The 69,793-nt window shown below is 48.3% G+C and overlaps 4 protein-coding genes and 1 non-coding gene across 9 annotated transcripts in view; 1 reads left to right on the top strand and 4 right to left on the bottom strand.

Moving 5' to 3' along the window:
* Rbck1 (RANBP2-type and C3HC4-type zinc finger containing 1) overlaps nucleotides 1–9,884 on the bottom strand; it is a 15,572-nt gene extending 5,688 nt beyond the window's left edge. Inside the window, exons 1-7 of one of the 2 annotated variants that reach the window (XM_038331187.2) lie at nucleotides 9,466–9,884; nucleotides 8,374–8,518; nucleotides 4,797–4,890; nucleotides 3,822–4,020; nucleotides 2,136–2,251; nucleotides 1,888–2,061; nucleotides 814–974 (exon numbers count right to left, since the gene is read on the bottom strand). In XM_038331187.2, coding sequence (XP_038187115.1) covers nucleotides 814–974; nucleotides 1,888–2,061; nucleotides 2,136–2,251; nucleotides 3,822–4,020; nucleotides 4,797–4,890; nucleotides 8,374–8,518; nucleotides 9,466–9,487 — 911 coding nt within the window. In that variant the 5' untranslated portion in view covers nucleotides 9,488–9,884. Of the gene's footprint in view, nucleotides 1–813; nucleotides 975–1,887; nucleotides 2,062–2,135; nucleotides 2,252–3,821; nucleotides 4,021–4,796; nucleotides 4,891–8,373; nucleotides 8,519–9,465 lie in introns of those variants that run through there. The other variant, XM_042055098.1, reaches the window with a different exon arrangement.
* On the top strand, nucleotides 7,966–8,072 carry LOC119815930. The gene has a single exon (XR_005285603.1). It is a non-coding gene; the product is annotated as a U6 spliceosomal RNA (small nuclear RNA).
* Nucleotides 9,885–13,865: 3,981 nt separating the features above from the next.
* On the bottom strand, nucleotides 13,866–21,320 carry Trib3 (tribbles pseudokinase 3). 4 transcript variants are annotated; one of them, XM_038330446.2, is made up of 4 exons: nucleotides 21,185–21,320; nucleotides 20,013–20,300; nucleotides 16,769–17,061; nucleotides 13,866–15,104 (listed from the first exon to the last, which is right to left on the bottom strand). In XM_038330446.2, the coding sequence occupies exons 2-4, from the start codon at nucleotides 20,298–20,300 to the stop codon at nucleotides 14,624–14,626; spliced, it is 1,062 nt and encodes a 353-aa protein (XP_038186374.1). In that variant the 5' UTR covers nucleotides 21,185–21,320; the 3' UTR covers nucleotides 13,866–14,623. The 4 variants fall into 4 exon arrangements, with proteins under 4 accessions (XP_038186374.1, XP_038186375.1, XP_038186376.1 ...); XM_038330447.2 differs by having other exon boundaries at nucleotides 21,203–21,250; XM_038330448.2 differs by lacking the exon at nucleotides 21,185–21,320 and adding an exon at nucleotides 20,806–21,026 and having other exon boundaries at nucleotides 16,769–16,857.
* Nucleotides 21,321–46,493: 25,173 nt separating this feature from the next.
* Nucleotides 46,494–50,223, bottom strand: Nrsn2 (neurensin 2). Its single transcript, XM_038332223.1, has 2 exons — nucleotides 50,059–50,223; nucleotides 46,494–46,916 (listed from the first exon to the last, which is right to left on the bottom strand). Exons 1-2 carry the CDS (start codon nucleotides 50,221–50,223, stop codon nucleotides 46,494–46,496), a joined length of 588 nt encoding a protein of 195 aa, XP_038188151.1.
* Nucleotides 50,224–69,791: 19,568 nt separating this feature from the next.
* Sox12 (SRY-box transcription factor 12) overlaps nucleotides 69,792–69,793 on the bottom strand; it is a 3,878-nt gene continuing 3,876 nt past the window's right edge. The window contains exon 1 of the mRNA XM_038330815.1: nucleotides 69,792–69,793. This exon is cut by the window's right edge and continues 3,876 nt beyond it. The gene's annotated coding sequence lies outside the window, so the exon portion shown is untranslated.

Consider the following 69,793-nt stretch of genomic DNA (forward strand, 5'->3'; position numbering starts at 1 on the left):
CCTTGTCTCTCTAGCTGGTGCAAATGCTGACTCTCAGCACTACAGAGGTACCACCCAAAGAGGACCAGGGCTGCTAGAGCTTGTCACCGCACAGGCTCAACTATCCTGTCCCACCACCCCACCACCCCTCTGCTCCCTGACATTTTCAGACAGACAGCTTTCCAGCCTCTGCTCCAGCATGACTTCCTCAAGGGCTGCTAGTCCTGCCACCCACAACTTGAGCAAGGCTCACAACCTAGTTACTTGCATGTGGCATTGTAAACATTAACATAGACACACACACACCCGGCACATAAGCTAGACAGGGGCACTCCATCAGGGCCCATTATGGTGCTCACGGGTAGAAGGGCTGCACAGAGACCCAAAGGGAAGACTGCATACACTACAGAACAGAATGCTGTGGGGTGTCAGAGCTTGGCCCAAATGTCTTTACATATGCCAGGGCAGTAACCGGTAGTGAGGAAGGGCAGTGGCTCTAGAGCCAGAACGCTTGTCTTATTTCTGAGCTTCTTACAAGTTGTGTAGCCTTGACAACATGGATGCTTGGATTGTCTGTCCCCTTTCCTTTTTCTTTGGATTTTTGAGACAAGGCCTCGTGTAGCCCTGCTGGCCTTGAACTCACTATACAGTTGAAGCTATTCTTGAACTTCTCATCCTCTCGCCTCCACTTCCTGAGTACTGGTATTCCAGGCACGAGCCACACTTCATGCAAAAATGGCATTTTGTGGGCATCCAAGGAGATAAAGAACAAGGCCACACACACTTTCTCTGTGGCTTTGGTAAGCACTGTTCCTAGCGGGAGTTGGGCCGCACCTGCAGAAGGTGTGCAGACACTCACGCAGCACCACGGCCTCGCCGGGCGCCAGCACTGAGTAGCACACAGGGCACTCAGCAGGCTCAGTGTTCAGCACCAGGCTCCTCTGCTCCAGCTGCACGTGCTGCAGGTAGTTCCCCTCCTGCTGCTGCTGCTTCCGCTGGGCACACGGGCAGGGCAGGGCCACCGGGTGGGTCAGGGTCTCAGTTGGTCAGGTGGGAAGTGGGACAAGGCTGGGGTAGTATGGGGGGCAGCAAGGCATGGTGGGCTGGGACTATGGGCAGGCCAAGACAGCGAGGGTGGGGCTACAGCAGAGTAGGAAGCCAGGTGAGGGACAAGGGAGGTAGAGAAAGAAGAGGCTCAGGGTAGAAGGGGGAGTAGAGGGTCCACAGGGTAAGCAGGGTGGGGCTGGAGCAGTGGTGGAGGAAAAGTCAAAGATGGAGGGAGAGCCGGGCTGCAGGGAAGGCATGGCGGCTAGGCATGGGGTCGTGGTCAAGGCTGGGCAGGCTGCACTGAATCCAAAGGAAATGAGGTGGGGCAGGAAGATGCTCTTGGAGCAGGGAGTACCAGAGTTGGGTGTCTGTGGATTGTGTCTGTGGTGGGAACTGTCTGACTACTCTGGGGAAGTGAGAGAGGACAGAGTTACTCCCAAGGGGCACAGGAAGACAGTCCATGAGAGAGGAAGGGAAAAGAGGTGGGTAGAGTGGGAGCCAAGATGAGGTTACAGGCCATGGACTGAGGTTTGGGCATAGCATAGCAGAGTTAGGGTCACAGATGGAAGTATTGTTGGCACAGCCAGAATGCTTATATACATGGGTGGTAGGCAAGTCAAAGTGAGGATTCAGAACAAGTGAGGAGCCTGGCTGGGCATCACACCAGAGGAGTGAGTCTCAGCCACAGAACTGGCCTCGGAGAGAGGCAGCTCTCAGTCAAGGGCAAGGTTATGGCTCAGCAGTGTGCTCGAGAGGGGACTGGCAGTAGCCAGGGACACAGCAGTTTGCAGGTGTTCCCTTTCTGGCTTAGGCCTTCCTCCACCAGCCTGCATATGTCTGCCCCTAGACCCGCGTGCCCACCTGCTGGTACTGGCGCAGCGCCTCCTCCTCACCAGCCAGGCGTGCTCGCTCCTCCTCATCAGGCTGGTATGAGGCAGGTATCTGGTAGGTTTCAGGCCTTGCACGACAGCACATTTCACACCCAGGTCGTGTGGGTTTGTTGATGAAAGTGCAGCCAGGGCACTGCCAGCCCACCTGGATGCAGAGGGGGTGTGAGCTCGGCTGGGTTGGACAGAGAAGACAAGGCACACATGAAGTAAGGTGCTTACCGGTGGCGACTCTGGGGCTGCATCTGGCTGCACCGGCTCCTGGTGGGGCCTGAGCTTGGGAAGGACAGGCTCCAAGGGGCCCCGTGGCTGCAGGGTGAGGTCCTTGAAGCCCAAATCTGCAGAAGGAGTATGTGTGCATCCAGGCTGCCCAGGTATCCACACGCTGAAGCAGGTAGGCATACCCCACCTGAGTCACCTCACAACTCTCTTCCTAAAGGGGGGTATCCAGGATACCCCAAGACCAAGGCTTTGCCTCACCTCTAACTGGACCATCATGACCACCCTCCCTTTTGAGAGTAAGAGCTGCCTCCACCATGTTGAAATGCCCACCAAGAAGAAAAAGACCTGCATCCAGTCAGGAGGGCAACCAGGGACCTGAGGGGACCAGGACTGAGAGGGGCTGAGACGTGGCAGCGCCACCAAGGACACTGGCTGCGCTGTGTCAGCCAGAGAGAGGATTCAGTCGGCAGAGGTGCTCGCCACCGAGCCCGATGACCCAAGTGTAAGCTCGTGGGCCATATAACGGGGAGGGAACTGACTCCTGCAAATTGTCCTCTTCCCTCCACATGTATGTATGTGTATGTGGCATGTGTACAGATACATGCATAAATAAATGCAATTTTTAAATTATTGACTTACTTTGGGGGGGGGGTTGTTTTACTTTTTTAAGACAGGGTTTCTCATATAGTTTTGGCTGTCCTAGAACTCAATCTGTATTCCTGGCTGGTCTTGAACTCAGAGATCTGCCTGCCTCTACCTCTCAAGTGCTGGGATTAAAAGTGTGTGCCAAACTGTGTGGTGGTGGCGCACACCTTTAATCTCAGCACTCGGGAGGCAGAGGCAGGTGGATCCCTGTGAGTTCGAGGCCAGTCTGGTCTACAAGAGATAGCTCTAGGACAGGCTCCAAAGCTACAGAGAAACCCTGTCTCAAAAAAAAAAAAAACCTAAAATTTGGTGGGCAATGGTGATGCACACCTTTAATCCCAGCACTTGGGAGGCAGAGGCAGGTGGATCTCTGTGAGTTCAAGGCCAGCCTAGTCTACAGAGCAAGTTCCAGAACAGGCTCAAAAGCTAGAGAAACCCTGTCTCAAAAAAACCAAAACAAACAAACAAAAAAAACACCACAAAAAAACAACAACAAAAAACAAAAAGTGTGTGCCACTATGCCTGACCCAATAAATGTAATTAAAAAAAAAAAAAAGCTGGGCAGCAGTGGACTTGGAAGGGTTATAGGACAGCCAGGGCTAAACAAAAACCCTGTATCAAAACAAAAAACAAACAAAACCCACTGCACTTCATAAATGCTAATTTCCCACACTGAAGAGTTGTTCAGAAGAACGGCCTTTAAAAACTGTGTAAGTATCAGAGGAGGAAGATCTCATTTCCTGAGATTCTGCACCCGGGGTAAAGTTAAAAAAGAAAAATGTCTCTCTAAACAACTGTGAAACTTTTCTACAGGTCTGAAATACTGCAATACAGGCAAGCATACTAAACCCTAGCTACATTCCCCGTATGCACAAACAGAAACATGGAGAGCTGGGGGACAGACAGAATGAGCGTGCTCAGGGTCACACAGCCCCTCTCCGCATGCCAGCCCCGCTCGAGCGCTCTACAAAAACTCTCTCCCATCTGACACCCTCTGCCATGGACAGGGCCCTCCAGCGCATCCCTGAGAGAGAGCTTCACCTTCCAACATGCGAAGCTGCCGCTGCCGCTGCAGCTCCTGAGGGTTGAGGGAGGTGCTGCAGGCAGACAGCAGGTAGAGGTAGGCACTGTCTCCATTCCGCCGAACACCATGTGAATGCAGGGTCTCCTGGTCTCGTGCCAGCCTCTGTCCAACCACCCACTGCTGCAGGCTGGGTGGAAAGCCATAATCTAGAAATACCTGGAGGAGGGGGCAGTTATAGTTTCAAAGTAAAATATCTACTGCCACACTCATATCTGAACACTTGATCCAAGCTGGGGATGATGCTTCCTGAAACTGTGGAAGCCCTGGCTGTCATCGTGGGCCACTGAAGGCTGGCTCTGAGGGTCAGAGCCTACCCTGCTTTCGCCCTGTTCTCGGCTCCCTGCCTGGCCATATGAAGAGCAACAACTAAGGCCAGGCATGGTGGCGGGCACACACCTTTGATCTCTGTAAACTCGAGGCCAGTCTGGTCTACAAATGAGTGCCAGACCACCCAGGGTTACATAGTGAAACCTCATATTTACAAAAGGTGAGAGAGGAGGGCTGGAGAGATGGTGAGTGTTTAGGAGAACTTGTTGCTCTTACAGAGGACCCAGTTCAATTATCACCACCCACATGGTGGCTCACAATCATCCATAACCCAGGCCAGGGGATCCAACAGGCACACACATGATGCAATACACACATGCAGACAAACATTCATACACATAAAGTAGGATAAATAGCTCTAAAAGAGTTTAAAGAGGAGCAGAAGGAAAACTAGCCGCAGCTGTGAGCTCCTGGCCCCTCGATGGAGTCTCTCGAACACCACCCTTTCCCATGACGCACATGTGCTCTGAGCTGTGAGCCAAAACAGCCTCTCCTCAAGCTGTTTCTAGCAGGTGTTTGACCACAGCAAAAATTTGGGGTGGGAGGCACACAGAGAGGATGAGGAGAGCAGAGAAGGGCCCACCTGCCTCCAGCCCCTCACTCACCATGTCCTTGAGGGAGGCCACTGTCATATCAGGGCGCACTGTGAGCCAGATGGTGACGGTGTGCATGTAGGCATCCTCCACGCTCACACACAGCCTGTGGGAAAGAAAGAGAGGCATGGATTTGGGTTACCAGTGTGGGAATGTTCACACCTGCATGTGTGCAGGTGCTGTGTGCTGGTTAGATTTCTGTCAACATGTACAAGTTAAAAGAGAAACTATTAATTGAAACAAAAAATGCTTCCGTCAAATTGGTATATAAGCAAGCCTGTGGGGCATTTTCTTTCCTTTTTAAACATCAATTTTTTAAAAAGATTTACCTTATTTCATGTGTATGAGGGTTTGCCTGTAAGTAAATATGCGTACCACTTGTGTGCTTAGTACCTGTACCAGACAGAAAATGATGTCAAATACAAAGAGAATAGAGCCACCGTGTGGGGGCTGCGAACCAAACCTAGGTCTTCCACAAGAGCAACAAACATTTATAAACTGCTGAGCGAACTCTCCAGCCCAGTTCTGGGCATTGCCCCTCGGGGCAGTGGTCCTGGGCTGTATTAAGAAGCAATAGGAGCAATTGGGAGCAACCAGTAAGAAGCACTCCTCCATGGTATCTGCATCAGTTCCTGCCTCCAGGCTCCTGCTAGAGTTCCTGGCCTGACTTCCCTCAGTGATGGAACATAACCTGGGATGTATAAGCTAAAATCCCCCTTTCCTCCCAACTTGCTTTTGGTCACAGTGTTTATTACAGCCATAGAAAGCTAACCAGAACAACCTGCAGGGATAGCCACCTGGAGAGGGTCTCTCTGGATCCCCACCCCCACATGTCCTAGCCCTTTATTTTTAACTTAAGACAGGGTCAGTAAATTGCCAAGGCATTTGAACTTATCATCTATCAGCTTTAGCCTCCCAAGAAGCTGTCACCAAGCCTGGCAAACTTTTCTGTGGGTGAAGGGGAGAGTCTTCTGGTTTGGTTTTGTTTGAAACAGGATCCCATGTAGATCAGGCTGGCTTTGAACTCCTGATCCTCCCTCTTCCCTCACCAAAGTATAGGATTACGGTCTGCCCTGGCTCCATCTGTCCCTCTCTTCTGCCACGTGAGCGAGCGGCATGTGTGTTGAACACACACCTGGATACTAGTGGCACTAATCACTTTAACCCACTTAATCTTTTCCATCGGGCAGAGCCAGGCCCTGCCACACCCTTTTCCAGACAGAAACATACTGTGGCAGCCTTTGTTGCAGTAGCAATCAATAACCTCATGGCAACTTAAGTCCAAACTGAATCATTCCAAACGATGTCTGACTTTGCTTGCAGTGCTGGAGATTGAACCTAGAGCGTCAAACACCTCAGGGACTCACGCCACCATGGAGGCCACATGTTCTTTGTGTAGCCCTGGCTGTCCTAGAACTAGCTCTAGAGACTAGATTAGCCTCGAACTCAGATCCGCCTGCCTCTGTCTCCTGAGTACTGGGACTAAAGGCGTGCGCCACCACCGCCCAGCATTACTCTAGTATTTTAGGCATCACTTTCTCAAAGATCTGCAAACGTATTTTATTGTGTTTGTTTGTTTTGAGACAGGATCTCACTATGCAGCCTAGACTAGCCTGGCACTCATCATCCTCCTGCCTCAGACTTCCAAATGCCAGCTAGCATTATAGATGTGTGCCACCATGCCTGACTCCTGAAACATTGTTGAAAGGCCCAGAAGCATGAAAAATGATAATAAAAATGAAAAACTGAGCTGACCTCAAAAGAAAACAGATAACCTACAGCATAGGACCAGAGTCCAGCTTTCTAAGACCTTGGAGAGCCATGGGAAACACTGCATCAGAGAGAGGCAGTCAGGCAAGGCAAGACAGCCCCAAGTTCTAGACCAGCCTGGACTCCATAGCAAAATGCTATCTCAGCAGCCCCTATTCTGAAACTACTCCAGGAAGTACTGAAACTATTCCAGAAAATGATTTTGTTGTTGTTGTTTGTTGTTATTGTTTTAAATACTCAGGCTCATTACTCAACACTGACTGGTTTGGAAATGGACTATGTAGGACAGGCTAACAGGCTGAACTCTGACGCAGATATTAACCCGTCTCTTAAGCGCTGCTGTTGCAGGCATGTCCCACACGCCTGGGGTAGGAAAATGATTTTGATACCCAAGCAACAGTAAAAAAAACAAAAACAAAAAGTCGGGTGGTGGTGGTGGCTCATGCCTTTAACCCAACATTCAGGAGGAAGAAACAGGTGGATCTCTGTGAGTCTGAGCCAGCCTGGTCTACAGAGCGGGTCCAGGACAGCTAGGGCTACACAGAGGAACCCTGTCTTGAAAAACAAAACAAACTAACAAACTCAGAAATAAACAGACATACAAAGACTCAAGTTTTCTGTCCACATTCTCATAGTTTTTGTTGTTTGTTTCGGTGTTCTTGTGAGATATAGTTTCATGTATTCACGCTAGCTCTGAAACTTCTGCTCCTCCTGCTTCTATCACCTAAATGCATCACCACACCCAGCTCAGAACTGAGTCTAACCTTCAAATTATCTTAGGAGTTTATTGCAATGCTCATTTCAGTGAACAATTCCATAATTATAATACTATCAACCCCACAGAACAGCAGTTCTATGGGTTGTGACCCCTTTGGGGAGTAGGGCCACCAAAGACCATCAGAAAACACAGATATTTACATTATAATACATAATCGCAAAATCACAGCTATGAAGTAGCAACAAAAAATAGTTCTATGGTTGGAAGTCATCACAACATGAAGAACTGTATTAAAGAGTCCCAGCATTAGGTCGTGTTGAGAACCACTGCCACAGAAGCTAAACAAATTATGGAAGCCTTATAGTAACAAAATAAAACCCAAAGTTACTATTTTACCAGGTCTGGTAGTGAGTACCAGTAATTCTAATACTCTGGAGACAAAACTGTCTTGAGTTGAAGGCTAGCCTGGGCTACACAGTGATATATAGGCTTACTTGGACTATGGAGTAAGTCTTGATCTCTAAAAACAAAAAATAAATTCAAAAATAAAAAACAAAGGTTGGGAAGATGACTCGGTGGGTAAACGCCCTTGCTGTGCAAGCCTGTTGATCTGTTGACCAGATCCAACAGTGGGAAGGAGAGAACTGTCTCCTGGAACCTCTCCGGCTTCTATACACCTAAGAGAATGAACCTGTGCTTGCTTTGGCAGCACAGACACTAAAACTGGAACGTCAGAGGGAAGATCTGCATAAACCCTGAGCAAGGATGACACCATTGTGCAAGGTCCCCTAAAAAAAAAAAAAAAGAACCTGCGGGCAGTGGTGGCGCATGCCTTTAATCCCACCACTTGGGAGGCAGAAACAGGAGGATCTCTGTGAGTTCAAGGCCAGCTCTGGTATACAAGAGCTAGTTCCAGGCCAGCCAGGGCTGTTACACAGAGAAACCCTGTCTACCCCACAGCCCACAGCCGAGTAGCAGCTAGGGCTTGAGGCTCAGAGCCTACGGGAGGACCTGCCCGTGAGGCCCTGGGTTTGATCCCCAGCACTGCAGGCTCCACAGAGCTCCAGGCCTCCAGGCCCCTTTAATGTGAGTCTCACTCACCTGATGTCCTGTGTTGGGGAGACCTCAGGCTTTACTTGCACCCTGAGGGGCACCCTCTGCTCTGCCAGCCAGGTGGCATACTTCATAGCAGACTGTTCATCTCCACCGGCCACTGCCCGGGCGAGGCTCAGGGCCATCTCCTCTGCTGCAGATCAACACAGAGCAAGCAGGTTAGCACAGGTTTGCTTAGGGAGGCTGGAGAGGTTAACCTTGGAGCATGCTTTGTCCTGTTTCCCTATGTTATCTTCTGCACCTGGCTATTTGAAGTCCTTTTTTTTTTTTTTAGGGGGGAATGGGTGCTTTTTCAGTCTTCACTCCCCTGCACCCTGGACTCATGGGGTGCCCTTTTCCCCTCATGCTCAGAGTCCCCCACACTTTCATTTATCTGACAAGCATTTCTTGAACTCTATTGTATGTCCAGCAAGTGGAGCCTAACAGTGGTTACGATGAATAGGATCCTTCTCAAAAACCTCTATTTTAAAGTCTGACAAGATAATCAGGCTGTGCTCCATTCCAGCAATAATAAGGAGGTCAGGGGAAACCTCTAGGAAGGGAAACTGAGGCCTGAATGAGGGATTGCTCAATAAGGAAGACTGTATCAAGAGGCCAGAGAATGGGCAAAGGCCTTGGGCAAGAAGTGGCTGAATCTGAACAACAACAACAACAACAAAAAAAAAAAGTCAAGGACTGGAGGCATATCTCAGCTACAGAGCACTTGACTAGCATGCCATAAAGCCCCAGGTTCACACCCCGGTAGTGGAGGTAGTGGACGAACAGAGGAGGCTGGTGGGAGTGAATGCAAGGAAATGGAAGAGGTCACTAAAGGTGGCCCAGAGCCCTGGGCTTGGTTTTATTAGGGCAGTGTTTCCAGCAAACAAGACAGTAACACTATAGGTGTTCCTCCGAATCTGGGTGGAAGGGCAACGGACAGAGGCACATAGTGTTCCCTCCCCGCATTACTCTGGTTAACTGAAGTCTGTTTCCCTAACAATCAGGAGCTCTCCAGGTTCGATATTCTGTGTCCACTGAGTCTCCGACCCCAGGACTGACCCAACCCAGGGCCCACTTCCACCAGCTCCAGTCGGTGCCCACCTTTCTTGGTCTTCTCGTCCATCTGGCCTGGCTGCGCCCATCCCCTCACAAAGGGATGCTGCTCCCGAGAAATGCTACCTTGGGGTCACCTGGGAGAGGGCGGGAGGACAGCAGCGATTCAGCCCTAGCCGGCCTCGCGCGTGGCCCAAGAGATATCCCGGGGCGCACTCGGGCAGCATTACACTGCCCTGGGCCCAAGGCCAGGCATTGGTAAGAGATGGGGCCCCCGCGAGGAACACAGAAAGCGAAGAAAGCCAAGAAAGCCCTGGGGCCAAGTCCGCAGTGGGCAGTGGATAACCACGACCCAAAAGCGACGGACAGAGGGAGGCCAGCCGGAGCGGGCACCCCAGCGTCCGGAACTCCAGCCCCGCGGCTCGCGCTACCCGGAAGACAGAGCGGGCTGCATCCCCGGAAGAGAAAGTGAAAGTGGCAGCCCCGGAAGTACAGCAGGCTGAACGGAAGACTGTCCCTTTATCCGGGACTCTGCAAGCTCACCGGCTGGGGCGGGCGTCTAGACAGCTCTTGGCACTTGTGGTCCATCACATGACCTCACAGACCGGGGACACTAGGTCCAGGAGCCGATGATCGTCCCTCGGCCGACCACGGACTCCCTCCAGCGCCTAGCGGGGGTGGGGGGTGGGGGGGGGGAGGAAGGGAAGCCTGGGGGCGGGGCCTAGAGGCTCAGCGGGTGGGCTCTCCAGCGCCCGCGGTTTTCCACTCTCGCTAACCTGACTAGTTCCTCGTCCACTTGTGCATAGCCTGCAGCCTCTCGGAATCGCCAACACACCAATGACTACCCAGTTTTTGGCGCCGTTTTCGATTGTGGAAACAGGGTTTGAATGTTTGTGACTTGCCCAAAGCCACACTGTTGGGGTTTAAATCCAAACTTAACAGTCTCAGTAGCCCACCTTGGCAGCCTGGAGACTTGTCTCTTGTATCGCCTAGCTGGGAATTCTTTTCAGCCTCGACTCATGTTACCTTTTCTTCCAGTTTTCATCCCACAGTGAACCTGCAGAACGGATAACAGAAACTCCTCTCCTGCACCCAGATCGCATCCTTCCAGCCCCTCAACTGTCTGTTTTCCCTCAGCTGCCCTAGAGGATCCTATTAAAACATAGATAAAGGGGTAGGGGAGACAGCTCAGTGGATTAAAGGCTTGCTTGCTGTGCAAACCTTAGGACCTGAGTTCAATACTCAGTGTCCTATAAAAAGCTGGGCATGGTGGTGGGTGCTTGTAATCCTACCTCTGAGGGGACAGACGGGAAGATCCCTGGAGTTCTCCAGCCAGACAGATTAGCCTAACCAGTGGAGACCCTGTCTGAATAAGATAAATGGTGCCCCCCCAGAAACATGGGCACGTGTGTGTGCACACACACACAAAATGCATGAACACTTTTCCACCTGCCCCCATCTTCACTTGCATTTCCCACCGTCTCCCTCCCCTTGGCTCACTAAAGCGCTAGCTCTTGAATTCTGGAAGAAATTAGTTGGCCAAGTTTGGGGGCTTCTGTTTTAGAATTTTCCATCCTCAGCTGAGAATGTCTGTAAATCTCAGCATTTGGGAGGTGGAGGCAGACGACTCTGGAGGGAGGAAAGGAGGAGAGAAGGGGGAAGGAAAGAAGGAAGGAAGGAAGGAATTTCCACTTGGGATCTTCCAGTAACAAATATTTTTTGGTTTTGTTTATACCTCCCAGATTCTAAGGTGATAGGCACAACTATCAGATTGTACAGGTCTCACTGTGTAGATCTGGACAGTCTGGAAAAGGCTTTGTAGACCAGGCTGGCCTCAAATTTGTATAATCGTCCCACCTCTGCCTACCACATCCTGGGATGACAGGAGTTTAACACAGCTCTTTTGCTTTGTTTTTAAAATAACCTCTACCTCTACTTCTTTTCCTCTGAGTGCTTTTAAGAATTTTTAAAACTTTTCAGGCCAGTCGGTGGTGGCGCACGCCTTTAATGCCAGCACTTGGGAGTCAGAGGCAGGTGGATCTCTGTGAGTTTGAGGCCAGCCTGGTCTACAAGAGCTAGTTCCAGGACTGGCTCCAAAGCCACAGAGAAACCCTGTCTCGAAAAACCAAAACAACAACAACAAAAAAAAAAACTTTTTTCTTTTATATTTTGACTTTGTGTCTGTGAAAATTTTGTGTAATAGTCTTGAATTTGTGAAATTTGATTTCTTTCTATTTTTGCAATAGTTCCTAGCTTGAGTTCATACATTTACATACAATAACACTTTGGTTGAAGTGCCAGATGACAGGTGAGTTCTGCGTGTCTGTGCCTGAGGGTTTGCATTTCTCTTGCCTTATTTTCTACTGTGGACTGTGTAGATTTGCTTGCTGGTGTTTCCACCAGCCCTGATATCATCTGCAAAAATTAGTTGGGAGGGTAGATGTAATCCTCATTTTCTTTTTTCTGGCCTTAGCATTCTCCCTTTAAGGGGTAAGCTGATATCCACTTTGGACCCTTTGACGTCAGTGAGTAGACTCTAACATTCATTGAAATCCAAGTTCCCAATCAGGGTGACAGATCCATGTCTATGTGAACCTTAAGAGACTCCTTAAGTGTCTCAGTTTCTTCCTCTGCTCATTGATAGTCATGGCAGCTCTCTTCTTGCCAGCTAGTATAAGAATCTATATACATTACCAGTTACTGATATGTATCACATTGTATTGCCCCAAAGTTAGCAACTTGAAACAGTAGACAGGACATGGTGGCACACAATTGTGATCTCAGGACTCTGGAGGCAGAGGCAAGAAGATCATAGACTCAGAGCCGACTTGAGTTACTTATTTTGATACTGTCTGAAACAAACACCCCAACAATAAATATTTCTGGGGTCAGAGACAGAGAACCGGTTCCTAGGTGGCTCTGGCTTGATCTTGGGCTGAGATTTGATTCAGGCTACAGACTGCTTTGCAGGAAAAGCCCTTTCCTTGTGAGACTGTGTGCACAGAGACCTCTCCACATGGCTCCATCAGATGGCAGCTGGCTGTCTCCAGTACAGGCGCCCAGGAGAGGGAGGCAGAAGCAAACCCAGAGTCTCATGAATGCTGGATAGCAAACACTTGTTGCCAGGCTATATTCCCAGCCCAATATCTGTTTCTTCCTTTCCATCCCTCCCTTCTTTCCTCCTATTAGTCACCACACTGTGTGTTCTAAGAGAGAGTCTGGGCTAGGATAATGGCTCAGTAGTTAAGACAGCTTCTAGGGAAAAGAATTCTATTCTTAGTACCCACACAAATGCCTTGGGAGGTAGAGACAGGGGATCCCCAGAGCAAGCTGTCTGATAAGACTAGCTATATGAGGGAAACCAAGCTTTGATTGAGAGACCCTACTCAGCCAGGCAGTGGTGGCTCACACCTTTAAGACCAGCAGCCACTCAGGAGGCAGTGGTAGGTGGATCTCTGAGTTCAAGGCTAATGAGCTCCAGGATGGCCAGAGCTACACAGAGAAACACGGTCCTCAAAAATCAAACAAAAGAAAGGGGAGAGAGAGAGAGAAACCCTCTTCAAGGAATAAGATGGAAGAGTGATTGAGGATTATTCAAGCCAGGATGTGGTGGTACATGCCTTTAACCCCAGCACTCTTTTTGAGGCAAAAGCAAGCAGGAGGATCTCTGTGAGTTCTAGGCCAGCTTGGTCTACAGAGCAATTTCCAGGACAGCCAGGGCTACACGAAACACCACTTTGAAAAGGCAAAAAGAAAAAAAAAATTCAAGGTATCTAACTCCAGCCTCTGTATACGTCGACACACCTACACACACACACACACACACACACACACACACTATCACTATTCTATTCTATGCCTGCCCAGGTGAGGATTCTGAGGTACAGAGTAGTTACGAAATCTGTTGAGGGTCCAACAGCAGGCCTGTCCTGGCTTTGGGGCAGCCTGACACTTGAGTGCTGAGTTCTTAAGTGCGACAGTGCCACTTTTCTCTGTGTAATGTAACACACGTGCCAGCTGCCTCTGTGGAAGGCAGCCAAGGACTGAAGGAGTGAAGAAAGCAGGCCTCCTGCCAACATTCTGGAGAGCCAGATTAGACTGCCCTAAAACCACCCTGTTCACTGACCCATCTTTATGCAAAGTATGTTGCCTCCTGGTTAAGCCAACTCTCCTCCCACCCCACCCACACTGCCTTGGCCTGAAGATGGAACCCTGACCCCTGAGCCTGTTAGATGTGTGCTTACATCTGAGCTACATCTGCCCTCAGCTTGGAAAGCACCCCACGTGAGACCTGGGGTCTCTAGGAAAAGCAGCATGCACAGGAACATCAGTGGGAGAGTCTCACCATGAACCATTTGGTTGGGGTTGAGATATATCTGACTGTTGTGTTGGGGCCAGTGTTGAAGGCAGGGAAAACCATGAAGGACAGAAGGCAGAACTCTCCTGCATATAGAACAGTTCTCTTTTATTAGGCACATAGTGAAAATACAAACTCAACCGAACAAAAGCCAGCATACTGACAATCGACCTGAGTACTAAGAGTCCCCAGCACAGCGCCTGAGACTTTCCGTATGGCAGTAGGACAGTCCCTGTCTTGTCCGCTCAACTGTGCTGCTCCAGCTAGAGGCCACCAGGGTGAAGGGACCCAAACCCTCATTCCCTGAGGCGGATGCTTCTTTGTTGGATTCTCATGCTTTTGTCTTGGCTCTTGGGCCAAGTCTTCAAACAGGCTTTCATGCCTGAAGACCGGATCCAGGCAGCACATTCCCAGCCTGGCCTGACAGGTGGGCCTGAGGTACAGGTTGAGGTCTTTGGCACAGAGACAAGGCATCGGGGGCACTGATGAAGAGGGCTGTCCTGTGAACTGAAGCCTAGCACCAGCTCAGAGAAGGCCAAGCCTGGTATGAAATGTGCCCTGGGCAGAAAGCAAGAGGCTGGCTGGGAGCATGTGGCACTGAGGTAACTCGGCTAGCAAGGTATTTTTCTTCTAGCTCTTTGCTGTTCACAGCTCCTAGAACAGGGCTTGGCACCCAGGGAGCCTCATCCTCCACAATGCCTGTGGGAGATCACAGAATGCATGAGGCACAGTGGCTGTTTCTTCCTCCTGAAAGGCACTTAAGGTTTAGCTTGGTCCAAAGAGACAGGAGAAAGCTTGGAGACAGGTATGCAATCCACAGCTTGCAGCTGAAGGGCCAGTAGGGTGGCCCTAGCTATACAGTCCCACCTCCCCGTCCTCAGCCTCCTCCAGCCCTGGCCCAACTGGGACCACCTGATCAGTATCCCAGCGGCCAGACTGTGCAGGAGAGACAAGGCTGTGGTCCTCCCTTAACCAGGGATGCAGGGGGATGCTGGGGGCCACTAGTCGCTGTGAAGGTTCCTTACGAAGGAGACAGCGGATCAGGCAGCGGGCTGGGGCTGATAGGCCCTCGGGCAGGGCAAAGGTCCCTCTGCGGATCTTGCCAAAGAGCAGAACCGGCTCAGAGTCCTGGAATGGGTAGTGACCAGCCAGCATAGTGAAGAGCGCCACGCCCAGGCTCCACACATCAGCTGCTTTGCCAGAGTAGGATGGCCGGGAGCTGAGTATCTCTGGCCCCACGTAGGCAGGGCACGCATGCTTGTCCCACAGAGAGTCGTCTGGTCCAGTCATCACACAAGCATCCTCCAGGTTCTCCAGCACCAGCTTCGTCCTGGGTCACAGACAGAAAGACCAGATCTTGCTCAGGTCCTCTGGAATAGCAGCCACTAAGCCATTTCTCCAGTCCCTGTCTTTGTTTTTTAATCAGGGTTTTCTTTGGCTATTTTTTGGAGATAAAATTTCACTACATTGCCCTGGCTAGCTTCTAACTTACTATCCTGCATCAGCCTCCTGGGTGCTGGGATTACAGCAAAAACCATCATGCTGAGCCTCAATGTCTTAGTAATTATTTCGTTTGGTTGGTTCTGGCTTCAGTGGGTCAGGGTCTCTCTCTGACTGTCCTGGAATTCACTATGTAGACCAGGCTGGCCTCAAACTCACAGAGATTTGTCCACCTTCCACCCCAAAGGGCTTCCATAACACTTGAGTCAAATTTGTCAAACTAGCAATCTAGGCTGTGAATGCTAAGTTAGATTCCATTCCCTTCCTTTTTCTTTTTAGTTTTTATTTTATTTTTGTAATTTTCAGATGTATGTGTATTTGTGTGTAGTTTATGTGTGTGGGGACAGGGGTGTACTAAGATTTTTATTTAATTTTATTTTATGTGCATTGGTGTTTTTCCCACATTCCTGTCTGCCTAAGAGTGTGAGATCCCCAGGAACTGGAGTTACAGACAGTTGTGAGTCACCATGTAGGTGCTGGGAATTGAACCTGGATCCTCTGAAAGAGTAGCCAGTGCTCTTAACCGCTAAGCCATCTCTCCAGCCCCTTTCTCTACTTCTTTTCTTTCTTTTTTTTGGTTTTTTGAGATGGGGTTTCTCTGTATAAAAGTCTTAGTGGTCCTGGAACTCACTCAGTAGACCAGGCTAGCCTCAAACTCACAGAGATCCACCTGCCTCTGCCTCTTGCATGCTGGGATTAAAGGTGTGCACCACTACTGCCCAGCTTCTTTCTTTTTTTGAAAAAAGATTTATTTATTACTTTTTATTCAGTGGGTGTTTTTGCCTGTGTGTATGTCTGAGTGCCATGAGCATGCAGTGCCCACAGTGGCCAGAAGAGGTTGTCAGATCCCCTAGGCTTGGAGTAACAGATGGTCATTAGCACTGTGTGGTGCTGGGAACCGAACCTGTATCCTCTGCAAGAGCAAAAGCACTTTAACCACTAAGTTATCTCTCCAACCCTCCCCTTCCCCAACACACACACACACACACACACACACTCACGTGTGTGTGTGCGTGTGTGCATGTGCGTGTGCTTGTGTGTATGTTGACAGGATCTCACTGCATAGCCCTGACTGGCCTGGAACTCACTATGTATGCTGGCCTCTAGCTCACAGAGATCTACCTGTCTTTGCCTCCACAAGGATTTAAAGGTGTGTTCTAGCACCCTCATCTATTTCTTTATTCCTTATTCAACTTGAGACAGTCTCCCCTAAACCAGGCGCTCACCAATTGGATAGACTAGCTGTCCAGAGATCTCTGTGGATCTGTCTGTCCCTACTCCTCTCCCTCATGCCCAGTGTTAGGGTTTCAAACTCCACACCACAGGCCACAGTCACTGGGTGTTGGGAATTTCTTTTCCTGTCTACGATGGAATCCAGAGCTTTTCCCACTGCGCGACACCTTAGCTCTTCCTGCCTAAGTTACTCTGCCCTCACCGACCTCAGTTTCCCTGCCATGGCCCACTTCTCAAATGTGCCCCTGGGGTCACACTTACCTCTCACAGTTGCTGAAGACAAAACGACACAGCTTGAGGTCACGCAAGACAAGCCCGTGTTGGTGGCAGTGTGCCACTGCAGCAGCCATCTGCCGGAAAAGTTTAACAGCCTCAGGCTCAGGGATTCCACGGCGGCTGCGCACCAGGCTATGCAAGTCCCCGTGGGTCTTCATAAAGAAGGTGTAGAGGAACTGAGAGCCCAGCAGGATGTCTGCAGGACGGGCCACATGCTGGTGGGTCGGCAGCCGAGCATAGGGTGCCAGGACCGCTTGAGCCTCGCTGGCTGGGTACACCTGAAGACAGAGCCAGGAGTAAGCACAGCAAGGGACCTGGGAAGCCAGACTGGCCTAGCAAAGGGGGATGCCAACCATTAGACACACTGTAAGCTACACATACAGGGGCCCTTGCTTTAGCAAACCACTCATAGCTTGATATCAGCTGACTTTCTGCAGGCCACAGGGTCAGGGGGTCTGGGGCCACAAGGACAGCAAGTAGCACATCTATCTGGGACTTAGAACCTTTGCATCCAACTCTGTGCTCTAAACAGCCACCCTGTGTGACCTTATGCCTCCGGAAATTAAAACTAGGGTAGAAGCCAAATACAAGAACACTCCTAGGGGCAGACAAACACCAAAGCCCCCCTCACAGCCAGCTCACTAGCCTGCCTGCAGCCCCTGCTCAGCTGGCTGGACTTCCAACCAGCACCCCTGTTCACTTGGTGTGCCCAGTGCAGCACAAGCAAGCCCAGAGGCCATATATTCCAAAGGAACCAAGAAAGATGTAGAACCCAGAGTATTTTGTTTTTCGATCTTGGAGATCAAGCTCAGGGCCGGTCTTTGCTAGGCAAGTGTGAGCTAGTATTTTAGAAGGAGCACTCATTTTAGAAAGTTCGGGGGGGCTGGAGAGATGGCTCAGAGGTTAAGAGCACTGTCTGCTCTTCCAAAGGTCCTGAGTTCAATTCCCAGCAACCACATGGTGGCTCACAACCATCTGTAATGAGGTCTGGTGCCCTCTTCTGGCCTGCAGGTGTACACACAGACAGAATATTGTATACATAATAAATAAATAAATAAATATTAAAAAAAAAAAAAAAGAAAGTTCGGGCCTGCTGTGGAGGCAAACACCTTTAATCCCAGGAAGCAGAGCCAGGTGGATCTCTGTGTATTTGATGCCAACCTAATCTACAAAGTAAGCCCCAGGCTAGCCAGAGCTACACAGTGAGATTCTGAAACAAACAAACAAATAAATAAGTGTGGACCCACAGGACTCAGAAGTGACCTGAATGAGTTAAAGATACCCATGGGAAAAACTTCCCAAGTTGTGGGCATTTGGGAAATGTGCTCAAGAGTTTGTGGACATTAAGCACACACCTGGAAGATGGGTCCAGGACTGTGGGGAAAGAAACTGAAGTTCAGGAAAGAGAGATGACTTACGCAAAGCCACACTTGAACCTGTCACAAGTCGGTTACTGCAGAAGTATACACCACTTTGAGCTTTTGACTTGAAACTCGTGCATACTGACTAATATATTTAATCTATGAAAAACGCAAAGCATGTGATCTTTAAAGGCAAGGGAGAGGCTGGAGTGATGAGTCAGCCATTAAGAGCATTGACTGCTCTTCCAGAGGACTCAGCTTTGATTTCCAGCACCCACATGATGGCTCACAACTGTCTGTAAATCCAGTTCCGGGGGTCCAGACATAAGCACAAGCAAAATACCCATACACATAAAATAATAAAAATAATTTTTAAAAAAAGCTAGGGTAGCATGGAAGAAATAAATACACAGACTACTTTTTCTTTCTCCCCCAAAGCCTAGTCCTTCCTAGTACCTTTGTACCTCGTTATTTTTTCAGAGAGGGGGTAAGCTTTTTACGACATCTCTCTATGTCTCCCTGGCTGTCTTAGAACTCACAATGTAGACCAGGCTGGCCTCGAACTCACAGAGATCCATTTCCTCTGCTTCTCAGATGTTGTGATTATAGGTGTGTGTCACCACACTTGGGCCTTTGTGCCTCCCGTACCTGCAACCAGGTCTCTGCCTTTGGAGCTTCCTCCCCATGCCTCCTCCAGCTTCTGACATGCACTGTCCTCTGTCATCTGCAAGGCCCTCCCAGAATTCCCATGTCCCCCTGTATCTCTACCTGTCTGCCTCCTCCTCTCTCTTCTTCTGCCTCTCCTCTGGCACCAGCTTTATTTCCACCATGGTCACCATTGCCTGTTGGCACCCATGGAGGCCAGAGGAGACCCTCTTGTGTCATTCCTCGGTGCCATCCAATTTTTTTCTTAAAATTTATTTTTAATCGTGTGTGTGTGTCTGTCTTTCTGTCTGCTGTCTGTCTGTGGGTGTATATGTGTGCATGGGTGCAGATGCCTGAGGAGGCCAGAAGCCCTGGATTTCTCTGGAGCTGGAGTTGTGTATTTGGTGGCGACCTGCCTCAAGTGGATGCTAGGAACTGAACCTGGATCTCTGTGAGAGTTACAAGCAGTGGTAACCTCTAACCCACCCATGAATCTAGCCCTTTTATTCATTCTCTCTGTCTCTGTCTCTCTGTCTCTGTCTCTCTCTCTCTCTCTCTCTCTCTCTCTCTCTCTCTCTCTCTCTCTCTCTCTCTCTCTCTCTGCCTGAGATAGAATCTCTTACTCACCTTGGAACTGCCTCACTAAATAGCCGTGAGGCTAAATAACCAGTGAGCTCCGAAGGTCGGCTTGTCTTCACCTTCTCAGTGCAGGATTACAAGTGCACAAGCCTCCCTCCCCTCCCCTCCCCTCCCCTCCTCTCCTCTCCTCCCCTCTCCTTCTCACCCTTCCCCTCCCCTTCCCCTTTCTCCCTTTGGATCCTGGGGCTCACCAACAGAGCTATCTCCCCAGTCCCACACGCTCACTTCTTTATTATCTCTTTATTATCTCACCGTGCCTCTCACTAGAATGTCCTCTCATTTGATAGCAGGAGCACTGGCTCTAGGTTTGTTTTGGTTTTGAAACAGGTTTTCAGTATGTCCCCCGAGGTTTGCCTGAAATTTGAGACAATCCTCCTGTCTCCACCTCTTCAGTGCTAGGATTACAGGCATGTGCCACTACACCCTGCTTGGGTCTGATCTTTGACCACAGCGGGGGGCATTGTGAAGTTTTGTCAGTTGAGAATCCTATTGATAATCTGCAGAAACGGAACCCTGCAGTCCTCTGAGACGCAGCCCTTGTGCAGGGTCCTGGAATGCTAGAGGGGAGAGTCCGTAGATCTTACCTTGCAGGTGTACTCTGTGTCTGTGGGGCAGTGCAGAGCCTGGTAAGTGTGGCTGCCTTGCTCTCGTTCCAAAAGGACATAGGGCCCCAGCCTGGTTGCAGGAGCCACAGCAGGTGACAAATCTGAGGCAGCGGGTGGGCTGGGGGGCAGCAGGCAGGGGGGTGGCCTAGGTTCGGGCCCACCTCTCGCTCGTTTTAGTTCTGGACATTCGGAGTCAATGTCACCGAACTCCAACGGTTTCTTCCTGCAGGGGACACCAGCAGGAGCAGCCAGAGGAGTGGCTCGCATCTAGAGAGAAGGGAAGAAAGACGGTTTGGTAGCCCCTGTCTTCCCTGCTAGGACCCTGTGGGCAGAGAAGACATCACTCTGGGTTTTCCGAAGCTCAGTGAGCGTGGTGCTCTCAACGCAAGGACAGGTGGAGGAGGAAGAACCCGCGGCGACTGAAAGGCCTAAAGCGATGAATGAAAGGCCTAATAATGCAATAAGGAAAGCTGGGCTTAGGGACACACCCGTGTACTGCCAGCATCGGGGAGGCAGAGGCGGGAGGATGGCGAGTTCCTGAAAGGCATAGGCTGCATAAAGAGCTGACTGCAACCGCTCAGGCCTAGGACCCTCCCGGGCGTGGGAGTTAAAGAGCGAGAAAATGAGAGTGAGAGAGAATGAAAGAGAGGGAGAGTCAGACAGACGAGAGAGAGAGAATACTCATGAATATTCATAAATATGTCGGGGCCACCAATATCCTTACCAGACTTGGGGAAACCCGCCCTCCTCTTTGCAGCTGCCCACCGGATACCTTGTCCTAGGGTTCCTCACGGGTCTCAAAGCCTTCTGCGAACGTGCACCGCGCCCCGCCTACACCCAGCCGATCTCAGGGTCACCGGCACGTTCGTGCCAGGCTACAGCCTCTCAGTATTCAGTAGTAGCGGCTTCCGCTGCTAAAGTGCTGAGGCATGGGGACCCGGGTTCCCATTCCCCGCCCGGCTGATGTAAACCTGAGCTAATCTACGGCTGACGCCGTGCGGCGCTGGATTGCACCATCCACGACCCGCCCCTGTAGCCGCTCCTGCAGGACGCTCCGCCTGCGCCTTCGGGGCCACTCGCACGGCCCCCTCCCATGCCCCCATCCCCTCTTAGCCCCACGAAGTATAACCCAGAGCCACCGCTCTCCTTACCGTAGTACTTTACCGTACCCTTTCAAGAGTGCGCCCAGCTCTGCTCAGACTCGTGGTGCGGCACAGAAAAGCCACTTAGCGCCCTGGCTGGCTAGGGGTGTGGCTCACGTGAGACTACCGTGCCTACGGCCCTGCCCTGTAACAAAGCCAAAAACAATCAAAGAAAGCACAGCTTCAGTTCCCTTCTCCATAAAAATGGATTTGTTACGGTGCTCACTTCATATAATTGCCGTGAGCGTTAGTAAATTCGTGTATGCAAAATTCTTAGATCAACTGGGTGTGATGCACCCCTAGAACCTCAGTTACTTTGAAGCCTGAGGCAGGAGGATGGCCTGTTTGACGGTAGCTCTAGCTTGCCTGGAACTAACTCTAGACCAGACTGATCTCGAACTCAGAGATGCACCTGCCTCTGTCCTCAGTACTAGGTCTTCTTATCAAGCTAAAATAAATTTAATGGCAGAAATGGTGGAAGGGAGGAGGCTGTGGCTCAACTGCAGAACATTTGCCTAGCATGGGCTAAACAGTGAGTTCAAGTTCAATCCCCAGTAACAGAAAAGAAAAGAAAAATAGCAGTTAGTCACCTTAAATACCAGCACTCAGAGGCAGAGACAGGCAGATTTCTGTGAGTTCCAGGTTAGCCTGGTCTATAGAGTGAGTTCTAGGAGAGCCAGGGCCTATTTCTTAAAACAACCAAAAAAAAAAAAAAAATGGGGCCAGGGAGATGGCTCAGTGGTTTAGAGCGTTGGCTGCTCTTCCGAGTTCAATTCCCAGCACCCACATGGCAGCTCACACCTGTCTGTAACTGCAGTTCCAGGGGATCTGATACCCTAACACAGACATACATCCAGCCAAAACACCAATGAACACAAAACAAAAATAATAAAAATAAAATAACAAAATAAACAAAAACAAAAATGTAGAGTAGTGTAGTGTATGGGACATGCAGGCACTCAGTAAACAGGATGGAGCCACTAGACACCAGAGGTGGAGGGAAGATTCCAGCCACAGCTGAAACTAGGCATGGTGGCGGTGACTACCCTCCCTCTGCCACCCTGGCAAAACCCCGAAGGCCCAGTACTCCCCCCAGCACTCTAGTTTCCGTCTTGATACTTGAGTTCATTTATATAGAAGAAGAAGAAGAAGAAGAAGAAGAAGAAGAAGAAGAAGAAGAAGAAGAAGAAGAAGAAGAAGAAGAAGAAGAAGAAGAGAAAAAATTTCCATTGGGAGCAGGAGGATCCAGGACACCTGTTTCTCTAGCTTTAGAAGCTGGAAATCCTCTCTCGGGTGTCACCCTCTCCCAAACCCACGTACAGCAGAGGATTCGGGGATCTAATTTGATACTGCCCACCCGGCAACTGGGGAGGGAAAAACGAACTTTTCGGAATCCATGACAGGCAGAAGACCCCAGAGCTGTGACAGACAAAGGGTGGGAGGGTTGTTTTCTGTGTACCCCTCCAGCACCAGGCCTGAGCTGTGTGCTTGCCATTGCTCATTGCTTGCTATGCCAGCCCTTGTTCAAACGCTGTGGATTTAGGGAGACCACACTGACCACTCACAGATCTTATAAATAAAGCAATAACTACAGTACTTAAAAGTAGATGTAATGCTGGGCGGTGGTGGTGCATGCCTTTAGTACCAGCACTCAGGAGGCAGAGGCAGGTGGGCCTCTGAGTTCAAGGTCGGCCAGGTCTACACAGTGAGTTCTAGGATAGCAGAGGCTACATAGTGAAACGTCTCTCAAAAAACCCAACCAAACGAATAAGCAAACTTTTGAAAATGGGATAATTGCCAGGAATGATGGTGTACACATTTAATTCCAGCAGGAGGTGGAGGCAGTAATTCAAAGTCGTCCTCTGCTATATTGCAAGTTTGAGACTAGCCTGGGCAACGTGGACCCTGTCTCAAAAATTGTTTGTTTCAGTTTTTTTAATTTTTAGTTTTGGTTGAAGAAAAGGAAGAAATTCGCTTTATTCACCTATCATATTTATCCTAGCCTGCGCGTGTTTTCTCAACAATCAATAAAACCCCCAATGGCATTTAACTTTCTCATACTATTATTCTCGGAATCTGTTTGCTTTGGGTTTATAATTTGTTTGGTTTGGGTTTTGTTGTGGCTGTTGTGCTGAGACAGTTATATAGCGGAAGTTGGCCTTGGATATTTGATTCTCCTGCCTCTACCTCCAGTGCTCTGATGGCTCGAACTCTCAATCCTCCTGCCTGCCTTTAACTCTCGCATGCTGGGATTACAGGTGCGCTACCACCACACTTGGCCTGATTCGAAGGTCTCATTATGTAACCTTGGCTGGTGTCTAACTCTCTTGAGGGCTAAGATTACAGGCATAGGGCACCCCTTCCAGCTCTCCAGTGTGTGTTTTACACTTCTTTTGAATCCAAAGGATCCTGGGAACTAAGCTACCAATGGTTCAGCCAGGTGTGGTGGCTCACGCCTATAATCCCAGGCTTTAGGAGGCTGAGACAGGAGGATTGGCATAAATTCAGCCTAGGCTGTAGAGTGAGTCCTTATCTCAACAAACAAAACAAAGGTGGGCTGGCCAGATAACTCACCTTGCCTATCACCAAGGACAACAACGTGAGCTGGAGCTTCAAAACCCACGTGACGAAAAAAGCAAACTACCATCCAACTTCCTCAGCAAACTGTGGCACACAAATCCCCCCACACACACGCACAGAGAAGAAATATACAAATGTATAACATATGAGCAAAGTAATTATTTTACTTTAAAATAAAACTTGGGAGAGAAGGGTCGGAATGGGTCACTGTATTCGGAAGCAGCCTCCGCCGGGTGCTGGGAGAGCATTACTGTGTGAGAAAACTGACTCACAGCAGAGGCATGGAATCTCCTCCCAGGAGGCGCTGGCTCCACCAGTGCCTTGGGGAGGAAGTCTTACTTCAGAGTTTCTCTGTGTTTCTCACCTGTCTCCTAAGAACTGGAAGCAAAGCGCAGCTCCGAGGGAGGCTGCAGTCAGAAATGGATTGAGCTGGCGTTGCGTAACCTTGTTTTGTTCTCCTGGTATTGAATTTCACGACGACCTCTTTCCACAGCAGTTTCTGCATTCTGTTTGTTTTCTGTAGTGCCAGCAGCCAAGCTGGGGCCTTGTGTGCACCTTAGACAGGGGCCCATCCGCTGAACCCCACCCAAGAGTTCGTCCCCAGCCAAGATCCTGCCACTGATCCTCATGCCTAACCCTCTCCTTTTCCTACATTTTTAAAACAATTTTGAGACCATCTCGCTCTCTACACTGGCCTCTAACTCACCCATATAGACAAAGCCAACCTTGAACGTACTGTTCTTCTGCCTCAGCCTCCCAAGTAGATAAGATTATAGACAGGTGCACCAAGTCTAGCTGAAGATGAACATTTTACTTATATATTAGTATTTGGTATTTTTTTTCTTCGTGTAGCCTTGGGTGTCCTGGAACTCACTTTGTAGACCAGGCTGGCCTTGAACTCACAGAGATCAGCCTGCCTCTGCCCCCAAGGGCTGGGATTAAAGGTGTGTACTATCACCACCTGGCTATTTTTAAGTGTATACTATTTTATTTTGTTTTAGTTTCTCTCTCTCTCTCTCTCTCTCTCTCTCTCTCTCTCTCTCTCTCTCTCTCTCTCTGTGTGTGTGTGTGTGTGTGTGTGTGTGTGTGTGTGTGTGCTTGAGGAAGGGGCACACTGGGATCTCCAAATTTCCAGGAATCCTGATTCCCTTACCTTTCTGTCACACCCCTTGCCCTTCCTAGGACTGTGCACAAAGCTGAGTCATCTGACCCCTCTTCAGCCTCTCTTCCTGTCTGGAGGCCATGGGAGGCCAGAGAAGCATAGGTATTCAGTGTGTTGGGTCCTGGACACTGCTCAGCCCTCCCCTTTCTGAGAAAAGCTGGGGGAGGGGGAATGAGTGTTCAGCAGGTTGCATCAGAAAGCCTTGCACAAGACACTCGCCTGGATAGATAGCCCCATCGCCAGCCTCCACCCCACCCTGTTGCCCTTGGACCCCAGTGAGAACTGTAAGCCCCCTTGGTAGACTCCCAAGACAAGTTGGCCTTCAGAGAGTGACCAAGGGAGGTCTAGCCCTTCAGAAGTGATGGATGGTTGGGTTTGGGGCAGGTGCTAAGAGGGCTTGGGCTTCCTGGTGATTGTCAGACACTCCTCAGGAAAGCCAGAGCCCATTCCACCATTCTTCTAGAGAAAGGGGACTAGGCCAGTGTCTTAGATATTCATTGAGCCCTAATCCTTGACTCTGGTCATAGACTGAGCCCCAAACAAATCCAACTCTAGTGCTAGGCACCCTCCTCATAGACAAGAGGGCATAGGAATGGGCATCAAGATCTTGGCATTTGCTCCCTGCTGCGCCGCATGCCGGTCGTCTCCCCACAGTACAGGCCAGCTCATGCATTGCACACACTGCCTGCTCCTGACCAAACAAAGCCCAAGTGGCAGGATGAGGCTGGAGTGGAGTCGGGCAGAGTCCCTGGGGTGACTGGGCAGGGGCTGAGTCAGTCAGTGCAGGAAGCACCGTCTGGAGCTCTGAGCCAGGGGAGAGTGCGGTGGGTCCTGGTCGCCAAGTCTCACAGTGCAGCCGTCGGGAAGGGTGTTTTGTGAGCTTGTGGCTGTTGCTGTTGTTTTGTTCTGAGGCAGGATCTCTGGATGTAACCAGGCTGTCCTTGAACAACAGAGATCCTCCTGCCTCTGCTTCCTGAGTTCTGGGACTAGAGATGTACCACTTTGCCCATCTACTTATCCTGAACTTTAAAAAGTAAGGCACCCCCCCTCACAGATCTGTTCACCTCCGCATACCTGCCCATCACGGCCATTTCCTGTTACTCCTCCATGTTGTTCTCTCCCAGAGCCCAAGGGTCTCCTGTTTTTTTTTTCATAATAACACTTTTTTTCAATTTTAATTTAATTTTATATTTATAAATGTTTTGTCTGCACGTATGTCTATGTGAGAATGACAGATTCCCTGGAACTGGAGTTACAGACAGTTGTGGCTGCCATATGCGTGTTGGGAATTGAACCTGGGTCCTCCGAAAGAGGAGCTGGTTCTCTTCCCCTCTGAGCCATCTCTCCAACCCATAATGACACTTTTTATAAACAGGAGTATGTATGATTTTGTCATTAGTTTAGTGTCTCTCTCCCGCTCTGACCCGTAGACTCCATTCAACAAGCATCTGTCCGTCCATCCAGTCGTCCAACAGCAATGATACCATGTATATGTTTGCTCGGTTGTTAGACAAGTATTTGTTGAACACGGCCACTTGCCAGGCTCTGTTCTAAAGGCCGGGGAGGCTGCAAAGAGAATAACAGATTAAAAACATGTGTTTACACGTCATGGCAGGTGCTAGAGAGACAGGGAACGGACATCTGGGTAAAGAGAGGATGGCGATTAGGATGTGGTGAATGGCCAGGGCCGGACACCCGGAGAGCTGCTGGAAGCCAACCATGCAGGCTAGGACAGCTCTGCAAAGACTCCTAGGGCTGTTGGCATAGGGCAAGAGGCAAGAGGGTGGCTGTGGCAAGTGAGGTCTCGGGAGGATTCAGAACATCTGGGGCTTTGGAGGCCTCTGAAGGGCTGTGGGGAATAGGAGGGAGTCTTGGAAGGGTTTAAGCAAGGGCGTGGCACCTGAAGGCTAGAGAAATGGCCCAAAAGCACTTGTGGCTCTTCCAGAGGACCTGTGTTTGGTCACAACCATCAGTAACTCCAGTTCCAGGGCAGCTGATGCCCTCTTCTGGCCACCAATCATGCATGTGGTGCACATCCACAGATGAGGGCAAAAACCACCATACACATTAAAAAAAAAAAAAACAAAAAACACAATACATTAAAAAAATTAAACTAAGTAAAGTGGGCTCCTGGAGGGAGCTGTGCTTTGGCTGGACCATAGGAAGGAAGGAGAGCAGCAGAGAAAGCAGTCTGTGATGACCCAACCTATGTGTGATGAGGTAAGGTTGGTCTCTGGGGACACATGGGCATCCCATTTAGATGGAGTTACATCTCTATGAGATGACTCACAGGGTAAAAGTACTTGTCGCCCAGCCACTCAAGCCTGATGACTTGAGTTTAGTTCCCAGGCTCCACAAAGCTGTCCTCTGACCTCCACATGTACCATGGCACATGCGCTTCCACAGACATATCACACACGCACACGCGCACACACGTGCACACACACACACGCACACACACACACGTGCACAAACACACATGCACACACACGTGCACACACACACACGTGCACACACGCGCGCGCACACACACGTGCACACACGCACACATGCACACACACACACCATGAGTTGTGTCACTGGTTTGCTATCATGATCATGTGGCTTACGGGAGCTGGGACAACATTTTACTACCTCAGGGGGGAAAAAAATAAAATTCCAATTTCTCAGTACAGTTTCCACTGAATTCATACCCCTACATTATGTGTCCCTTTCTTGTCCACTGTGTGAGTCAAATCATCACAAATTAGGGGTCGCCAGGCGGTGGTGGCACATGATTTTAATCTCACCACTTGAGAGGCAGAGACAGGCAGAGATCTCTGAGTTCGAGGCCAGCCTGGTCTACAGAGCAAGTTCCAGGACAGGCTCCAAAGCTACAGAGAAACCCTATCTCAAACAACCTAAATAAATAGATAAACAAACAAACAAGTTAAGGGTCATATGTTTTGTTTGTTTGTTTGTGTGTAGACCAGCCTGACCTGGAACTCACAGAGAGCTTTCTGCTTCTGGTTCCCACGTGCTGGGTATGGAGGTCAGCTGTATTTTAAAGCTGGAAGCAAGAGGGTGACAGCTTTATTTTCCTTCTGTTTATTTATTACTTACTTATTTTGGTGCTGGAGACTGACTACAGGGCCTGGAGCATGATAAGTGTGTGCTCTACCCTTGAGTCACTGAGCAATGGGTTTACAGGTCCTGCTGATGTTTTAAATGTGGGGTGAGAGAAAAAAGGAGGTGCCTAAGCAGACCTCCCAGTGTAGACAGACTATTCAATCTATCTAGCTGATCCGAGATAACCATAGAGAAGCCAGGAATAAGGATAGGGAAGATGGACAGGAAGGAGAAAGGAAGGACTTGGAATTTGCTAGCACTCTGATCTAGGATGTGTGGAGAGAGGGTCAGCAGGTCATTCCTCTGCTGCTTTCTTGATCTATTAGGTTTTTACCCTGATATTGGATTCCCGAGTTTTTATTAACTAATAGAATTTAGATAAACGCTTCAAAGGTTGTCCTCTGGTCTCCACATTCATGTGTAAGTATATTCAAGCACACCTGCGCTCACACGGTCATGACTGGGAGGGGCAAAAAGACAGGTGCCCACCCTCTGCTTAGTGGAGCTGAGAGATCCAGAAGGATGGGCTGTCCCCTAGCCTAAGAGAGAGGGAGTTGTCTTGAGGCATCACTGTAGATCAGTGATGGAGTCAGGACCCACATCTGGACTCGAATCTCGGTTTTTCTTTTCCAGGATGTTCTGTCTATGGAAGAAGAGCTTAATTCAGGCAAGAAACCTGTGGGCTATGGCACTTTCAAGGATACAGATTTCAAGCCGGGTGGTGGTGGCGGCACACACCTTTAATCCCAGCACTCGAGAGGCAGAGGCAGGCAGATCTCTTTGAGTTCGAGGGCAGCCTGGTCTATAGAACTAGTTCCAGGACAGCCAGGGTTGTTACACAGAGACCCTGTCTCGAAAAAACAACAAACAAACAAACAAACAAATAAATAAATGCAGATTTCAAAACAGTTTATGATAGTAGTATTAACATTATATTAATTAATATTTTAATTCTGTACTTTGGTTAAAATTTCTAAGGTTAAAACTTTTAAGATCTCCCCCTCATTCTTGTCCCTAGCTCTGCCACTCATTCTGGAAGCAAACCATATTTCTGTTCCCTTCATGACATAAATTCTGTTTTGTTATGTTTTTGCTTGTTTCAGTTATTTAAGGCAGGGTCTTATTATATAGACCAGGCTGGCCTTAAAGTCACAGAGCTCCACCTGCTTCTTCCTCTTGAATGTTGGCCTTGAAGGTGTAAATTGTATCTTTACACATATGGACACATACTTACTGTCCTCTAGATGGTTTCTTTCTTTCCTTCTTTCTCTTTTTAGTGTCTATGTGTATGTGTGTGTTACTTTGTCTACATGCATATCAGAGGGAGTGGCTTCCTATAAAGGGGAAGGAGCCATGTGTGGGGCATGATGGTGGCACTGTGGAGGTGTGAGAGCCCATGGATGTGTGTGGAGGAAGTGGGAGGCCGCTCTGCTGGCCACTTGCATGCCTGGTGCCCAGGGAGGCCAGAAGAGGACATCGGAGCCCCTAGAATTGGAGCTATAGATGTGAGTTGCCGTATGTGTGCTGTGCATCGAACTGGGTCCTCTCACCTGGTGAGCCGTCTCTCCAGCCTTTGAGTGCAGGTGTGTTGAAGTTTTTGAGACAGTGTGGCCTGTTGCCCAGGCTGGTCTTGAGTTGAGGATGTAGCCAAGGCTGAGCAGTCTCTTACATACTGGTGTGCTCCACCACACCCAACTCCTGGTTTAACCAGGTGTCTCCAGAAGGACCTCCCTGTGAGTCCTTGCAAGTTATACACCCCACAGCAGGGATGCAGTCATTTGTCCTCCGCTCTGCCCGGGCATTTGGGATGTCCAGGCTTCTGGTTTTTTTTTTAAATAATTTATTTATTTTTTGTTTATGTGCATTGGTGTGCATGTATATCTGTGTGAGTGTATCAGATCTTGGAGTTACAGACAGTTGTGAGCCGCCATGTGGGTGCTGGGACTTGAACTCGGGTCCTCTAGGAGAACAGCCAGTTCTCTTAACCACTGAGCCATCTCTCCAGCCCCAGGATTCTGTTTTATAAGCAAGGCTGGTGCTCATGCAGGTGCAAGGTAGAAAGCACTTTAACCTCGAAATCAAAAGTGTGCTTGTGCGTTCACAGGGATCCTCCCATGGAGTTAGTCCCCAACCACCTCTGCCTTTTTCCCCACAATTTCCACAGCACAGGCTGTTTGTTCTCCAAACCCCTTATCCTTGCCAATTTGAAAAACTAAAAGTAGGGGTCTTTGTGAGGCCTTCCTAGAGCTTTCTCTGGTTCTGGTGGGTGGGTGAATCTTTCTGTATTTTACTACCCTCAGGGCAGATGTGCAGGGACCCACGTTGGCGACTGGGGTACACTTGTCGGGAGGAGGCACCGTTAGTGAGGAAGGGGTTGTGGCCAGCGGAGACCCTGCTGCTTCCTGAGCATAGCCTTCCTCCTCCTCTACACCTACCCATGGCTCTCACACCCCCAAAGAAGCTTCCTTCCCCCCCCCCCACAGGAAGCCCCTCCCTCTTCCTGTCATTTAACGAGTCTTTGGCCTTGGGATTCCAGAAGTCTGGGCTAGGAAGATACCAGGTCATTCTGTTAGGAGATAATAGACTCTGTGGCAATCTGTCCTGCCTTTATTTGTGGAGCAGTGAGCAGAACCAATATGTGGCTATTGGCATGTCTGGCAGGAGCGGAGATCTCCATGGCAACTGTAGCCTCTAAAATTATCTGTGTGACTGGACCAGCCCCTTCTAACTTCCGAGCGTCAGGACTCCTGCCTGTGAAGTTGGGTCAGTGATAACAGAGCTGACTCTTGCTGTCTCCCACACCCACCCTACTCTCGGGACTCTCTTCACATCTCCTCTCACCCTTGAACCTGTCAAGCTCTCCCTGCCTTAGAACCTCTGCCCTGTGGTCCTATCTTTCTCTCTGTCTCTCACTCAGAGGACTTCTCATGGTTTGCCCTGCTCAGGTGGTGAGTATTGTCTGTCCCTACTAAGTGTTGCCAGCCCCTGCTAAGCTCTAAGACCCACTGATGCCGCCTCACACAGGCCGGGGACGTGAAGGTTTAGAAGATAAAGCTGAACGCAGTGCCTGGTGGATCCTGAGTCTTGTAGAACTCCACATCGTTGCTCGTCACTCTGTAAGCTCCAGTGGCTGTCACTGCTATCTGTCTGGAGGGAACAATTCCTGAAGGAGTGTTGATATGGTGTAGCGTGTCGGAATGCTGGAGAAGCAGAGGGTATGAGTGGAACAGGCTGCTCTACTCTACAGCTGGAAAGAGGTCTCAGGCTGTCTTCTGTGGCTAGAACTGGACAATACAGACTGAGTTGTTTATGATGAGTAAATCTTTGTGTGCTGGGCTTGGAGCCTGAGAAGTCCAAAGGTATGGCTGTGCTGTGTGGCCTTGGGCTAGGAACATAACTTTTTTTTGTTCCAGCTTAACTTGGAGAGGGCATTCGCAGCAACATGAGGCACCTTTTACAAGACCACTGTGCTGTGAGCCACAGACCCATCCCCCCCACCAGCGTCCGAAAGGACGAATTCATTCAGGAGAGCAGAATCCTTATACTGCATAGATCGCACCTTCAAATACCATTAACCTATGTCTTGGGAGGAGGTTACGTTTCCAACAGTGACATGGCCATAGGCTCAGAAATGGGTGTTATGCCTCAAGTTTTGGGTAGCTGGGGACAGGAGAGATGGCTCGGTGACAATAAACACCTGTTGCTCTTCCAGAGGACCAGAGTTTGGACTCCAGCACCCATACCAGGTAGGCCAGCTGTTTATAGCCCAGCTCTGGGAGATCCAGTGTTCTCTTCTAGCCTCTGTAGGTACGTACCCACATGCTCATACACATCCACATGAGCAGACACACATATACACATAAATAAAAAAAAATCTTAGGTTAGAAACTGGGGCTCAGACAGTGACAAACCTAAGACCACCATGTTGGTCGCTGTACTTCCAAAGCTGTCAAGCACACATTAAAGAGTGATGTCATGCCGGGCGGTGGTGGCGCACGCCTTTAATCCCAGCACTCGGGAGGCAGAGGCAGGCGGATCTCTGTGAGTTCGAGGCCAGCCTGGTCTACAAGAGCTAGGTCCAGGACAGGCTCTAAAAAAAAAAAAAAAAAAAAAAAAAAAAAAAAAAAAAAAAAAAAAAAAAAAGAGTGATGTCATAGGCCTGTAATCCCAGGATTTGGGAGGTAGAGGCTGCAGAGTCAGGAGTTTAAGGTTATCCTTGGCTATACACTTCGAGGCCAGCCTGGGTTACATTAGTGTCTGTGTAGACAAATGAAAGCCCTTAGCACAGTGTCTAAGCACTAAAGGTCTTGTCAGTGCTTAGAATTTGGGGGATATACCTGGGAACAACCCATGTGCATGGGACAGAACAGTAGCCTCTGGCTATGTGTGTTTCTTGTATGTCTGAGTCTCCTGGTGGAGAACTCCATGCTGATGCTATTGGGGATCTCTGAGCTGGGAGGTCTTTTCTGGAGTCCCAGAGTATACGCTGAGGAGGCCTCTGTCCTGTAGCTGAATTAGAAGCTTTGGCGTGGCCACTAGGCCTGACATGGGGCGGACCCAGTGGGTGCAGGACAGGAGCAGCGATACCCAGGCTGTGATCTTGGGTTACATGCTGTGGCAGACAGCTGGCTGCACAGGCACGTGCACACCTGCTCCTTCACGTAAGTCACACTCATGCTCACAGGGTTTGGGTTGTTCCACATTCCAAGAGTTCTCTTAGACCCCACACTGTGGTAGGGTCAGGTCACGTGGTACACCAAGGACCCACAGTGCCCATTCTAAAACACCTAAAATATCCAAATTTCTGTCTCTCTCTCTCTCTCTCTCTCTCTCTGTGGGTGTGTGTGTGTGTGTGTGTGTCTGTGTGTGTATCTCTGTGTGTGTGTGTATCTGTGTGTGTCTGTGTGTGTGTCTCTGTGTGTGTGTGTCTGAGTGTCTGTGTGTGTGTGTTGAGACAGAGTTCACTACTGTAGCCCTGACCGTCCTGGAACTCACTATGCAGACTTTGAACTCAAAGAGCTCTGCCTGCCTCCATGGCAGGAGTGCTGCTGGGATTAAAGGTGTGAGCCATCATACTTGACCATTTAGGATCTCTGGAAGCTCCCACCCAGTGTGGCTACTCTTGTACCTATAATCCCAGCATTTGAGAAGGTGAGGCAGAATGATTGCCAGGAGCTCCGGGTCAGCCTGGGCCACATAAGGATAAGATTAGTGAAAAAAATAAGTTCACGCCTTCCCCCCCCCCCTCCGTTCTTTTCTCTGTCCCTTCCCACAGGCCTTCCTTCACTAGCTGGCCTGGGACCAGTGAAGTGCTCCCCCCCCCTCGTAAGCTCACACTCACACACCTGCTTGTGTACACACAACCAGATGCCAAGTCTGGCAGCTCCTCCCCTGCCAAACCAGATCAAGTCTGGCCCTTGCCCAGGTGTACGCCCCAAAGGACATCCTGTTTTTCTCTCTGCCCTGAGCACATGGCCCAGATAGGATGCTTATGAAATCCTCTGCGTTCTTCCCTCACCAGGTCCCTGATGGCCTGGTGCCCAGAGCTTGGCTTTGGTCAGGCTGGGACAGGAAGCTCTCACTCCTGCTGACAACACCGCCTGAGACATGCGAGGAAGCAGTTAGCTACTGGTCCCATCACCACGCATGACAGTGGAGTGTACCTGCAAACACAGTCTCATAGGAGGATGTGACCCATCCAAGGCCACAGGGGCTGTCAGCAGGGGAACCCAACCACGGCACATCTTTGTGCTCACCACTGCTGATAGGGCCAGGCTCCAGTCACCGCCATTTGCTGATGAGGTGACATACAGTAAGCGCTCAATAAATTTAGCTACTAGAGAAAAACATGGTAGCAGAGAAAGACTAAATGCACAGGGAATGTGTCAGTGTGTCTCAGACCTCATCCTCATACTGGGCATGCCAGCACGCTTCAGGAAGCATCCTGGGGTATTGCATGCTGTTGAACTTACGTCTGATTTACATCAGACCATATGTCTGTGAGTCCAAATGGAGCTCCTGTTCACCTCCAGCAATGCACACCACTCCATGGTGATATGTAAGAGCCCAAGTTGCGTTTTAAGCTTTAAGAGCTATGTCTCAGAGATCTGTAAAACAAAATGCCTCTGGTCTGCAAGCCCCTCGGCCAAGGACAGACAGTTCCTGAAATGCTGGAGGCTGTTGTTTATGGGAGATAAGAAGTCACATTTTTTTCATTCCCCTAACCAAGTTTGTTTGACCCATCTGCACCAATGTGCTTGATCAGATGTGGGCAGGAGGTTGACAGGACAGAGGTGCATCAGGATGTATGCTTGCCCCTGTTTGGACCTGATGGGAAATGCAATGGATTATGGGTTTTCCTTCTTCAGCCGCTACAAACTGTGATTCCAGGCCATTTCCCAGGAACCTGGGTGTGGACCTGGCCAGAGTCCACCCACCTGGCCAGTATTTAATTAAAGTATGTTTCAATTTTGGCTTTAAGCTGTGTTCGTGGTCTTATTCTCAATGGGTGGGGTTAACAGATACTTGGAGGATCTCTGCTCTTGTGTCAGGGCAGGGGATGGTGTTCATCTAAATAGACAAGTATGCTCCCTGTCTATGGTCCTGGGCAGGGGCGGTGTGTGAGAGAGTGACCCCTCCAGCAGGTTTGGTGGGTCTCTGTACAGGAGGTGCCTGAGGTAGGGGGCATTCTCAACTTGTATTGTTCTCATTAAAGTTTCAGGCCTGCCAGCTGTTCAGTCGTGAGCAGGATGCTTATGTGCACATACACTGTGCTCCACTTTCTGTGAATTGGAGAGAGTGGTAACCCTCTCAGATGTCTAGAAGGACAAACACCTCTATAGTCTACTGTGGAGACAGAACCAGCCCAGGCAGGTGCTCTATATGTCACTGTCTTTGGTTTTTGGTTTTGTTTTTTGGTTTTCGTTGTTGTTGTTGTTTTTGTTTTTTGAGACAGGTTTCTCTGTAGCTTTGGAGCCTGTCCTGGAACTAGCTCTTGTAGACCAGACTGGCCTCGAACTCACTGAGATCCGCCTGCCTCTGCCTCCAGAGTGCTGGGATTAAAGGTGTGCGCCACCACCCCACCCCCAACCCAGGCTCTACTATTTTTTTTAAGATAGGGTCTCATTGTGTAGCCCTGGCTAGCCTGGAACTCATTATGTAGACCAGGCTGGCCCCAAATACAGAGATACCTCTGTCTCTCTCAAATGTCAGGTTGGTCTTGAACTCACTAGGCATCCAGGAATGACCTTGAATTTCTGATCCTCCTGCTTCTACCTCTCAAGTACTGGAATGACAAGGCAGGAGCCACACCTCGCCTGTGTAGTGCTGGCGACCCAACCCAGGGCTCCATGCATGCTGGGTAAGCATTCTGACAACTAGCTACAATCCCCGGCTCTCGGAAGCTCCATTTGTCCCCTGTGATGTAGTACTGCATCATCCTATTACAGTGTTTGTCCTGCTGGTCTATTGCCTCATATGGTGGCAGGACAGTCCATTTCTCTAGACTGTGAGTCTTTGGAGAGCAGAGTTCTCAGGTTTCCTAGCAATCTCGAGGACCCAGTGTCCTCGCTGTCTGTCATTTAGAGGCAAAACTAAAACAAAACCAACAGCAAAATGGTTGTGCAATGCACAGCTGTAATCCCAGCACTGAGGACTGGGGCAGGAGGGTAGCGAGCCAAGCCAGCCTGAGCTACATAGCAAGACGTGGAGGGGTGGCTCAGTGGTTAAGAGCGACTGCTGATCTTCCAGAGGCCCTGAGCGGTCATGTCAGGTATTTAATAACTCCAGCTCGAAGGGACCCAATACGCTCTCGCTCTCCTGGCTTCTGTGGGCACACACACACACACACACACACACACACACACACTCGTAAAAATAAAGTTTTAATGGGTGAAAAAAAAAGCCAAACAAAAGCAAAAACTGAGGTTCAGAGAGGTTGAGACAGGTCCTGGGCTCACACAGCATCTAACCCTGGCCTACTGACTCACCCTAAGAAGGCACTAGATTTGCGGGGAGAGTCTAGATGCTCACATCCCTCTTCTGGCTATTGAAAGCCCCACTCTCTCCTTCCCTTCTCCCTGCCAGTTGGGTTCTATCTACTCCTCCGCTCCCTAGCCAGTCAGGCCCCCAGAACTGACCCTTTCTAGTTTGACTGGCTTTACAGGGTTGGTAAACGAGGACAGCCTGCAGGTGGTGGACCTATTGAGAGCCAGGGGCTACTGTTTAAAGAAGCAGAGCAAGGGAGAGGACGTGACTCAGCGGGAGGGTGGCTGCCTAGCAGGCCTAAGGCCCCGAGTTCAATTCCCAGTATTGGGGGGTGGGAGCAAAAAGGAGGAAAGGAAAACAAAACAAAAACCAAAAATACCTCTGCACTCCGGTGGCTTCTCTCCAAGGGAGGGACGGCCTGTGTGACAAACATCTTCCCTCTCAAGTACAAAATCCTTCAAAACCGCTGCGATAGCAACAGAGGAGCACCAGGCGGCGACCTGTATCAGCGCTGCCTCCTGTCGGTTAGGTGCCCCCTCCAGGAGCAACACAAAGCCTTGTGTTGTCGGTTGTGAGGAACGCTCTACAAACAGCAGTTAGGGTCACGGTCAGATCTTCCACATTTCACAAGCTGAGGTAATAGCACTCGACATGCTAAGGCTGGAGAGTGAGGGGTTTCACTTCAATTTAGAAGCCAGCCTGTATATATGAAACCCCGCCCCAGGGAAAGAGGGAGGGAGGGAGGGAGGGAGGGAGGGAGGGAGGGAGGGAGGGAGGGAGGGAGGGAGGGAGGGGGAGAGAGAGTTCTCCTTTTTGAAGACAGGCTTTCTGTGTAGCCCTGGCAGTCCTGGAACTCACTCTGTAGACCAGGCTGACCTTGAACTCAGTTTCATAGTGATCTGCCTCTACCTCCTGAGTGCTGGTATTAAAGACATGCACCACAACCATATATAATATTAACTAATTAATTAAAATTAAACAATATAATTTAAATTTATTTTATGTGTGTTGGTGTAAAGGTGTCAGATCCCCTGGAACTGGAGTTACAGACAGTTGTGAGCTGCCTTTTGGGTGTTGGGAACTGAACTCAGGACCTCTCTGTAAGAGCAGCTAGTGGTTAAGAGATGGCTCTTAAGCTTTTAACCACTGAGCCATCTCCCTAGGCCTCGAGAGTTCTTATAAGCCCTAACACTGTGTACAATACAGTACATATGTTTACAATAAGTGTAAACAATTATAGCATGAATTCTAATTATTTTTTTATTTAAAAAAATCTTATTTATTGAGCTCTTTTCTCTGCTCCCCTCCCTGCCTCTCTCCTCCCCCTTTCAACCCTCCCCCAAGGTCCCCATGTTCCCAATTTACTCAGGAGATCTTGTCTTCTTCTACTTTCTACTTCCCATGCAGATTAGATCTATGTAAGTCTCTCTTAGTGTCCGCATTGTTGTCTAAGTTCTCTGGGATTGTGGTTTGTAGGCTGGCTTTCTTTGCTTTATGTACTCACTATGAGTGAGTACATGTGATAATTGTCTTTCTGTGTCTGGGTTATCTCACTCAATATAATGTTTTCTAGCTCTATCCATTTTCCTGCAAAATTCAAGATTCGTTATTTTTTCTGCTGTGTAGTACTCCATTGTGTCAATGTACCACATTTTCCTTATCCATTCTTTGGTCGAGGGGCATTTAGGTTGTTTCCAGGTTCTGGCTATGACAAAGCTGCTACAAACATAGTTGAGCACATGTCCTTGTGGCACGATTGAGCATCCTTTGGATATATACCCAAAAGTGGTATTGCTGGGTCTTGAGGAAGGTTGTTTCCTAACTCTCTGAGAAATTGCCACACTGACATCCAAAGGGGTTGTACCAGCTTGCATTCCCACCAGCAATTCAGAAGTGTTCCCCCACTCCCCCAACCCCCCACCCCCGCAGCCTCTCCAGCATAAGTTGTCATCAGTGTTTTTGATCTTGGCCATTCTTACAGGTTTAAGATGGAATCGGGAGGCAGAGGCAGGCGGATCTCTGTGAGTTCGAGACCAGCCTGGTCTACAAGAGCTAGGTTCAGGACAGGCTCTAGAAACTACAGGGAAACCCTGTCTCGAAGAATCAAAAAAAAAAAAAAAAAAGATGGAATCTCAGAGTTGTTTTGATTTGCATTTCTCTGATAACTAAGGATGTTGAACATTTCCTTAAGTGTCTTTCAGCCATTTTAGATTCCTCTGTTGAGAGTTCTCTGTTTAAGTCCGTACTCCATTTTTTTTTATTGGATTATGTGTTCTTTTGGTATCCAATTTCTTGACTTCTTTGTATATTTTGGAGATCAGACCTCTGTCTGATGTGGGGTTAGTCAAGATCTTTTCCCATTCTGCAGGCTGTTGTTTTGTTTTGTTGACCGTGTCCTTTGCCATACAAAAGCTTTTCAGTTTCAGGAGGTCCCATTTATCAATTGTTTCTCTCAGTGTCTGTGCTGCTGGGGTTATATTTAGGAAGTGGTTCCCTGTGCCAATGTGTTCAAGTGTACTTCCCACTTTCGCTTCTATAAGGTTCAGTGTGGCTGGCTTTATGTTGAGGTCTTTGATCCATTTGGACTTGAGTTTTGTGCATGGTGATAGATATGGATCTATTTTCATTCTTCTACATGTTGATATCCAGTTATGTCAGCACCACTTGTTAAATATGCTTTCTTTTTTCCACTTGATATTTTTTGCTTCTTTATCAAATATCAGGTGTTCAAAAATGTGTGGATTGATATCCGGGTCTTCTATTCAGTTCCATTGGTCCTCCTGTCTATTCTTATGCCAATACCAGGCTGTTTTCAGAACTGTAGCGCTGTAGTAAAGTTTGAAATCAGGGATTGTGATGCCTCTAGAAGTTCTTTTATTGCACAGGATTGTCTTGGCTATCCTGGGTTTTTTGCTTTTCCATATGAAGTTGAGTGCTGTTCTTTTGAGGTCTTTGAAGAATTTTTGCTGGGATTTTGGTGGGCATTGCGTTGAATCTGTCTAATTGTTCTTAATAATAAAAACCCAGAGTCAGATATTGAGGTAAATGCTGAAAGATCAGAGAAGTAAAGGAGTCAGCCACTAAAGAGACTTCTTACCTCTACCAAATCCTCAGATGGAGGACCGAGCTCCTGTCTTCTCCTGCCTTATATCTCTCTCTGCCCAGACATATCACTTCCTGGCTCCACCTCCCTAGTGCTGGGATTAAAGGTGTGAGCTCTGTTTCTCCTTTAGACTGGTTACAGCTCACACAGCCCGGTGTGGCCTTGAACTCTTGATCTTCCTGCTTTCACCTCCAAAGTGCTGGGATTGTGCCACCACTGCCTGTTTGGTTAACTAGTGGTTAGCTCTGCCCCTCTGATCTTCAGGCAAGCTTTATTTGTTAGAGCACAAGCAAAATATCACCACAAACAATAATAGCTGGGTTCAGTGGTGGTGGACACCTTTAATCCCAGCATTCTGAAGGCAAAAAGATCTCTGTGAGTTGGAGGCCAGCCTGGTCTACATAATGAGTTCCAGGAGGGCCAGGGCTGTGTAGAGAGACCCTGTCTCAAACAAAACAACAGCAACAATGACAACAAAAAACACAATACTAAAAACGCTACATTCACATGGTTCAAAATTTAAAAATAAGCGTGGGAGCTTCAAACAACTAAAATGTGCCCATCCCAATCTGAGTCTGAAATCCTGTAGTAGGCCAGGGCTACATAGCAAGACCTCGTGTCAAGAGTGAGCGAACATGGAGCTGGAGAGAGGGCCTGTGATTGAGAGTACTAGACGGCCCTTGAAAAGAATCCAAGTTGGTTCCCAGCACCTACGTCACCGCGGCCATCCTAACTCCAGTCCCAGGTGACTCAGTGGCCTCTTCTGCCTCAGTGGGAACCAAGCACACATGTGATGCTTACACATATACAGGAAAAAAACACTCAGATGCGTGAGATAAACAATTTTTTTTTAAAAAAATGTAAATAGCCGGGCGGTGGTGGCGCACGCCTTTAATCCCAGCACTCGGGAGGCAGAGGCAGGCGGATCTCTGAGTTCGAGGCCAGACTGGTCTACAAGAGCTAGTTCCAGGACAGGCTCTAGAAACTACAGGGAAACCCTGTCTCCAAAAACCAAAAAATAAAAAATAAAAAAATAAAAAAATGTAAATAGATAAGACATTAGCAGGGCACCACAGTCTCTGTAAGCTCAGAGAGAACCTTCTTTACTCTTTCTAGTTTTGGGCAGCGGCAGGTGACTCTCACCGTGTTTGGGCCTGTAGGTGCATCACTCCTGTCTGCCTCTGTGTCCAAATTCTCCTTTTCCAGCAGGGACACTGGTTATTGGGATAGATAATCCTCCAACCCAACATGGCCTATCTTTTTTTTTTTTTTTATTTTTTATTTTTTGGTTTTTGGAGACAGGGTTTCCCTGTAGTTTCTAGAGCCTGTCCTGGAACTAGCTCTTGTAGACCAGTCTGGCCTCGAACTCAGAGATCCGCCTGCCTCTGCCTCCCAAGTGCTGGGATCAAAGGCGTGCGCCACCACCTCCCGGCATGGCCTATCTTTTAAATGATTGATTTTTTACTGTGTGCAAATGCGTGTGCGCGTGTGTGTGTGTTTGTGTGTGTGCGTGTGTGTGTGTGGTGTGTGCGTGTGTGTGTGCGCGTGTGTGTGTGGTGTGTGTTTGTGTGTGTGCGTGTGCATGTGTGCCTGTGTGTGTGTGTGTGTGTGTGTGTGTGTGGTGTGTGCGTGTGTGTGTGGTGTGTGTGTTTGTGTGTGTGTGGTGTGTGCGTGCGTACGTGCGGGTGTCTGCAGAGGCCAGAGGCATTGGATTCCCTTGAGCTAGAGTTACAGGCTGTTGTTCACGGCCTAAAGTGCACGCATGCTGAAAACAGCAGTGCCGGCTCTTAACCGCTGAGCCATCCTGCCCGCTCCAGTGATTTCAACTTTACTTGATTACATCCGCGAAGACCCTGTTTCCAAATCAGGTACGGCTGGTCTGGGCGACATAAACTTTTGGAGACACTGTTCTACCTGGTCACAACCCCACTAACAATGCTTGACGGTGAACATGACCTTCTTTAGTGTCTCTCTAGGGACTCGGGTGACAGAAAAGGCTCAGGAAATGTTTGGTAGCTGAATTCTGCTCCTCCGTAACGGGATGCAGTGTTGGGACTGGGTTGTGTGGAAGCCTGGCATCTATTGGGTTGTGGTTGGGGACTGGCTAGTGTGGCGGCTGGGAAGGAAAATGCATGTGACATTGGTATTCTGGACTAGGGATCCTGATTAGGTTGGGTAGCCAGAGAGCCCCAGGGATGAACCTGCTTCTATCTTCCCCACACGGGTATTAGTATATCAAGTCTGGCTTTCCATGTGGATTCTGTGGATTGCATGGGGACCTGTAGTTATCAACTGATCTTCTCCCCAGCTTTTCCCCCATTTGGGGACAAGATCTCGAATGCAGCCCTGGATGAACAGGAACTCACTGTGTAGACCAGGCTGGTCTTGAGCACACAGAGATACTGCGTGTTTGTTGGAACCTCCTGCTTGCTCCTGCAGTTCTTGCATCATCTAAGAAATCCCATTCCTATCTCTCCAAGCTCTGCCCACTCAGAGAATCTCCAACAATGAGAAGGCACAAAACGCCCAGTTCTGCATTCTTGATGGCTATGGAAGCTCCTCCCCTGAAGTTGCCAGCCACCCAAGTCCCCTTCTAAAGCATTCAGCTTTCGACCATACTTGGGCACAAACCCAGCTTGTAGAGAGCACATCATCACCCATTGACTACAATATATGCAAGTTCCTTGCTTTAGTTCAGGCCTCCATCTCTAGGGTGGAGAACCCGCCTGGGAGTTGCTTTGCTCAAATAAACCTGTTGTTATACCTTTTCAGTTCAGCTTGATCTAGTTTACTGTGTCACCAGAGAAACCTATTATTGAGGGGTCAGAAAACCTATTACTGCCTATGCATCTCTATAGTCGTGATAGCACTGAGACTGAAGGTGTGCCCCATCATGCCCACCCTCAGATACCAATTTTTGTTTGTTTGTTTGTTTGTTTATTTAATTTTTTGAGATGGGTTTCTCTGTGTAGCCCTCGCTGTCCTGGAACTTATTATGTAGACCAGGCTGGCCTCAAGCTCAGAGATTTCCTGACTCTGCCCCTCAAGTGCTGGGAATAAAGGTGTGCACCACCACTACTTGGTTCCAATTTTTAATTAATGTTTTTTTTTGTTTGTTTGTTTTTCAAGACAAGGTTTCTCTGTAGCTTTGGAGCCTGTCCTGGAACTAGCTCTTGTAGACCAGACTGGCCTCGAACTCACTGAGATCCGCCTGCCTCTGCCTCCAGAGTGCTGGGATTAAAGGTGTGCGCCACCACCGCCTGGCAATTAATGCATTTTTAAATAAAAATTTGAGGGCTGGAGAGATGGCTCAGAGGTTAAAAGCACTGCCTGCTCTTCCAAAGGTCCTGAGTTCAATTCCCAGCAACCACATGGTGGCTCACAACCATCTGTAATGAGGTTTGGTGCCCTCTTCTGGCCTGCAGACATACAGACAGAATATTGTATCCATAATGAATAAATAAATAAATAAATAAGTAAGTAAATAAATTTGAATTCCAACTAAACCGGTGTCACACATCTTTGAGCACTCAAGAGGCAGAGGAAGGTGAATCTCTGAGTTCAAGGCCAGCCTGTCCATGTTGGCCAGGGCTATACACACACACACACACACAAAACTGTCTCTAAAAACAAAAACAAACAAAAAACCCCAAAAATCTGAATAAAAAAAAACCTAATAATTGGATTCCTAACTGTTCTGGAAAAATAAAATAACCTGTTAATACCATGCTCACCTTCCTGAACCTAGCAACAAAGACCAATGCAGGTTGGTACTTCAGGCTGTTTCCCCAGCTCTGCATCCTCAAGCATCGTAGAAGGGTCTGGCTGTGGCTCTGAAATCCACACCTGCCACCCATTATCTGAGCGTCTTTGAGCGAGTTGCTTGAAGGTCTCTTCAAGCTTCAGTGACCACATCTATAAAACTCAGACTGATGGTTTTCTCCTTGGGGAAAGGGTCTAGCCTGGTCTCAAACTCATATTCTGCCTGTAGGCCTCTCAGGTGCTACAGACTGGCTTATTCATTGCCTTCTTACTGAGCCTCTGTGGGTCAGGTACTGTTGGAGCCATTTGGATAGAGATCCTTGAGCCTATGGCACTCACAAGGCGTCGGGGCAAAGGTGATCAGTAGCCAGGTATGGTAGCCCACGCCTTTAATCCCAGCACTTGGGAGGCAGAGGCAGGTGGACCTCTGTGAGTTTGAGGCCAGCCTGGTCCACATAGTGAGTTCCAGGAAAGCCAGAGATATATAGTGAGACCCAGTATCAAAATATTTTAAAAAAGAAAGAAAGGTCATCAGTGCTACAGAAAAGCAAACTAAAATCCAGGTTGTATAACGTTGCAGGATATGTGATGGCACTAAAATTGTGTTAATAAAATTAACCTTGGATCAGGGGGCTGAGCCAGCGACTAGTTGACCAGAATTAGCCATAGAGTACGGAGGCTCCAGGAAGATGGATAGAGAGACTCACAGGAAGATGTAGGGAGGGACTTAGAGAGTCCCTGACTTTTTGGGGGGTCAAGTGGAGAGACTTGTCTTCTCTTGCTGGGTCTCCAGCTAACAGGAAGGTCAACTGGTTGCTTCTCAACTCGCTGACCTAGTAGGTTTTCACCCCAACATCTGACTCCTGAGTCTTTACTGGTAAATAGAACAATAGAGACTCAGTTAAAAATCTACATTTGGCAGCCGAGCTGGTGCTGGTGGGACTGGAAATCCAGCCAGGCCGCAGTCTGAGCAGTAGGGAGCTGCCGTGGGGGCCGCAGGGCGCAGGGCACAGACAGCAGTTGATTTATCAGTAGATAGAGGTGTGGTCACCAAACTAACAGAGAAACAGCACTCCAGAGACCAGGGAGTGGGGCACATCTTCAGCAGGATGCACACAGTGTTTTCTGTTTTTTGTTGTTGTTGTTGTTGTTTTTTTTTGTTTTTGTTTTTGTTTTTCGAGGCAGGGTTTCTCTGCAGCTTTAGAGCCTGTCCTGGAGCTAGCTCTTGTAGACCAGGCTGGTCTCGAACTCACAGAGATCCGCCTGCCTCTGCCTCCCGAGTGCTGGGATCTTTTCTGTTTTTTGAGGCTGGGTCTCACTATGTACCACCATACCTGGCCGTCTTGAAGGACGCCAGGGAACTGACCTCACTAACTGGGGAGGAACAGGCAGCAGCTGAAGCAGCTAGGAAGGACCGGAACCCTGGATCCCAGACTAGTGTTGGGGTCACAGAGGCCTGCTGTGACTGGCTAAGGACAGAACGAGTGGAGGACTCTGAGTCTGGTGAAACTTGGCCTAAGTGCCTATCTGGCTGCAGTGTGGAAATTAGACTTGGGAAGTGGGGTGTACGCAAAGGTGGGGTCCAGGTTACAGCTGGTGCTGTAACCCAGGGAAAGAGGGACATGGTGGGGGCACAGGTCAAGGAGCTGCCTTGGCCCAGGACATGGCAGGGAATAGGATCTGTGTTCAAGGCTGAGTTACACTGGGTTTGAGATATAAGGCAAGGAAGGAGTCAGGAATGACTCCAAGGCTTGGCAGAGCACCTGAATCTTCTCTCCATAATGGAGGCAGCAGAGGCGTTGAGTGGGGTCAGGTGGAGAATGAAGGAGACAGTGGGGATGGTGGGGATGAAATTCACTCTGTGGTTAATGTACTTGAAAACATGACTGGAGTCAGGAGCCAGGCTTCAGAGTGACAGCTTCTCCAGGGACCACGCTGGCTTGTGTCAGGGATATTAAATTCTTGTCTGTAAAACACAGAGAATGGGGCCTGGCCTTGCTCATGTCCTTCACAGAGAGTGGGTCTCTCCTCTCTCTCTCTCTCTCTCTCTCTCTCTCTCTCTCGTGTGTGTGTGTCTTGCTAGGTTGCTCATATTGGCCTTGAACCTACACCATCTTCCTGCCTCAATATTTCCAGGAATATGCTACCGTGCCTGGTTCTTAGGGTCCTGCAAAAGAGCCCCTTTTGGGGCTAGAGAGATGGCTCAGAGGTTAAGAGCATTGTCTGCTCTTCCAAAGGTCCTGAATTCAATTCCCAGCAACCACATGGTGGCTCACAACCATCTGTAATGGGGTCTGGTTCCCTCTTCTGGCCTGCAGGCATACACACAGACAGAATGTTGTATACATAATAAATAAATAAATAAATAAATAAATATTTTTTTAAAAGAGCCCCTTTTGGCTTCTGCCCCCTCCTCCCCACATCCTCTCAGGTATGAGCCATTGATATCCTTCCCACCCCAAGGACAGAAAGGAGAGCCAACTGGAGCAATGAACCAATAAAGCTAGAGCAAACACTGGGGAGGTCTTAGACGCCTGACTTCCCATCTCTGACAATTAGTTATCTACCCATGGACAATCTTTTTTTTTTTCTTTTTCCTCCCTCTCTCTCTCTCTCTCTCTCTCTCTCTCTCTCTCTCTCTCTCTCTCTCTCTCTCTCTCTCTCTCTCTCTCTCTCTTCTTTTTAATGGACAGAGTCTCTCTATGTAGCTTCACTGTCCTGGAACTCTCTGTGTGACCAGGCTGACCTCAAACTCAGAGCTGGACTTGCCTCTGTCTCCTGAATGCTGGGATTAAAGACTTGAGTCACCCGGTTTAATAATCTTTTTCTTAAAGGGTTGTCCTGGGGAGCAAATGAGAATCAAGAACTTAAGCATATAGTAATCTTGGCTAGGAACCATTTCTCTCTCTCGTTCCCCATGTTTCAAAGATCTAGGAGAAAAGAGGCAAAGGCAGTGTTCACCTGAACTGTTTATTGAAAGGCGAAGCAAGATGGAGGAGGTGGGAAACAGGGAGGGTACATCCTGCAGGGCTCAAAGGTGGTGGGGATTTGTCTGAACCCTCTTCCTGTCCCGAGAAAGGTCTAAAGGCCTGCTGTCTGCGACAGGATCTTCTGCTGTCCTGGAGCGCCCTCTACTGTGCTACAAGAGGAAATCTTTCTGGCCAGACAGTCCATAGGAAGAAGGGGCTTCTAGGAGGGCACATTTATTAGGGAGGTTGCTGTTTAGGGGATGGACTTTGAGGGGCAAAGATGTCCCACTTTTCCTAATTCCTGAACTTTATATTTTTCATTACCTTTCTTTGTGAGCGTGTGATGGGGGAGCGGGGTCAAAGGACAACCGGAGGGAGCCAGGCCTCTTCCACCTTGTAGGTTCCAGGTATGGAACTCAGGTTGTCAATCAGGAAGGCCCTTCACTCACTGGACCATTTCACCAGCCTGGGAGGGCGTTCTTAGTTGAGTTTGCCCCTGTCTTGAGCACAAGTGAGATTGGAGCAAGAGACTTACTGGGGGGTGGGAGGGGGCTATGAGGGTTCTGGAGAGACTGGCACTACAGCGTGGAAGAAGGGTGATGGGCGAGGAGTACCAGAGGAAGTATCTGACTTCTCTAGCCTACAGACTTAGGAGTCCCTTTGGGGCTGGCTGGTCTGCACAGAATATTGCCCCAAAGGACTGGTGGGAGTCAAGAACCAAGACTGATTGCTGACATCATGGAAGCCAGGGGACAGCTGCTCGGGCTCATCTCTGAAGACCTCCACAGGGCTGTCAGCTTCGGAGACCAAGGGCTCTGCTTTGATGTCCTGGTTCAGCCAACTGGAGGTGGCCAAGAAGAGGCAGACAGCCAGCAGGATCCCCGCTGTCCCGCACAGCGTCGCTCCCGCCACACGGCAGGTGATCATCGCTTGGTTATAGTCGGCTATTGGATCATCCAAAGATGAGAACCTACTGACATTGACCAGCTCTACTTTGGGGGGTACTGCATAGCCAGTGGTCAGGGCTGCCACACCGAGCAGGAGAAGCAGGGACGCCACGGACACGGTGACCTGAGGAGAGCAGACAGAACGGCAAGCATCCAGGCTCAGATGGGGTCCGGGATCATAGGAACATGATGGACATCACAGAACATCCCCGCATGACCTAACTGACAGTGCTGGGGGCAGAGACCAGGACTTTGAACATGTTAGGGGCAAGCACTCTGCCACTGAGCTACAGCTTCAACCCCTTTTGAATTTCAGTTTGAGGCCAGGGCATGACCAGAATAGCCTAGAACTGTCTAGATAGCCCAAGATGGCCTGGAGCCGGTCTTCTAAGTCCTGGAATTGCAGGTGTGTATCACCATATCCACTCTGGTAATGTTTTCCCTCAACAGCAAAGCCAACCTTGAGTTCTGTCCATCATTATCTGGGCCCCACTTATTACTATTCGAGTGTATGTGCATGTATGTGTGCATGTATATATGCGTATGTGTGTACATGTGTGTACGTGTGTGTACATGTGTGTACGTGTGTGTGTTGTATAGAGGGGTTGCAATGGTACATGTAAAGGTAAGGAGTCAACCTCTGGTATTGTTTCTTAGGAGTTGTCTAGTTTTTGAAATAAGATCTCTCACCAGGAAATGGAACCGGTTAATTAGGCTAGGCTCCTTGGCCAGCAAGTCCCAGGGATCCTCTTGTCTGTCTCTTCAGCAATAGGATTAGAAGAATTTTTTTAAATTTATTTTTATTTTTATTTATTTTTTAAATTTTTTTAAAGATTTATTTATTTATTATGTATACAACATTCTGCCTTGATGTATGCCCACACGCCAGAGGAGGGCGCCAGATCTCAGTACAGTTGGTTGTGAGCCACCATGTGGTTGCTGGGAATTGAACTCAGGACCTCTGGAAGAGCAGCCAGTGCTCTTAATCTCTGAGCCATCTCTCCAGCCCCCTATTTTTTTTTTTTATTTTGAGACATGATCTCTCTAGGTAGCTTTGGCTGTTCTGGAACTTGCTATATAGCCCAGGCTGGCCTCGAACTCGTGAAGTTTCACCTGCCTCTTAAGTGCTGAAATTAAGACATGCACTGCCATACCCAACTCTACCTGGCATTTTCACATGGGTACTGGGGATTCACCCATGTCCTCATGTTTGCAGGGCAAGCACTTGACTGCCTGAGCTATAGCCTCAGCTCTATTTGGTACCCATCTTACCCCATGATCCTTCCCACCCTCCATCTCTTTGCTAGGTTAATGCTCAGATATCCTCAAGTCTTATTTCAAGCCATCCCTCCTCTGAGATGTGTCTAGGACACTTCCAGTTTGGGCAGGTGTCTTTCTCTTTACACAGCCCAGGGCCAATTAGTCCATCAGTGGAGCCACCTCTGAACACATTTGGACATGGACTTTGGTTCTTAAGTGAGTGACGTCTGTCTGTTTCACTGGACTGTGCCTTCTGAGAGCAAAGGTTGGGCATGTCTCCCAGCTATCGGGCGACTGAAGCAGGAAGATGGTAATTGTGAGGCCAGCCTGAGCTACAGAGTTCAAGGCTAGCCTAGGGGAACCCTGCCGGAAAATTAAAAAGTAAAATGAGGACTTGTGGTGTAGCTCAGAGGTAGAACGTTTAAGTGCAGTCCCTCATCACATACACATACCCTCTCACACACACGCGTGCACACACATGCATGCACACGCATGTGCACACCCCCACACCTTCACACACACATGCACACGCACTCACACCCTCACATGCACACACACACACGCACATGCACTCACACGCTCTCACACACACACACTTTCACACACACATGCGCACACACATGCATGCACACGCACACCCCCACACCTTCACACACGTATGCACTCACACCCTCACACACATGCACTCCTGCCTCTGCTGACTAAGTCCTGCCTGAACACTTTGTTCAGGAAGTCTTCTCTGGTCATCCTGTTTCTCACATCTCTCCACGGCCTGTCAGTGGTACCCCAAAGTGGGGAACCGCGGCGAGACGTAGGTGAGATGAACTCCACTTGCTGCCACTGGGTTTCCTCTACAAAGCCATGGTAATCAGCACAGAGCGGCCCAAAAGAGTCAGACTTCTAGGAACAAAATGCCTTCCTTCCTTCTTTCCTTCTTCATTTCAATCACTGCTTTATTAATTATTAATTAATCTATGTATTTCCAGTCAGGTCTCACTTGGTTGCCTAGGCTGGCATATAACACACTATTTCTATCTCAGGCTGGCCTTGAACTTATGAGCCTTCTCCCTCAGCCTCCCAAGGTGTGGGCCACAGTTTTATTATGCACCCCAGGGAGACCTTCAGTGAGTGTCTGGCTATTTTAGGTTGATCTTTCTTTCTAGACAGATGTAGTTCAGGCTGCCTCAATTTGTTATGTAGCCAAGTGTGACCATGAAACTCTAGTCCCCCTGCTCCTACCTTCCTAGGGCTAGGATCAAAGTTGGGCACCACTACACCCAGTTCAGGCAGTGCTGGGGATCAGACCTAGGGCTTCACTGATGACCTGAGTCATCGAGGCCTGGAACCTACAAGAAAGGCTGTGAAGTTGCCCTCTTGCCTCCACATGCACACCTGCATTTGCACACAAAGGACTACACACACGCGTGCGCGTGCACACACACACACGTTCTGTAAAAGTGTTTGGATGTATTCAGTCTGCGTGTATGAGTGTGTGCTTGACAATGTCTGTGCACCACACACGTGCCTGGTGCCTGTGGAGATCAAAGAGGGCACTGAATTCCCTGCAGCTGGACAGGAGGTACTGATGGCTGTGAGTCACCGTGTGGGGCCTCTGTAAGAACAGTCAGTGCTCTAACTGCTGGGCCATCTCTCCAGCCCCTGATAGCAATGTCCAAGAGTCAGCACCGTAGCCAGCATTTGAGGGGCACCACAGAAGAGCGTGAGGCTGGTGTGGTGTGTGGGCTGCTAACACGGGGAGCTGGAGGACTAAGAAAAAGCTGTCAAACTCCTCAGTCCTTTGCTGGATCCAGCGTTGCCAGAAGGTATTCAACCTGTGCTCTCTTCCAGAAAATGAGCTTTGTTATTGAAACCTATCTGCCCTGTATTTTCTGTCGCTTGAGCGTGTCACTCCCGACCACCCCATCGTCTGTCTTCTACCCATACTCTGGGCCTCATCCAGTACCCCCTCCTCCCCAAAGCCACAAGAGTCACTCCTTCGGCCTTACCTTCCAACACAATGAAGGCCAAGGGCGGTAGGTATACTGGACGAGGGGTCCTTCTGGGTTATCGCTCTCCCTGTAGAAGAGACTGGGGTAGGCTTCGATCCCGTACCACGTACTTTCCTCCACACTGTTGCCATGGCTACAGACACACGAGCGACTGCAGCTCATCATGGGTCCCTGTGGGCACAAGGTACAGTGGGGGGGGGGATCAGCAGGAGTTGCCATGGCAACCCTCTCTTCACCACTCCTCACCATCACTGGACACCTCCCCTCCCCTGACAGTGCACCTAGCCGGTCAGCTTCCCCTGTCTTTCCCTAAGTCGTCCTTCATGCGGCAGCCAGTGGTTTTAACATTATGCCTGGCAGCTGTCTGTCCATCTGCCCGTTTTCTCTGCAGATTATCCAGCAGCTGGAATGTGGCTCTGGCACCACACAGTTGGACTGAGACCCAGACCTACGCTTCCTTGATGTGACTTTAGCCATGTGTACTGACCTCTCTGGCCTTCTTTGTTTACAAAATAGGCCTAATAATGACAACTGTTTCATTCAAGGGACTGACATGATTACTTTGGTGTTTTCTTCTGGAAATGTATTTATTTTGAGTGTGTGTGTGTGATGTACATGTGCATGCATGTGAACATGTGTGGAGGTCAGAGGAAGACTTGCAGGAGTCGGTTCCCCTTTTACCATGTAAGTCCTGGGACTTGAACTCTGGCCGTTAGCTTGGCAGCAGCATGCATCTTCACCCCCTGAGCCATATGAACAGCCCCCATTACTGTGCTTTCTGTTATTATTTCCTTCCTCCCATGCTTTTGAGCGAGAGGTCTTCATGTGCCCTGTCTTTCAGGACTCTTTCTGGGGTAATTTTCTTGGATGATTCTTGTCCAGTGTGTGGGAGACCTCAAGCTGCATGGCCCTGGAAACCTAAGGCCGACAGTCATAGCATACAAGTCGCAAGGAATTTTGAGTCCACAGAAAGTGAGACTCAGGGTCCCTCAGGATTAAGACCGCTCAGTCTTTTTGACTATCAGATTTCCAGAAAAGACCATTTAGAAACCCACAAGGTGCTGGGAAGGCCTGGACTTTCTGCTTCTTCTTTCCCACCTCCCTCAGTTCCCCATGCAGTTTCAAACAAAATCAGTGCACTTGTTCTGAACAGTAAGGGGGCATCTAAGACCCTTTTCAGCTTCAATCAGCATGACCCCAGGATCCCTTCACACACACACATGCACGCACGCACGCACACACCATGCTTTTGGAAACCCAATGAGGCACACATGTGCATACGGGTGCTGACTGGATTGTGGCTCTGCACTCTCCCCACAATTCAAGGGAAGGAAGAAAATAAAGGAAGGAATAAAAAGCAAAAACCAGAGAATGATAAGTAGTAGACGCCAAGGTGTAGCAAATGAGGACTAGACAACCAGACTGCGGGGGCTCTGAGGAGAGGGTGGGGGCGGAGGCCTGACCAGAGCAGAGAACACCGGGTGCGAGGCTGGAGACGCTGGTGAGAAAAATGAATGGGGCTGGAGGACAGTAGGAGACTCAACCCAAGCGGAAAGTCGAGGCCCGGAAGGGGCGGGGAGGGACACAGGACAAGGGGCCAGAGTCAGCCCCTCCCCTGTATTTCACACTGGCACGGCCTCCAAATGCAAAGGATCGGTTCTTCCTGCTGATACAGAAGAAGGAAGGTGACCTTGAGTGAGCCTCCCCCCCCCCCCGCCCATCTTAGAGTGGAGTGGGGGTGTGTGGAGAAAGGACAGAGAGCGACAGGATGCTGAAGAGCCCGGGGGTTGCCATGGAAACATCCAGGAGTGTGTTCCTAACCTGCAAAGGGAGAGACTTGATGAGAAGCGAGTGGTAAGAGGAAGAGGCTGCGTGGGTCGGGGCAAGGAGTTCTGTAGCGGCGGGGACGGGTCTCAAAGGAGACCCGTGGGCTGGAGGACGCCCTGAATCTGTCTTTAGGCACACACCCACCCCCCTAGCGCGGCTGGAAAACCCTCCTTGGGAGGAGGCTACGGGGAAATCAGGAACACCAGCTCTGATCCCTGACCTGATCACCCTTTGGGGCGAAATAAACTGCGTACTTTCCCAGGGGGGAAACTGAGGCACGGCGGAATGGGAATAGGTTGTTGGAGAGGGGCGGGGGAACTCATCCTTTGAAGCCTCTGCCTTGTCTATGAAACCTGGGGTGTCAAGGCCCACAGTGCCAAGGGGCTCTCTATCACCTCCACTTCCCCAAGCCAGACACAGTGGCCGGACACAATCATGAAGGGGAGTGGGGGTGGGGTAGCGCTCCTAGGAGCAGGGGAGCCAGCCGGGTAGGGGTAGAGCTACACGAAGCAGGGACTGAGCTCACCTCTGGGTCTGAATCTCCGGAGCCAGCAGAAGCTGTCGGAGCTGGAGCAGAGCAAAGCGAGTTTGCTGCGCGCAGGCGCCGCAATCCCCAGCGGGGGTGGAGTGGGATGGGAGGAGGTGATGCTGGGGAAAGGGGAGTTGGGAGGGGGTCCGACCCCAGAGGTCAGCTCTGCAGACAGTAGTCCTAGGCAGATCCGCAAACCTTATCCTTTCCCGCGTTCCCTTCTCTCCCTTCTGAGAGGCTCTATGTGTGCATCTCCATGGGCATCTTGGGGGTGTTCAGACTCCTCAGCCACACTCCCATCATTCCTCAGGCCAGGTTCCTCTCACGGAAGACCGGTTTTCCCATGAGCCTCTGTCTCCTCACTGTATCTTCAGACCCTCCTCGGGGTCTCTATTCCTCCAGGTGCCCCTAATCCATACAGAACACCAACATCCGGGCCCAAGAATGTAGCTTTCAGTGGGTCGAGTGCTTACACGAAACGTACACAAACCATGGGTTCTACCCCAGTAATTTATAAAGCCAGCATGGTAGCACATGCCTGTGATCCCAGTACTCCAGGGGTGGAGGCAGGAGGATTAAAATTTCAGGGGCATCCTTAGTTATATACCTAGTTATAGGCCAACCTGGGCTACATGAGACTGTATCTTAAAAACCAGCAACAAACACTACATCTTAAGCCAGCCTGGAGGTGCATATCAACAATTGAAGGCGAGAGAGGAGACTCTCCAGTCTGGCTTATACAGCAAGACCCTGTCTCAAAACAAGAAAACCTACGGATCTTGAGATCCTCTCAGGGCCTCTAATCTATGCACGGCCTTGGTCTCAGCAGCTGCCAACATTGAGTCCCGTCTCTCACTGACATTTCCTGGGAAGTCCTTGCAGTGAGAGTCTCCTAGTCTTACTTCCGGTTCCTCTCAGAGCCCACCATCCCCACTCTTTCTCCATGTCCTTTCTTATTTGAGTCTCCACCCCAGACTAAGGATTAGTTAGTTGCTCTTACCTTGAGATGAGACTTGGGATGGGAAGGAGGAGGAAGGAGTCCATGGCACAGCCTCTCTTATGCTCCATCCCTGTTTAGCTCCTGTGGCGGGCAGCGTTTGTCAGTGGCATCCCCTTAGGGAGTCGTCTTTTGAACGGCTTCGTGGCTTGCCATGTGCTTGCCCATTCGTCATGTGGTTTTTGCCCATTCGTCGTGTGGTCCTGAGAGAATCATCTCTCGGAGCCTCATCAGAGACCATTGCACAAGGATGCTTTCATATCTTGAGCATCTGTGGTGGCTAAATAAGAATGGCTCCTATAGGCTTAGCCATTAGGGAGTGGCACCATCTGCAAAGGATTAGGAGGTGTTGCAATCTCTCTGCTTGCCTGCCTGCCTACCTGGGGAATCAGTATATAAAGTTCTCAGTTCCTGCTCCGGCACCATGTATTCTGTAAAGCTCTGCACCATGACGATAATGAACTAACTTCTCAAACTGTAAGCAACTCCAATTAAATGCATTCTTTTTATGAGCTGCCATAGTCGTGAGATCTCTTCACAACATAATAGTGACTAGGACAACATCTATTCTGTCACTCCCTGTGCTGGAGGCTCTGGACATAGAGAAAGTGTGCTATACATGATTGTACTGTATGTTTCTTTTTCCGTGTCATATCCCCGAGCTCCCCCTAAATTCTGTGTCAGTGTTTACTGAGCAGAGACTAATAATAGCCACAAACAAATGGTGCTCGTTATGTATGAAGAGCTTTGTATGCACTATAGTATTTATTTCTGTGTGCACATGTGTGTGCTTGTGCACGCGTGTGCACACATGTTGGGGAGCACCCTCACTGGGAACATGAGGGAGGGAATTTGAGGATGGCTGATGTTATCATAGTAAGATAAATGAATTTCTGGAGGTCATGGCAAGATAGGATACCAAATGCCCTCAGAAGTGGGGCCAACCTTGAGCCAGGATATGCATGATGATTTATACTAAATGTCAACTTGACAAGATCTTGTAGCACCTTTGTATCTAGGCAAATCTCATGTCTGTGAGGGATTCTCTAGATTAGGTTATTTGAGATGAAACACTCACTTTAAGTGTGGGCAGCACTATTCCATGGCTTGGGGTCCTGAATCATACAAAGGAGAAAGCTAGCTCAATGCCACCGTTCATTGCTCTCTGCTTCCCAGTGTTTTTTACTCTTTTGACTCTTGTGGGGGCCCGCCACCCACTTCCCAGATAAATCACACATGGAAGCTTATTCTTAGTTATGAATGCCCGGCCTTAACTTGACTTGTGTTTTGCCAGCTTTTCTTAAATTATCTCAAATACCTTTTGCCTCTGGGCTTTTACCTTTCTCTATTTCTGTATACCTTTCTTTAACTTCTTTCTCCATGGCTTGCTGCGTAGCTGGGTGGCTGGCCCCTGATGTCCTCCCCTCCTGTTCTTTTGCTGTTCTTTCTTTCTATTCATTCTCTCTGCCCACCCTGCCTATCCTTGCTCCTGCCTCGCTATTGGCCATTCAGTTTTTTATTAGGACCATCAGGTGTTTTAGACAGGCAAAAAAACTACAGCTTCACAGAGCTAAACAAATGCAGCATAAATGAAAGTCACACACCTGAAAATAATATTCTACAACATCCCAGTTGTTGACACCATGTCGTCTGCCACCTCAGGCTTCTGCCACCATGATTTCCCTGTGATAGTGGACTGTGATCTAAGATTGTGAGCTGAAATAATCTGAAATAAACTTTTCCTTAAATTGATTTTTTTTGGGGGGAAGGGAGATCAGGTATTTTGTCACATAATCTGTAAAGTAACTTGTTGTGGAATATTAATTGAAGATGTGTTACATTTGTTTATGCTGTGGAATATTTGTTTAATGATGCAAAGATGTGTTGCATTCTTTTATGTTGCATTTGTTCAACTCTGTGAATCTGTGTTACTTTGCCTGTCGAAAACTCCTGATTGGTCTAATGAAGAGCTGAACGGCCAATAACAAGGCAGGAGAAAGGAGAGGTGGGGCTGGCAGGCAGAGAGAATAAATAGGAGGAGAAATCTGGGAAGAGGAGATAAGGATTGAGAAAAGGAGGAGAGGAGGATTTCAGGGCCCAGTTATGCAGCCTCCAAGCCAGACATGAAATAAGAAGGAAAGAAAAGCTATACAGAAATAGAGAAAGGTAAAAGCCCAGAGGCAAAAGGTAGATGGGATAATTTAAGAAAAGCTTGCAAGAAACAAACCAAGCTAAGACCGGGCACCCATAAAAAAAGACTAAGCTTCCGTGTATTTATTTGGAAACTGGGTGGTGAGATCCCCAAAGAGTAAAGAGTTTTTTCTTTTTCTAAACAGCTACAGTAACTAACACAGAAGGAGTGTTCCATTGTATTACATCCTCTATCTGCTATGGGAGGAAGGTGGCCATTGGGGTGAGAGGCAGATGGGAGACTGAGAACTGAAACCAGGGGAGGGGACCCAGCTTTGACTTTGGTTCTGCCACTTGTAGCTCATCTGGTTTCACCAGTCTGAACATCACTCTGTCCATAAAATGGAAGTATTTGCCTCTCAGAGAGCTTGAGAGAGTGAAATGAGCCATGCTTGCAGCTAGGTGTTCAGTGCTCTAGGGCAGAGTAAGAATATAGTCAGTCTGTTATTACCCTGTTTTCCCTTGTTGTTTTGTTTGCTTGTTTTTAGAGATGAGTTCTCGCTTGATAGCCCTGGAACTCGCTATGTAGACCAGGTCTGTCTGCAGCAGAGATCTGCTTACCTCTGCCTCCCAAATGATGGTATTCACCACTGTTGTGGATATTTAACTATGTAAAGGTGTGTTACATTTGTTTATGTTGCAGATATTAATTCAACTATATAAAGGAGTAATGCATTTGTTTATGTGTTGGCAGAGGCTGTTCATTTGCTCCTGGCCGCTCAGACCCCAAATAATCATACAAAAACTATATTATTTGCAGTACTGTTTGGCCAATGGCTTAAGCATTTATCTAGCTCGCTTTTATATCCTAAACTAACCCATCTCCATTAATCTGTGCATCACCAGAGATTGTGGCATACTAGCCAAGTTTCAGCAGGCTCCAGTGGAGGCATCTGTCTCCTGTGGTGGCTACATGGCTTCCCACTGACTCTGCCTACTCTCTCTATATATCTTTTCCAGCCTGGCTATGTTCTGTTAAGCCATTGGCCGAAAGCAGCTTCTTTATTCATTAACCAATAAAAGCAACACATATACAGAAGGACTTCCCACACCATGTATACTGCATTTGTTTAATTATGTAAAGATGTGTTTCTATTTGACCTTGCCTGCTTAAGGCACCTGATTGGCCTAATAAAAGCTGAATGGCCAATAGGTAGGCAGTAGAGGGATAGGTGGGGCTGGTGGGCAGAAAGAATAAATAGAATGAGGAATCCAGGCTTGAGAGAAGAGAGAGAAAGAGAGAATGAGGGAAAGAGAGGGACATGCCTGGGGTCAGTCAGGCAGTTACCAGTCAGTCAGACACAGAGTAAGACATACTGAAAGAAAGAAAGATAAAAAGCCCAGAGGCAAAACACGGATGAAGAGAAACAGGTTAAAATAGGTTATAAGAGCTCGAGGGACAAGCCTAAGACAAGGCTATGCACTCATGGCTGACTGTAAGACTCTGTGTCATGATTTGGGAGCTGGTGGGTGGCCCCAAAAGAAAGGCTACTACATGCCACCTCCCCTGGATGTCCCTTAGTCTGTTTGTTGAGTATTTTATGTGTATTTGCCTGCACATGTGGCAGTGTACCCTCTGCTCTTGAATGGACTTGAGTTTGGTTCCTAGTGCGTATGTCTGACGGCTGACAACAGCCTGTAATTCCAACTCTGGCCTCTATGGCCTCTATACATGCACACAAACACACACAGAGACACACACAAATTAAAAAAATAAAAAAAAAATAGGAGCTGGAGAGAATGCCTCAGTAGTTAAAAACACTTTCTGCTCTTGCAGAGGACCAGGTTTGGTTCCCAACACCCAGATGGTGGCTCACAACCATTTATAACTCCAGTTCCAGACGATCTGACACCTTCTGACCTCTGAGGACACCAGGTGATGTATGTGTGTACGTGCAGGTAAAACATCATACACACAAAATAATAACTTTTAAAAATTAAAAAGTAAATCTTTTCTTTCAGGGGAAGCGAAGAATTAAACAATCAGTCGCAGCAATGGTGATAGATACACTTGTGGTCGAAGGATTTTGTTTGGCTGGTTTTTAGGTTTTGTGAGACTCGACCCAGGCTGCTCTTGAACCAACGATGACCTAGAACTCTTGATTCTCCTGTCTCTACCTCCCAACTAGCTAATGAGATTTACACGAGCCCAGTTCCTGTAAGATATGAGTTTGAAAATGGTTATGGTGATTGAGATGTGGTTAAAATGGTTGAGGTCAGCGAGATGTGGCCACACAGGCCTGTGATCCCAGTTTCCGAGAAATGGAGACGGGAGAGTCAGGAGTTCGAGGTCAGCTTCCTTCCACTACACGCCAAGTTTGAGGATAACCTGGGTAAGATCTCAAAACAATCCAGGAAACGGAGGCTAGGGAGATGACTCAGTGGATAAAACACTTGTCACACAAGTGTGAAAACCTGAGTTCAGATCCCCAGTACCCATGGAAAACTGGATGGAGGGGCAACGGAGTATCTGAAAGGCTGGTGCTCCTACCAGGAGGAGAGGCAGAAGCGAGAGAATCCCTGGGCGCACGCAGGACATTCGGCCTGGAGTCAGCAGTGGCAAACAGCACAGAAAACCCCCTTAAACAAGATGGAAGGTGAGGGCAGACACCCGAAAGGCCACACAAGTGCTATGGCATGGTACCTGCATGCAGCCGCACATACACAATAATAAAAATAATATAAAAAAATCCAGAAAACAAAATGTTGTGGGGGGGGGGGGGATAGAAATGTCTCTGAGGGTAAAAACACTTGCAACCAATTCTGACGACCTGAGTTTAATCCCTGGAACTCACATGGTTGAAATAGAGAACAGACTCCTGCGGGTTGTCTCCTGTTCTCTACATTCATGTAAGTGTGTGAACACATACAGAGTCAATACATTAAAAAATGCAACTTAACTTATACCACACACAATTCTCTAATGCCCATGCCCAAAGCCAGCCCTCTGATGGTGTCTCATCCACTCAGGGTAAACGGAAAAGTTTGGGCTGGTCTGAAGAATGCTCTTTGTGCTTTTCTGTTTCCATGGGGAGAGCTTTTCCCTTCTTATGTGACCCTGATTTGGCTCCATGAATGTTTTTGCTAGCACAATATAGCAGAAGTCATTTGTGCTATTTCTGAACTTGCATTCATAGGGGGCAGTTTCCTTCCTGCCCTCTCTTGGAACACTCATATGTGAGAAGCTTCCAGGTGTCTCTTTGTCCCCAGTCCCCATGCTAAGAAGTCTGGTCACATGGAAAGGTCTCATGTAGATGCCCCAGGTGACAGGCTAGACTCCTACCTCCCAGCTGGTACCAGCTGCTGGGCCGTACTCACCATGTGAGCAAATCATCTTAGATATCCCAGCCCTCACATGATACCACGTGATTACAAGGACCATCCAACCAAATCCTGAAGACCCAGAGAATTTGGCAGAGAGTAAAACGGGTTTGTCTCTAGCTACTGGGTTTGCTAGAGAGCAGTGGAGATATAAAGCCAGACAATCTTGGGGTCTCATGCCTGTAACCCCAGCATTGAGGAAGCTAAGGCAGGAGAATTAGTTTAAGGTCAGACTAGGATCCAAAGTGAGACCCTATCTCAAGAAAAGAAAGAAAAAAAAATAGGGGGCTAGAGAGATGGCTCATTGGTTAAGAGCACTGGCTACTCTCCCAAGATCTTGAGTTCAATTCCCAGCAACCACATGGTGGCTCACAACCATCTATAATGAGAAGGGTGTGCTCTTCTGGCCTGCAGGCATACACTGCATACAAAACAAACAAACAAACAAATAAATAAGTAAATCTTTTTATAAAAAAGAAAAAAGAGGGGGTTGGAGAGGTGGCTCAGCAGCTAAGAGTACTATCTGCTCTTCCAGAGGTCCTGAGTTCTATTCCCAGCAACCACATGGTAGCTCACAACCATCTGTAATGAGATCTGGTGCCCTCTTCTGGATGGCAGGCATACATGGGGGCAGAAACTATATACATAATAAATAAATCATTAAAGAAAAAATAAAATAAATTGTTGCGGGAGCTCCTTCCGCTCCTTCAGCCAATAGTTGCTGAGATACCAGCCCATTAGGGGCGTGGTCTCTCTTTAAAAAAGCTGCCACTGCCCTCCGCTGCTCTCTGGCTTCCGGCTCCGCTTCCGGCGGCGACTAGTCTCCCTTCCTGATTGCGCAGAGGGCTGTTGTGTGGGACGGTGATCTGTAAGTTTTTCCCCCTTAAATAAATAACGATTCTATTAATCATAATTCCAAACTGGTGTGGGATTGTTTGTGACTTACGCCTTCAATAAATCCCAAGCCAATCAGGTCTGCAAGACCTTGAATTTGGGTTCCCTTACCTCTTTGACCACATCTCTTTCAGGTCCTTCACTCAAATTGAACCCCAGCTACCCCAACTCCTCTCTGCTGCTTATATAAGCCAAGCACCCGGGGAAGTTCTTATCTCAGGTCTTCAGGCCATTGAACACATCTGTTTCTCTTCCTGCATCTTTTCTTCAGGTATCTGCATAGATGGTAGCTTGCTTTCCTTGAATCTCTGCTTATATACCACCTGAGCAAATGTTTTTATCTCTTTTAAAGCAATGTTGGAGAGCAACACTGTCCTCATAAATACTAACTAAGAGCTCTGTCACTCAGTTCTGCTCCAACTCTCAAAAGTTGATTTAAATCTTTGTACAAGTCAATTTTGAGGGCCTAAGCCTATAATTCTGTCTACTAAGGAGATCCACCTGTCTTTGCTTCCTGAGTGCTGGGATTAAAGGCATGTGCCACCAGGCAAGCTAAAGTATTTAAAGAAAGGGTAAGTAATATAAAAAGAATAAGCCATGCAAGGATGGGAAATACAGGGCATCTGGTTTCTGTATGGTGCTTTGTTGACTTTGAATTTCTTAAATGCTAATATAAAAAATAGCTGCTGAGAGACACTAAGTTATGGAGACTTCTAAATTAAATCAACATATATATTATAAGAATGTCTTCACTTCAGAGTGGAAGTCAAAAAATATGTTGCATTGGGAGAGAGGTTATGTCTTTGTTTCTATAGGAAACAAAAACTTATGGTTCTCTTCAAAATTAATGAAGACATCCTGAAAATCTTGACTACAGACAGGAAAAAAAGAAACCAAAAGGAGTGGCTTACCTTGAGCAGCGAGAGTGCCACGGGCCAACCAAGGGGCTACAGGAGAGTGGAAGCGCAGACTAAGAAACGCAGACCACCAAGGCACTGCTTGCTTGTTACTCCAGTTCTGATCCGCTCCCGTGCCAGGGGTCTAATCAGGCCTGTGTCTGCCTCCCTCCTGAGTCAACCAGAGGCCCCATCTAAACAGCCTTTCTGCAGCAGCTCCCCTCTCTAGGTGGCCGGCAGGGAATTCCAGACCAGTGTTGTTTCTTGGGACATTGACACAGCTGCCAAGTTTATTGATGCTGGGGCCGCTACAGTTGGTGTGGCCGGATCCGGGGCTGGCATTGGAATAGTGTTTGGTAGCTTGATTATTAGCTATGCCAGGAACTCGTCTCTCAAGCAACAGTTCTTCTCCTATGCCATTCTGGGTTTTTCCCTGTCTGAGGCCATGGGGGCTCTTCTGTTTGATGGTCACCTTCCTCATTCTCTTCTCCACTGGAGGCTCCATGGGGTCACCCAGCTGTCCCTGCTGCTTCGACTCCATGCCAGTCCTGGTGCTGGAGTGTGCTAAGCTTTATCATTAAACAATAACGTTTCTCAAAAAGAAAAAAGAAAGGAAGGAAGGAAGGAAGGAAGGAAGGAAGGAAGGAAGGAAGGAACCAAAAAAGACTATAGACAGGTTACATATATGCCGATCCCTCGACATGGAACTAGCTCAGAAACTGGATAAGACATGGTAAATCTTGTTGGCTACAGTGTCCTCGTGACAGTCCATCCTTTCATATGGCATGGACAGAGGTTTGGTTATACAGTCCAAATGGACTAATAGAGTTGATAGATGCCTTTTACCTGCTCAAACATAAAACAAAAGGCTGGGCAGTGGTGGTACATACCTTTAATCCCATCACTTGTGAGGCAGAGAAAGGTGGATCTCTGTGAGTTTGAGGCAAGCCTGGTCTACAAAGTGAGTTCAGGACAGGCTCCAAAGCTACACAGAGAAACCCTGTCTCAAAAAATAAAAAAGGAACATATTCTATATATGTTTTACTCTTGTTTAAGATATTTTTGTATATTGATACAAATATAAGAATATTTTTTATTCTGTATGTATGTGTCTTTTAAAAATAAATGTCTCATTTAAAAATATGTATAAGTAAGAAATACAGGTTAGCTGTTAGTCATCTATAATTCTATAATAATCAAACTTGTAGTTATGTTTTCAAGGTTAAACAGAGATATAGTTTAGATGGATAGATGGTCTTCTAACACTTCAGAGACCTACAGAATATGGCATTTAAGATGTTTTAATAACATAAGGCCTTTGATGACAGTGAGGCATGTCTGCTCCTGCAGCAACAATTTTTTGGAGTTTGCTTTTACTGTGGTAAAGTTAGTCACTGGACAAGAAACTGCCCTTGCCTTGACAGTATGCTACCCAAACTGGCCAAGCAGGATACACAAAAGAAGGTGACTGCTGAAATTAGTCAAGACAAAGTAGGATAGTCCCTCCACTTTCCTGCTTCATAGAGAAGTCTATTCTAGGCCTGTAGGCCTAAGAATGCCCCAACATTGCAGAGGAACCTTGGATGACTGTCCAGGCAGCCAGTTGTCGTCTTTGTCATTTCTATAGTTTAGAAAGTTTTGTGCTCTGCACTTCCTATTTACTCAGGTAATATTATATCATTCTTGAGCTTCTGATAGGGTTGAAGAATAGATACTTATTGTTTTCCTTAGTTATGATAGACAGTAAATTAGGTATAAAACTTTGGACTCAACAAGGTAAGATAGATAATAAAGTACTTCTCCGAATTTGCCAAATACAAATAGATCAGACACTATGAATGTTTTCTAAAAATATTTATTTATTTATTATATATACAATATTCTGTCTGTGTGTATATCTGTAGGCCAGAAGAGGGCACCAGACCCCATTACAGATGGTTGTGAGCCATTGTTGCTGGGAATTGAACTCAGGACCTTTGGAAGAGCAGGCAATTCTATTAACCTCTGAGCCATCTTTCCAGCCCAGACACTATGAATGTTATTCTTACTTGGTAATTACTATTTTTCTTTGATGGGGGGACAGGGTTTCTCTGTAGTGCTTTGGAACAGGAACTCACTCTGTAGACCAGGCTGGCCTTAAACTCCCAGATATGCCTGTGTCTCCTTCCTGAGTGCAGATTAAAGTTGTGTGCCACTGCCACCTGGAAATAATTGTTTTGATTGTATATAATTTTACTGTATTAGAGTTAAAACCCTTTTATTTAGACAAGAAAAGGAAATGTTGTGGGATATTTGCACACTGTGTAAAAATAGTATTGATGTGATTGGTGTAATAAAAAGTTGAATGTCCAATAGCTAGGCAGGTGGTATAGGTGGGACTTCTGGAGAGAGGAAGTAGGAGGGGAGATGCAGAAAAAGCAGAATGGCAGCCCATGGCAGAACACAGATGAATAGAAATGAGTTAATTTAAATTATAAGAGCTAGTTAGGAACAAACCTAAGCAAAGGCTGAGCTTTCATAATTAATAATAAATCTCTGTGTTGTTATTTGGGAGTTGGCAGGACAAAAAAAGACTCATCATGCCTCCCTCATATGTCCTTGTCCTCCACACATATGCCATAGCATGCACACAAGCTCATAAATAAATAAAATTAATTAGAAAGAAAGAAAACGGGGTTGGAGAGATGGCTCAGAGGTTAAGAGCATTGCCTGCTCTTCCAAAGGTCCTGAGTTCAATTCCCAGCAACCACGTGGTGGCTCACAACCATCTGTAATGGGGTCTGGTGCCCTCTTCTGGCCTGCAGGCATACACACAGACAGAATATTGTATACATAATAAATAAATATTTAAAAAAAAAGAAAGAAAATGAAGTTTTTTAACCAGGTGGTTCAATCACACCATGGACTAAAAAGCCCAAGAAGTTAGTTTGTAGAGAACTAGGAGTTTTTTTTTTTAATATGGATTTTTTTTTTTTAAAGGAACAGAGCGTATGTGAGAAAAGCCCTCTGTATGTAATCTTGGGAAAAGCGGTGTCATGTAAACGGCCTAAAAGTGACAGGTCATATCATATGGCCCACAACTTCTGTGCTTTTTCATTTGCGTGTACTGTTGGGATTTTTTTCCCCAAAAACTTTAATAAAATTGTCCTTGAATTGCCTTTGAATCCATTTTAAATTTCTTCTATTGGCCAGGCGTGTCGGCACACACCTTTAATCCAAGCACTTGGAAGGCAGAGACAGGTGGATCCCTGAGTTCAAGGCCAGCCTGGAATTCTCTGATAGCCAGTACTACAGAGAGAAATTCTGTCTCAAAAAAAATTAAGTTACATTTTTTTATTTTGTGCGTGGTTTGTGTGCATATGTGTGGGGAAGCATGTGTATGTACATGTATGGATGTCAGCGGAAACTAAAGTAGGTCCCAGGGATGAAACTTGGGTCTTTGGGTTTGGTGGTGAATGCTTTTATCAGCTGAACATCTCCCCAAGCTGAAACATTTATAAAACTATTTATTATACTCAATGTATGCATTTGTATATGTGTATATGTGCCAGAGAATGTGTGTGAAGGTCAGAGGACAATTTAGGATGCAGCTCAGTTGGTAGAGGGCCTGACTGGCATACATTAGACCCTCGGTTCCATCCTCAGTCCAACATATGTGAGGTACATGCCTTTAATTCCAACACTCCAGAGGCAAAAATAGGAAGGTCAGAAGTACAGGGTCATTCTCAGCTACATCAAGTCTGAGGCCAGCCTGGTACATACGACTATCAGAAATAAACAAACAATAGAAGACAAAAAAATACAGGAGAAAAAAGCAGAAACAACAATAACAACAACAACAACAAAAACCCCAGTATGTGTAATAGTGAAAATTGGGACTGACACTATAAGAAACAGTCTAGTGAGCCAGGCCGATTAGCACAGGCCTGCCTGTAATCCCAGGTACTTCGGAGGCTAATGCAGGAGGATCACAAGGCCAGCCTGGGCTACTTATTGACACCGTTTTTGTTTGAAAACATTGGCATCATTTTTCATTACACTAATGTGTAGCACAAATTCCAATTGTTCTTAATAAAAACCCAGAGTCAGATATTAGTGGGTGAAGGCTGAGAGATCAGAGCACTGTAGCCAGCCACTAAGGGGACCTTTTACCTCTATCGAATCCTCAGACCAAATGAGCCATCCTGTCCTCAGACTGTGTCCTTTGACTGATTGCTTTAGACAGCAATCTCAGTCTGCCTCTGAGTGCCTCTTCTCTGGCATTATATTCCCCTCTGCCCAGCCATATCACTTACGTCTCCACCTTCCTAGTGCTGGGATTAAAGGTCTGAGCCACCACCTGGCTGTTTCTCTTTGAGACTGGATTAATCTAGTGTAATCCAGGGTGGCCTTGAACTCACAGTGATCCACCTGCCTCTGCTTAGAGCTGAGATTAAAGGTGTGTATCACCACTTTGTGGCCTCTAGTGGCTTAGCTCTGCACTCTGATCTTCAGGCAAGCTTTATTTGTTAGATTATAAGCAAAATATCACTACACTTCTGTACTTATTTTATGTCTCATGTACCAAGGTATGCATGGAGGTCAGATTCCCCTCCCTCCCTCCCTCCCTCCTTCCCTCCCTCCCTCCCTCCTGAGGTGGCTCAGCAAATAAAGGCACTTGCCATGAAAGCCTGGTGATCTGACTTGGATCCTTAGAACCCAGGTAAAGGTGGCAAAAGAGAACAGACTCTCCAAGTTCTCCTCTGACCACCACATGCATGCCATGGCATGAGAACACACACATGCATCATACATAAAACCACACACACAAAAAAAATAAATGGTTTATACACAGCACTCCATTGCACACATACAAAAGGAAAACGGTATGGCTGTTTGAGGCTGAATGTAGTGGTGTGTGCATGTAATCCCAGAATTCATGAAGAAGCTGAGGCAGGACAGAAAGGAAGTGAGGCCACCTTAAGCGGTGAACTCTCAAGGTGGGTGACTTTGGGAGCTGTGCCACACAATGGCTGCTTTTAATGCCCCTAAGTTGTACTGAAAGAGGGTTAAGATGGTAATTTTTTATTATATAAATTTTTACCAAGTTTGTAAGTTATTGGTGCTTAAAAAATGACTCAAGGGTTCCCGATTTTCTTTAAGCAGGAAGCAAATGGAAAAATCTTGCTCCCCATGATTGCTCTGGAGCTCACTGCTCTCCAGTAGCGTCTCACTTGTCTCCTGCCCTGCAGAGTTATCAGCTTCCCTCAGCAGCACAGGCTTAACTCAGCCTATGAGGCATCAGGTGGTAGAATGAGACAGAGTGCCTGGGCATTTGGGGCTCTACCATCTTTGGATTTCTCCACTTACCTTGATTGACATAATTACCTCGTCTAAAATGGCAGCTCCTCAACCACAGGACACTATCACCTTTGTCTATTCATTGTGTGCTTCCATCCACCGAAGAGCAAACTCTGTGAGGAAGGGGCTGTGACTTCCTCACTGATGAATCTTCCATCTTTAAGACAGGGCTTGGCGCTTAGTGGGTGTCACCAGTTTGCTCCATGGCTAAGAGCTGTTTCTCTTCATGAGGAGGACGAGACTTCCCAGGACCCCATCAGCAGGGTTTCACTACTCCTTTAACTCCGGCTCCAAGGGATCTGATGCCCTCTTTTGGCCCCGATGGACAACATTGTGCACATGCAAATACAGGCGCACACACACCCACACCCACACCCATAGACTTATAAATAAAAAAATGTATCTTTTCAATAATTTACTTTTATTTCATTTGCATTAGTATTTTTGCCCCCATGTATGTCTGTGTGAGGGTGTCAGATCTTGGCGTTAGAGACGGCTGTTAGCTGCTATGTGGGTGCTGAGAATTGAACCCAAGTCCTCTCGAAGAGCAGTCAGTGCTCTTAACTGCCATCTCTCCAGCCCCCACTGGTTTTTCGAGACAGGGTTCCTCTGTATAGTTTTGGAGCCTGTCCTGGAACTTGATCTGTAGACCAGGCTGGCCTTGAACTCGCTGAGATCCACCTGCCTCTGCCTCCAGTGCATGCCCTGGGATTAAAGGCACATGCCTGCCACCATCGCCTGGCTAAAATGTATCTTAATAATATAAAATTAAAATAAAAATCTGTTACAAGGGGGGCTGGAGAGATGGCTCAGTGGTTACGAGCACTAGCTGCTCTTCCAGAGGTCCTGAGTTCAGTTCCCAGCAACCACATGGTGGCTCACAACCATCTGTAATGAGATCTGGCACCCTCCTCTGGCATGCGGGCATACATGGAGCGGAATGTTGTATACATAATTAATAAATCTTTTAAAAAAATCTGTTACAATATGAGTAAGTTTGTCAGTTTACTCAAACACACAAGAGGGATAGCCTAGCAGAGCAGGTCACAGGTAAGCATGATTTGACAAAAAAGCCAAAGTAGCCAGATGGCTTTTTTAAGTGACAAGCGAATGCTGCACTGACCTCCATCCCAGGCCTCTTTCCATTCTGAGTTTGTTTTCTGTCTCTACGGAGACCCTTGGGTTCAGGTTTTCTGGAGCAGAAAGAAAAGAACTTGACATTTAGTTAAAAGGAGGCCAGAAACAACTGAGGGCTAGAAACTGGTTGCTTAGAAACCTCTGAGGATTGGGACGAGGGTGGACATTCAGAGCTAGACAACCTAGAAGGAGCTAGAAAGGCAGGTTTGCCAGCAAACACCTCTCCCACCCTCTTACAGACTCCTAAAGGGCCGGGCTGGGTATACTCTTGAGAGACCTCTAGTCCAGCCGCCCAGTGCACAGCTCTGCAAACTCAAGTCTCCAACACCTTCAACAAGAGCAGTAGCAAATATCATGGCTGTGTACTGTCACCATGGGAGTGGCCGGGGTGGCTGAGGCAGTCTGGAAGTAGAGCTAGTGACTGAAGACGCATCTACCAGAGTGAAGGAGCTGCAACAAGGCCTTGAACTAAAGTCAAGTACTTGGGGACTGAACCCTGAGAGCAGTGGGAAGTCTGGGAAGGTGTTCATCACTGAGCACAGTCTGCATTTTCCAAAGGCCCAGGGGTTCCAAAGACTGCAGTGTTGGAGACCTAGGGTAAAATCCAAACACCTCAAGGCCCTTCCTGTCAGTCCACACTACACCCTGCAGTCAGTTTCTGGGTCGGCCACTCCTGCTCGACCCTTGCCTTTGTTTTTGTTTTTTTTGTTTTTTTTTTTAGATTTATTTACTTATTATGTATACAACATTCTGCCTCCATGTATGCCCGCACGCCAGAGGAGGGCGCTAGATCCCAGTACAGATGGTTGTGAGCCACCATGTGGTTGCTGGGAATTGAACTCAGGACCTCTGGAAGAGCAGCCAGTGCTCTCTTAACCTCTGAGCCATCTCTCCAGCCCGACCCTTGCCTTTGTTGTCACTACACGGAGGACTCTGTCCTTGGCTCTGCCTCCCCTCCTATTCCAGTTACTGCTTCCACTTAGTGTGAAAAGACAGTTCACCACGCTGAATTCATAGGGCATCACAGAGTGGCTCACCCTAGTCTCATGACGGCCGAGATTCCAGCGCCTCTAATAGCTATCAGGAACACAAATGACCCTAGGCTGAACTGTCCCCAAGTTCTGCATTTGTACATCCCGCGTCAGGCCTCAATCATCAACTAAAGCACCTACACAAGGTCTCTTATATGCTTTGTCACACGACAGCCTCAGTACTGGCCTTCTTACCCTGGAAACCCTGCAGCATCCTTCCTGCTACCTGCTGTTCCTCACAAGGGGACAGCAAAGGCCAGCCTGGACCGAGGCGGGAGTTCAAGGGACAAGGTCAGAATTTGTAGCCACACTCTAAAACCACCATCAGCTGAAATTTCATGTCACAAGGGTAAGCAAGCCGACGGTGCCCTACCCTGAATCTACCTTCCACTGAGCCATTTACTGTCATCAGATAAGTTCAAGCCTGGGTTTGTCTTTCTCTTTAGATCCGTAAGGCCAGGGAAGACCATGATGTTTGTCTTTTTTTACTTTTGGATACCTAGTGACTAAGGCTCACCTGACTAAAGCTCATCCTTAAGAAACGCTGGGGCTCGGTGCAGAGTTCAGTTGCTAGAGCACATGCCTAGTATGAATCGAGACTTGAGTTCAAGCCTCAACACCACGTAAACGCAGCATGGTGGTCCATGTCTATAGTCCCAGCACTCAGGAGGCCAGCCTGGGCTAGAGTGAGTCTTTGCCACCAAAAAGCAAAATGGGAGCTAGGTATGGTTGACAAATGCCTTTCATCTGAGCACTCTGGAAACAGAGGCGGATCTCTGAGTTCAAGGCCAGCCTGAATTGTACAGTGAGCTGCAAGCCAGTGCAAAAGGGTGGGGATGGTTTAAACCATCCCTGGGCATGACCCCAGACATGCCACGGACACTCCTTAGAGGTGAGTTCCTTAGTCTCACCTGGCCTCCACCTACCCAGCCTGCCTTCTACTCCTCACTCACTAGGTGTCACTAGAGTCCCTATGTCTTCCCTGCTTCAGGGTATCCGAAATGGAAGCTGCCTCTCTTCTAAGGCTCCCAACACCTTCAGTATGAGGCAGTTAAGTTCTGCAGAGTGCGGGAGGACCAGCCAAGTCTCCCAGCACACACCTTTCCAGACCGTGGCAGGGACACTCACTTACAGAGCTCACTTCCTTTGTGCCTTCGCCCAGGTAGGACTGATAACTAGCTGCAGCAGCCTGGTGAGCAGGCTTAGAAAGGGACAGCCTCAGGGCTGGTGTGAAGGGTCTGAAGAAGGGAGCCACCTTTGGGAGTCATTAGGGCAGGTCTCTGAGGAGCCCTGACTGCCACGGTTAAGTCAGTGACCTCATTCTCGGCCCCCCCCCCCCCCCCCCCGGTCAACCTTGAACCCTTCCACAGTAGGGAGCTCTTCCAGAAGCAGACACCAAGACTGAGTTGGGGGTGTAAGATGTTTATTAGGATGAACACCTGTGGAAAGAAGCAGGTTTGGGCATGAAGAACTCAAAACTGCAGGCCTGACAGAGCAGGGACCACAGAGGGGGCCTAGAAGGACAAACAACCTAGCTTAGATACTGGGGCAGGCCTACCAGGGGGAAGGG

This window comes from Arvicola amphibius, chromosome 5 (assembly GCF_903992535.2).
Source record: "Arvicola amphibius chromosome 5, mArvAmp1.2, whole genome shotgun sequence".
Taxonomy (NCBI): Eukaryota; Metazoa; Chordata; class Mammalia; order Rodentia; family Cricetidae; genus Arvicola; species Arvicola amphibius.

Coding starts and splice junctions, on each gene's coding strand:
- Trib3 (XM_038330446.2), bottom strand. CDS start 20,300: ATGCGAGCCACTCCTCTGGCTGCTCCTGCTGGTGTCCCCTGCAGGAAG. Junction 17,062..20,012: donor ACACAGAGTACACCTGCAAG/GTAAGATCTACG, acceptor CTCTGTCTTCAG/GTGTACCCAGCCAGCGAGGC. Junction 15,105..16,768: donor GTCTTCAGCAACTGTGAGAG/GTAAGTGTGACC, acceptor TCTGTGACCCAG/GACGAAGCTGGTGCTGGAGA.
- Nrsn2 (XM_038332223.1), bottom strand. CDS start 50,223: ATGAGCTGCAGTCGCTCGTGTGTCTGTAGCCATGGCAACAGTGTGGAG. Junction 46,917..50,058: donor GGCCTTCATTGTGTTGGAAG/GTAAGGCCGAAG, acceptor TGCTCTCCTCAG/GTCACCGTGTCCGTGGCGTC.